Below are 71291 nucleotides of genomic sequence, written 5' to 3'. Positions count from 1 at the left end.
CCGCTCTCAGCGCGTGGCTGTGGCTGCCGCCGCGGCGCCGAGCCCGGCGGCTCCGGTCGCTGGGCCCTGCCTGGCACCGGGGCACGTCCCTCCTCGCGCCTCGGCCCACGGCTGCTCCGCGCTCAGAGAGGGGAGAAAACCCCTCTTCTCCCAAAGCAGGACTGTCCAGCCCAACACGAAGGGCCCGCGACAGAGGTGCCGGCGTAGCGTTGTTTTACCATTGAATGTAAAAAGCACAGGGAAAGGGGGGAAGCAAAGATTAGCGTCAGACAGGTTGGTTCGGCTGCCAGCACGGTCCCTGGGTGAATGCATCTGGGACGAGGGGGAAGCACTTCATTTTCTGCAGCACTTGCCCTGCAGCACTTGCCCATCGTTTCCTTTGAGGTGCGCGGCTCCCCTTCAACTCCAATATTTACTGTTAAAAATCTTCCTCTATCATGTTTTCCCAGAATATTTCACACTGGCGCTGCACTCTGACATTTCTAAGGAGTATTTGCTTCTCCTCACCAGTCTGCTCGTCTTTGGACCAGGTTTTCAAAATGGCCAGATCCTCCTGCTTTTCCCCCCACCCCTTCCTTTTTCTCTTCTTCTCTCTTTTTTTTTTTTTTTCCCTTTTCCTATTCTTCTCTTACTGTTTCCTTTTCATTACCACAGCAAAGCTAGACAGGGAGAGGGACTCGCCTTTGTTTTGGACTCTCAGCTGGACCAAAGACTTGTGCTTCAGAAAAGCGATGCTGTTCTCCCCGAGGCCACGCTGCACTTTTGTTATGCCTTGCTGCCTCGCCTCCCGACATGAGAGAGAGCCCCCAACAATATCTCGTGTCCCTCGAGCTCTAAAAAAAACAGGTAATGATGCATGGATGTGCAATGAAATTTCAGAAATGTGCACTGACTTTTTAGAAATATGCCAACTGTCAAAAAAAAAAAGCAAGAGAAAAATCGGACCCAGCAAATATTTAAAATGTGAAGTCCCCAATACCAGTGACTACAACGAGTTGCATTTTCTGTTACAAGTAGAGAAACTTCTCTGGATTTTGTAAGGTTTTCCCCCAAAATGTGACCTGCAGGTTGACCCACCAGGCAGGCTGCTTATTAGTCTGTTGCTAGCCGGCTGCCGCTCCACTGCCAGCGCCCTCAGACGCTTTGTGTATGAGGTCTTCACAGGTTTTCCCATTTGAAAAGCCTTTTAAAAAGATAACTTTGGCGGTATAATGGCCTGGCCATATGTACAGAGATATCTATCACGCAGGACTTTGTATTTTGTGTTTACATAAAGGCAAAGTGATGGAGATATCAGCTGAGCGAGGCACGGGAAACGAATCGGAGATAAAGCGACTTAGATAAATCAATAGAAACGCACGCAAGCTGCCGTGCGTCACGCCGCTGCCCATTTTCCTATAAATACACATTTATGGCTACGCCATATGCCAAAGAGCTAAGGATTTGGCATCAAATGGTGGCCGGGCTCCCGCCGTGCGCACGGGAGGGCAGGAAGGGGCAGCTCCCGGTAAAACGGGCGGCCGGGGCGGCCCGAAGCTGCCGCCAGCCCTCGAGCGGGGCCCGGCAGGGAGGGCAGCGCCTTCCCCCGGCCGCCTTATTGCTTCTTCTAACGGGTTAATCAGAGCGCCGCTTTCCGCAGCGGGCAGCCCAAATCGCGTTTGCACGAAGCAATTTTGAAATGTGTTTTATTGATAAGGGAAATGGTAACGCTCCTCGGCGAAACCCTGCAGAGACAGGCTTAGGAATCACGGCGCTCCTCCGCTGCCCTCGCACGAGGCCCCGGGCACAGAGCGGGCGCCGGGGCCGGAGCCCCTGCGGGCGCCACCGCGCTGGGACGCGGCGCTCGCGCGCCCATGGCAGGTGTTTCGGGGGGGGTAAAAGCCCAACGGGCTCTCACACGTTGGCGCTGGCAAAGAGCGGGGCTGAAAGGGCTGCAAACGACGGGTAAGCAACAGGAGGAGAAAAGGGAATCCTCTGATTTTCCTTTATTAAAGGATGACAGGAGGGAGTACGCTGTGTATTCTCTAAAGCCTCAGTGAAGTTGTTTTCATATGAAATATTTGAAAAGTTTTCTGTGCAGCTTTCAATCGGCCTTTCAGAAAAGTATTACGAGTGCATTCCTTTTGTTCTAGAAATATTAAGAATTTAAAAATAATCCCTATTTTATAGATATAATATACCTTCTCCCTTTAAATATGCCATAAAAGCAAAAATATTTTACATGTCTTACTCAAATCTGTAAAATATGGTTACAGAAAAATGTTACTTTTATTACTCAACCTGAACTTTTATGAATAGCTGCAGCTCCAGATTTACGTGCAGACTTGTTAGGGTTAGAAACAGCACTGTAGAGCACAAGAACAGCTAGGATATTTTTTTAAAGGCTACATTACAAATTATTTCCCGATAAGAATCCCTTTCCTGATCAGCTTACTGCTTTGCTGCTCCCTGGTTCCTGCCCTGGGGACAGTGCAAGGCGCAGGTCTCGCGCTCGAGGCGACGGCAGCGCGAGGCGCTCGACACCCCGTGGGCAGGAGGGCACCGACCGCGGGGCAGAGCCTGTGCTGAGCCCGTGACCCAGCGGGAGCCGCGGGCGGGCACGGACACCCCCAAAACCTGCCGAGCCACCCTAAAACATCAGTAAACAGAGAGCAACATCGCGAAAGGCCCAAAGCGCAAATGGAGGCATTTTCAAGGTAATGGCAGCTAATGGCAACTTTTCCCTAAGATTAACTAATAAATAAAAGACCAGGGGACATAATGGTCACAGTCCACAGTTGCAGGCACCACATTTCAAGGCCTGTCACTTTTATAGACACATAATATATGTGTGTATATATACACATAATATATATGTGTATATGTAAGGTGTGACAGCTTGCTGCTTTCTGTATATAAAAGACCCTGAGGTCCAAGTTTTCCGGCTGGCTCTGGAAAAGCTCTTCCCTTGCCCGTTGTGCAGGTCCGTCGAGCCCAACACAAGTGCAATGAACGGGGACCATGTAAAGGATCCTGTGGAAGCGGAGGGAGCCGCCCGGCCTGGAAACACCGGGTTGGTCTCTGGGCAAGCAGCGCTCTGCCCCGCGTCCACGCAGGGTCTCAGCCTGCTGCGGGGCCATCACCTACCGGCTGCTGCTCAGCAGTTCATGAAGGAGGCCCCAGGAAACCAGGTTTGAACCAAAAGCACAACCGATCGCTCAGAGAAACGACGGAGAATTTCCAAAGCCCTCAAGCACCAGGAGCGCAGGAGGCCAGCCCCACTGCCAGGGGACAGGGCACACACAGGTGATCCTGTGACATACTCAGCAACACCTAACTCCAAACCAGCAGTGCCTCGTGCCTCCGCTTCAGACCGAGGCCACAGAACGTGACTGAGTGTCGGGAGGACCGTTGTTTCGGAGGGCTCCGGAGGCGTTTTGCCGTCCCACGGGCTGCGCGTGGTTTGGCGCGAGGGAGGCGGGCAGGGCTGCCTCCCGGGCACCTCCGCAGAGCCGGGCTGCGGTGACGCAGCGCTGCGTGGAGCACGCGGCCGTCGCACACGCCGACGGGAAGCAAGCGGAGAGGCGAGCGCCCCTCGGAGCAGCAACACGTGGAGAACCAAGTACTGAAGGAACACGGAGAGGTCAGCAGTGGAGGAAGCAGATGTGGGAGGAAAGAGAAAACCAAAATAAATGTGAACCTGCTCTGCCTCGCAAGGGACCCCAGGTGCAGGGCACGATGCCCAAACCCAGCGCGCGGGGGGCGCAGCGACCCACACTGCGACCTGCACCGCGGGCGCTCACCGCAAGCCGCCCGTGGAGGAAGCGCCTCATGCAACCCCGAGCTCCGCGGGCGCCCTGGGCACACCGCAGCCGCTTCCCTCCGGAGCAGCACATTTTCTCTTTTTTTCCCATTCTTTTTCTCTGGCCGGCCCTCGCGGCGCTGAGATTAATCCCCGGGCGATTTGCGCGCGCGGCGACGCGCTGACCTCTCGCTCGCGCGCGGCCTGCCGCCGCCGCGGGCTGTTGCCAAGGGGACGGCGCAGCCGGCGCAGGATGGCCCCGAGCGGGGGGTGTCGGGACGGGGTTCGCGCCGGCGCCGCCACGGAGCTCCGCGCTCCGCCAGGACCACCGTGGGAGTACGTACACACACGTATGTATATTATATATATACATATACACACACACTGAGGTACCCGTTAAGGCTGGGCTTCCAGCCCCCACCTGCAGAGGTGCCGTCAAAAAGCGAGGAGGGAACCGAAGGCGCCTGCCTCCCCGTGCGTGCAGACCCCGGGTGCGGGAGCTCCGAACGCGTCGGGTCTCACCCCAAAACGCAGCGGGTGGCGATGCAGGTTCCCGGGGCTGCGGCGGCCCCGCTGGCGCCCGCGCCGCGCGTCTGAGGGCAGCAGCCTCGGCCCTCGCGCCTGCAGGTGCCGGCGGGCGCATGCAAAACACACAAAAAAACGCACCAGAGAAATAAGTCTACCTTTAGGGTTCATCGTTAATTTTTAACAGAGGTCGATTCCTGCTTGGTTGGTTTCTGGAAGTGTTGGGGTGCCTTTTTGCCCCCTCCTTTGCATTGGTAGATTTTTTTTTTTTTTTGGTGTTAACATTTTTGATGGAGGGGGAAGAAAGGGTCAATTTTATTGAAAAAGAAAAAAAAAAGAGCAGCCCCCTCCCTCCGGCAGCCTTGCTTGATGAATCCTGCATTTCAGAGGCCGGGAGGGCGAGGAGGCCGCGGGGGCTCCCCCCGCTCCTGGCCCGCAGCCTCATTAGGGCCTAATAAAACACGGAAAAGCCGCGGACGGGGACAAACAATAAACAGGGATGGCGGCGGGGGGAGCGGGGCCCGGGCGCGCGGCCTCGCGGCAGACAGACAGCTCGGATTAATCCCCGGAGGGGCGCGTGGCGGGCGAGCCGGGCGCGCAATTAGGATGAAGGCGGAAATTGGAAATGGCAAAGGTGTGAACATGTGTCACATTACGGCTAAATGATAAATTACAATTCTGTCAGCGCAATAAGCGGTAATTAAGAAAGATTTCAGCTATCCCCTCTCGGAGGGGAGGGGAAGGGGGAAAACGGGAGAAAAAAAAAGAAAAAGAAGAAGAAGAGCAAGCTGATTTTCCTCCCCTCCTTTTTTATTTTATTTTTTAATAGGATAGTTTGGATTTATTTCGGGCATCGTGCGCATCCATCTCGCACGCCGGGGCTGCTTGGCGCTGCTTTTCCAAGGCTGCATCTGCGGACTTAAAACATAATACCTTCCTCCCCTCCCCCAGCGCCGCAGAGCCGCCGCAGCCCCCGGCGGCCCAGGCATTAAAATACATATATATATACACACACACACACACACACACAGAGGCACACACACACACGCTAAGAAGAGGAGCCCGTCTCGCTCTGCCCTCCCCTCTCCCCGCTCTGCTGAGGCTGCTGCTCTCTAATTATTTTAAACAAGCCCCGTGCAGCCCAGCTGGCAATTAGGAAACGCCGCGCTGGGGCTGCGGGGATTCGCGCCCTCCTCCTCCTCCTCCTGCTGCCATCGCTGCCGCTGGCGGCTCCCTGCCCGGCTGTGGGATTTCTCCAGCAGCCGCTGCCTGCGGAGGAGGCGTCCGGCCAGGAGGAAGGCGCGATAAGCGGCACGTTCACCCGGCAAAATTAGCCGCGCGAACAGCGCCTCGCACCCCGACATCTCCCAGGCACGCACAAATACACGCACACGTATATATGTAATTATCGCAGCTCGTGCACGAGACGGCCGCGGCAGCCCCGGGCTGTGCTTGCTAGCACCGATCGATAGCGCGTCCTCCCCAAGCGCTCGGCGCCCTCTTCGTTTCATTAAATCTATTAGGTTTAATTAATCTGAGACTGGAGTGACATAAGGATTTAAAAAGGAGGGGGGGAGCAAGACAGGCTAATTGCAAGTCAATGTCTTTTTCCATGCGCTCTTCTCATTCTTTATATATAACCATTATCCGTGCGTGTGGCAGAGAGGCCCTACGGACACCTCTCGGCATCTCCAAGGCTCCGCGCCCTGCGTGGAGGGCTAGGACGGCCCCAGAGCTGCGCTCGCCCGTGGCCGCAGCCAGCATCGCCCTTGGCGGCTCAGGGGCAGCGGCGCAGGGCCCGGGCAGCGAGGGGAGGCATCGCCCCGCTCTCCACACATTAACCAGCCGCCCCCGCGCTCTTTATACCAGGAAAAAACCAATAAAGCTGCGTGGAACATCCCCCAGTGCAACCGCACAGCGCGGGTGGGAGTGGGGAGCCACGCTCCAGCACCGCGACAGGGCCCCTCTCCTCCGCTCCGTCCTCTCCTGCAGGGCTGGAATCGACTCCTTAAAATCCTCACTGCGGGCGGCGTGTGAACACAGCAACTACTGCGCCTGAATTAGCAACAATTAGCAACAAAATGATAATACTAGTAGGAATAATAGGACGCCACACACTGCGGAGGCGGGTTCCTCTCAAGCGAGCTGCCGGAGCGGCAGCGAGGACGAGGGAGCTTCCTCCCCTTGGGAAGCCAGCCCGCAGCCTGCCGGGAAGCGCCTTCCCCAAGGATTCGCCCCTGGGCCTCGGAGGCGCTCGCTGCGGCTCGTAGCTCGTGCCCGGGCAGTGACAGGGGATCCTCGAGCGCAGCCTCTTGGCTCCCTCCAGGAGCCCCAAAGCGCTCCCTGTGCCCCTTGGAGGCGGATGCGCTTCCGAAGCATTCCCAGTGATGGAGCGTCCCAGCCAAACCTCGGCCTGCGCTGGGGAAAATCCTGTTTTTCACTCTTCGAGCTGCCTCAGCAGCAGGGCTGAGGCTTGGCAGATCACACGCATCACGGTTCCATCTCCGGACGTTGCTCAGTCAAGGCCTGAGGCTTCACTAAGTGAGTTTTACCGGGCGGCCCTCGTAAAGGGCACCCTGCAGGAGCTCAACATGGGGCCCAAAACATCTCGTCCTTCCCTTGCTGTTCTGCGCACAGGGAATTAGAGAAACCAGGGGTCCCCTTGGGGAAACGGATGGAGTTTCCCCCTTAGCGGGTGCTCGGAGCGGGGCTCTGCACTCATGTCTTCCTACACCGATTTCCCCCCCGTGGCCTCCACTTCCTTGGTGGGACAAAACACGCGTCTGCCTGGGTCCGATGCCCTTGGATTTGGGAGGAAGGCAGGAGGTGGGTGCCACCTCGTGCATGTGTTGGCATGGGTATGTGCTGGATGTATCCAAGTGCATGAGCGGCCACCAGCTACTCCGAACACCACGTTACGGCGAGGAAGGCAGAGCTCACACACACAGCGAGCAGGGAAAACAGCGCTTGGAGCCAGGACCGTGTTCGGCACCACGGCCGCTCTGACACCGCGCGGCGGGAAGGCGCCGCTCCTCGCGGCGCCGCTCGAGCCTCTGCCCGCGGTCGGGACGCGCCGGGGACGAACCTGTCGGAGCCAACGCAAGGGGCACGCGGCGTGTTCGGGCTGCGCAGAGGGAGCCGTCACGGAAGGCGGGCCGAGCACACGGTGTTCTCACCGTGCCTTCCACTTTTTGTGCTTAAAAACATGTATTCTCCTTGTAAATACTTTATCTTGACAATCTGGGACACTACTGCGAGAGATTTCCTGTGCTGAAAGGAACCTAACATTATTGCTTACAAGAATCTTATAGTAGATCGCAGCTGGTTTTAGCGTTTTGGAAAACCAAGTTTACCTTGCTTTGGAGATTAAAGGAACGTAAAACTACTATTTTTATTGCTGCCAAGCACATTAAATCATGCTCCAGTAGGAGACAGTTGACTGCAGCCCACGAGCGGGTTTGGCCACGGCCGCCTGCTCCCTGGTGCCGCTCTCAGAGATGGGGCACAGGGGAACGCCGCACCGGAGCAAACTCACACACCCGGCACCACACGGGCGTTGGGACCAGGGAAAATGCACCAGAACCTCACAAGTCTGTGGCAGCACCTTTAGAACCCTCTCCCCCCCCCCTTTTTTTTTTCTGCTTTACCCATCTCAATTTTATTTCCCCGAGCCACTTTACACACAGAGTTAACCTTTCGGTCCCCTTTCCTCCCTGCAAGGAGGACTCTATGGACTCTGGTTCCTCACTGTAAAGCTATGGCAGCAAAAACATCCGCCACGGCCGCGGCAACGCACAGAGAATTAGAAGAGCATGTCCCGGCGTATCCGCAAAGGTTCACAGAGGGAGCAGCCAAGACACAAGCCATGTTCTCGATCCAGCAAGTGTTTGGCTCGCGTCCCCCTGGTCCAAATGAAAGAAACGCCCGGGCAGAGCAGCCGGGCGGGCGCCCGCAGCAGCTCTCGGCCCTGTGCCCAGCACACGGCTACGCTCCTCTCCTTCCCCCTGCGGCATGGCCAGGAACAGTCACCCCGTGCGCCTCCGCTGCACAGGGACCCCAGCAATGGAAAGCACCCCCCCCCCGGGCTCAGTTAATCCCATTTTTCCCTTTTCCACCCCACAGCATGGATGTCTGCTGCGGGAGCAGCTCGTCTGCAGTCGGAGTGGCCCAAGCCGCTCCAGGAAAAGCTGCGGCTCCCAGCAGAGCGGGTGCTCCTGCTTGCTGTGGATCCATCCCCAAATATTTGGTCCCCCAAATATTTGGTGGAAAACAGGCACTTTGGGGCCCTTTAGTGTCCTTGGCTGGCACCGGCTGACCCAGTTTAGCCTGTGAGCCGTGCTGGGGCGCAGCTCGGAGCCGAGCTCCTTCCCGCAGGAACAGCATCCTCCAAAATCCCTCTTTCCGGGTGACACATTATAAAATGTTCAGCGTCTTTTCTCCTTTTTCTATTTTTTTTCCCAACAGAGGCAGAGAGAAGCACCGCGCTAATGGGGAAGCGCATCCTGCGCGGAGCGGCGCTGCCGCTACACAGCATCAATGGAGGCCCTAATTAATTCAGATTCATTCAGGTTTTCTTTGCAGCCAAAGCTTCCATCGAGACAGAGGGGAAGAAATTACTGAGTAATATAAATACACATTTAACTGCAGCTTCCGAGCGCGCCGCTGAGCAGGCAGGCAGAGAGCAGGTTGCGCAGGGGAGCGGGGCTGCATCTGCGGTGATAGATGCAGGGTGCAGCAAAATAGGTCAGCAAAGGGAGACGCGTATGATGAACTGCAGAAAGCCGTACGGATGGAAATGAGCGCCCTGCTGAAAGGGGGTTTTCAAATGAACGCGCAGCCACTGACCGCCAGCCCCAGCCGGGGCCAGAGGCGGCAGCGGCGCGAGGGCAGCCGGCCCCGCACTCCGAACCCCCTTCCCGAATCACCGCGGCTGCTGGAGGGGCGGCCGGGGCTGTGACACGACGCGGGAGGTGCTGCCAAGCGCCGCGGGAAAGCCGGGCTTTCCGTGGGAAACCCCCGCGGGGCCGGGATGCTGCCGGACGGCTTCAGCGGAAAACCTCCCCTCGGGGCCGGGAACCCAGTTCTTGTTTTATTGCACGAACAAAAGCCCGAGTTGGTTTAGTACAAAGAGCTGCTGCGGTGCCTGAGCCCGGCCTGTGCCGCCGTCAGCCCGGCCGCGGGAACGTCGCTCGCCGCTGCCGCACACGCACCTGGCCCGGGAAGCCCGCGCGCTCCCGAAGGAAACGCATCCATCACCCGCCGGAGCCCATTCGTTACGGCCGCGCGCGCCCCGACTAATGAAACGCATAGATCATATCGTAAAGTGATTATGCTGCTGCCCAGCAGGCTCCACCGTCTATTTGTTTTTAACCAACTCACTTTGGGCAGAGACTGAACCTCCCCCGCCTGCAATTAGCAGCCCCCAAAATCACTTTTTTTTTTTTTTTTTTTCTTTCTCTTGGACATGTTTCATTCTGCTGCCCAAGCCCTGACCAGCGTCTCATCCAGAAGTGGGTCACGCTGCGCTGTGTATAGCTCATCAATTCCTGGTTTTTTTTCATGTTTAGGAAAAAAATGAAACCCAGGGTGTTCCTATTTTAAAAAATACGTCACTGGTGCCCAGACGGAGCCTTCCCAATGCTTTGCACCCGGCTGGGCCGAGGCTTTCCTCTCCGGCCCACAGCCCCTTCCCCTGTGCACAGGAACGTCAGGGGAAGCCACGTCAGGAGCCTCCCTAAGTGAAGATATATGATATTCATTGCCTCTCCACAAGGCTTATTGCCCTGTCACGGAAGGAAATAAGGTGAGTTTGACATGATTTGTTCTTGACAAATCCCTGTTGGCTGTTACTTATCTTCTTGCTATATTCTAGAGGCTCATAAATAATTTGTTTGATTATTTCTCCCAGCATTTCTCCATGCGCTAAGTAGGCTGAACAGCCTATAGCTCCTTGGCTTCCTAGTTTGCCTTTTTTTCCCCCCCTGAAGACAGGCGCTCTGTTTATCCCCTGCCAGTTGCCAGGAACTTCCCCAATTCACCACGAGCTCTCCAAAAAAACCTGCCAAGAATTAAACGATCATTTTGGCGAGCTCCTTCACCACCAGCCTCTTGGCAGGAATCCTGCGGTCTCCCTGTTCCGCCCCCGGCTGCCAAGATGAAGCCTGTCGAGCCAGAAACGTCCATTGGCGGCGACACAGCTGGGGCTGGAGCAAAGGGAAGATCCTGGTGCCTCTGTCTTCCCGACACCACCTCTTCAGCATCTGCTGCCCTTTCCCGATCAGCACAGATGGTAACTAGCGCACCCCACAACGCGCAACATCTCCTTGCCTTCTGCTGCTTCCCTCTCAAAACCTCCTTTCCGGTGATACCGCATTACACTCTGCTCTGCACTGAGGAGGAAAGAGCCCTGTTTTACCCCACAGCCTTGGAAGTGGGGCTTTTACTCAAATATCAGCTTGAGGGATTTAAAAGTAGTGGGGAGGGACGCTCCCCTTTAAGAGGCAGACACCCTGAGCAGGTACAGCCTCTAAAAATAATCCAAGAACATTATTCAATGGAGAACAACACTAACAGCAGTCAGGTCCGACCCAGAAGAGATGAATAAACCCCACACAACTCTGCAGGCCCCTTCCCTCCAACGTGCCTGGGAGGCCCCGCGTCTTTGCTGGGCGGCACCGACTGTCCCAGACAGCTCTGAAAGCATCTCTGAACTCCCCGGAGTTTCATGCTTAGAAGGTCGCAGCCGTATGCCAGAATATATACATTTATATACAGGACCCATGGCACTGCCCGACGGGCAGTCAGCGCCGCCCTGGTGCGAGCGCTAAGGGAGTTTTGTCCATCATTCTGAAAAAGATCCGGCGAAGGAGAGGGGTCTGCCGGAGAGCCACGCTGGGAAAAGAGGGGGGACTGGGTAGTTCCTGCCTCACAGATCGCTGGGATGCAAATTCCCAGGGGAGAAGGGAGCGGATGAAGGAGCTGGCGCCCCAAACAGCGGGGCGCAGCCGGAGCAGCGCCGTCAGCAGCCGCCTTGCCCAGCTCCCACGAGCAGGGGCTGGTGAGGGGCGAGCGGCTGGACTGGCCCTGGGCTGGCGCCAGCCCAAGGCTGTATTTGATGGGGTGCACAGGGCCCAAAATGTGCTGTCCGTTCTTTGTCCTTACTGACACAATCAAGCTGGAACTGCTGTGAAGCCTCCGTTCCTCAGCACTTTGGTGGCACACATCTTTCCCACTAGCTTTTTCTAAGGCCAATGAATTTTTCTTTCTTTCTTAGATGTAGTTTGATTTAAAATATCCAGTAGTCAGAGGATAAAACCCCATTTTTAACCTTCTATCTTCCCAAAGAAAATCAAGGCCTTGCAAACACCACGTTAGGCAAATGAGGGCCCCGGCAATGGCCATGTTGTCCCCAAGCTTGGAGGTCCAGCTCACACGAAGACCAAACCGCTGCAGTGGGACTCGCTCCCGGCGCATGCTCAGGTGAAGCATCGGCAGCTCGGAGGAAACCCTGGCCTCCTCTTCTCCTGGCTGGACACAGTCAGCTCCCATGGAGCTATGCTGCAAAACACCAGAACTTGGCTCAGCCAAACACAACTCATAAGAAATCTCCGGTTTCATTCTGTACAAGGTGATACCGCGGCACGTGCGGCTTTAATGGAGGCAATAAACCCAAGAAGGGCTGGAGCAAAGCAGAGGGGCCTCAGGACAGTGGAGAGAGGGTGAATCTCGTAAGGGGCTCTTGCACCATTGGCACTGTTTAAAGAGATGATTATTACTTAAAGCAAGAGGTCTCCTGAGCGCTGCTCCTGCCCCAGCACAGCCTTTCAGAAGCCCCAGGCTCCTCAGCAGTGACCGCAGCCATCAGACATGGCCGAGGGGATGGCGACCGTGTGCCAGCTCCTCCGGAGCTGCTCTCGCTGCTCAGCTGCAGCCCCTGAGAGCCCCTAGGAAGCAGGAACAAGCGCATCGGCATCGCTCAGGAGCGAGGTTTACTGACACGGGAGCAGTGAGAGACTCTCAGCTTGTTAGGAGTAATGTTGCAGATCAACCTTCGTTTTGCCCCAAGGAACACAGGCCTCCTTCTCCATGGCGTAGACATGGCACCCAAGTATGGCCACAGCATAAGCAACAGCAATTTAAGAGGAAGCCCAGCCTTATGGTGCTTGCCCTTTGCCTTTTTCTGGGAGGTTTACTTGGGTATCGGTTTCCTGGAGGTTTGGCCAGAGGATTGTTTTCTGCTGGCCACCATCGCGCTGGGACGGCAACGCTCTGGCTTTCGAGGCACCCGCGCTGCTGTGGGACTTCTGGTGCCTCTCTGCACGACAAGCCGGGCCGCAGCAGCAGGCGTGGGAAGAGGAGAGCTGGTCAGCAGCGGTGCAGACCTGCTGCTGAGCTGGAGCTGCTCCCAGGCGGGAGGCGGTGACGGCCCCGTGCGCAGAGGGGCCTCTGCACGCGGGATTAATGCTGGCAGCGAGCCGAGATCAGCCTGGTGGTGCCAACGAGCAACGCGCTGCGTTATCTAGGTTTGCCAGGTTGCTCGTCACACAGCCATCCAAGGCAGCCACTCCTTCGCAAGCAACACCACCACGGAGCAACCACAGGAGAAAAGACATGGGAAATCCCAGCACAGGAGAAGATGCAGGGGAGGGAAGGAAGGACGTCCAGAAGGGCTGGTGGACATGGCAGAGACACTGCGAGTCTGGCAAATTTGCAGATTGCAAATCCCACGTTGGGAGGCTAAGGTTGGGTTGGGACTGAGTTAGGGCTAGGGTTGTGCTCGGGGTTGGATTGGGGTTGGCGGGGTTAGTGCTTGAGGCTGGGTTGGGATTTGGTCCCGACTGAGGGTGAGCAGGGGACGGAGGCGGGTGCTGGGCCGGTGTCTGGGGCTTGGTTCCCTGTTGGGGAGCAGCCAGTTTGACCACACGGGATTGGGACACGGGTGCCTCCTGCACCAGCACATGAGCACGGGCGGCCAGAGCCCGCGACACACGCGGTTTATGCCCCCGGCGTTTTGCAAATGTTATTCCCTGGCATGCCCGCCCCGCTATTTTTAAGCTTCTCGCACAGATAAAGGAAATCTGCAACCCAGGAGAAGCTGCTGCTCATTAGGCAGCAGCAGCAGCAGGTCCTCCCCGTCGCAGCCCGGGCCTCCCCGGCCGCAGCCGCAGCGAGGCAATTACCAACGTTTAGATATTTTGCTGCTGCTGCTGTTGTTGTTGCTTTTGGCGGCGGCTTTGCCAGGCTCAACAGCGTAGACGCAACTTCTGCTCAATTAAGCTCGCGGATAAAAATAAAATAAAAAGGCGGGGGGGGTGTCTCTCGCAGGCAGCGCTTCATTTCCGTGTGTTAAAGCTGCAGCCCAGGATTTACGTTGCCCTCCCTGTCCCCACAGAGGGAAATCTCTAAATAAAAATGTCTCCAGCTCAAGTGGCCGCTATGGCACTGCAGACGTGTGCCCGTGCACCCATAACAGCCACACACAAACCCCACATCTGCCCACGCCGAGGCACCTTCCTCCCCACTGCAACAGCAGCTGCGTTATTTATAGGAGAAATAAAGAAAGAAGGAAGGAAGCGGGGAAAAAAAAATGCATGATGCATGCGAAGGAGCCTTTCCTCTGCCATCCAGAGAAAGAAGAACTAAAAGGATTATAAAAGTTCAGATTAAAATGATATAAAATCTAGCATTTGGCTCCGACACTAGTGCCTTGGTCCTCTGTAGCTAATCTGTATGCACTCTGTGACCTCCTCACAGCGAACCCTGCTAAATATATTATTCCCACGGGGGCTTTCACTGCTGCTTGGTGTCAGAAATCAATATGTATGAGGCGCGTGGATGGGAATTTCTAATAGATCTGCCTGGCCCTGTGCTGCTTTTCAATATCTGCCTTGGACTATTAGTGCCGGCTCGGTGCCTGTGAAATAACCGAGATAATCTTTTAAGGTGCACTGTTAAGGTGGAACCTAAATGTTGCCGTTTCAATTAAAACAAAAAAATATATATATATTCATAAATCAGCAGGCACCGCGCGCAGCCTTGTGTGTCGCCCGATTATAAACAATGATGGGGATTAAAGTATTAAGGCGGGTATGCTAATGTCTACATTTCCAAGGAAGGGCTTTTTTTTAAAAAAAAAAAAAAAAAGAGAAAATTGTATAGATTCATGGGGGAAAAAATAAATAAAACAGAACGGGGCGGGATGGCACCAGTTCTGCGGTGCCTCCCTCGCAGCGGCTCCGCGGGGGCCGAGGCGCGAGCTGCTCTGTTACCGCACGGACACCGACCCGCCGCCTGCCGCACTCTCCATTTTGCAGCCCTTCGCGCACACTGAAATTACTGCCCAGGTGAAACTGGGGGGTTTAGGGGTTTTTTGTTTGCTTGCTTTTCTTTGGATGGGGAAGTCGTGGCGCAGCCAGCCTGTGCCCTTTCCCTCCAGGGACGGCAGAGCCCAAAGGGACCAACCGTGGGTATAAATAATAATTAATACCCACACTTTTCTCATGGGGACCCAGCCCCTGCAAGGCACAGGAAGGCTCAGCCCCACTCCTAGGAGTGGATCAGCACCAGCGCTGCCCGTAAAAGTGATATAAACGTGTCTCTTCAGACCCTTGCGGGAGAGCCGGATGGGCCTTCATAAGCCACAGACTCCGTTTTCCCACAAATGTGGGAAAGAACAACGCTCACCAAAAGCACACAAGCAAAGGGAACACGAGCATCCATTCTCCTCTTTAAAAAATAAAAGTTAATTATATTTATGGCAGTAAAACAGGCCTCGGAGTCCCTGACAGACTAGAGCTAATGGCCAACTGGGACTTCCCTCGCCTCAGCCCACGTTGACCAACGAGCCCCAAACGGGCCCAGGCCCGGGTTTAAACACAAGGATCTTAAAATCCATTTTCCCTTCCAAGCCCTGGGCCGCCCGGAGCGCACACAGCTCCCACCCCTGGTGAAGGGGCCACCGCGTGCCGGGGGCAGCCTCGGAGCCGGCGCAGCCGCCCGGGCCGTTGCCCTTCGTCCCGGCCCCATCACGTGAACGGGCTCTGGCAGGCGGCGCCACCGCCTCCCTGCCGCAACCCCCGGCCTGCGCATTGCTCCTACCCCACTGGCGTCGCTCCGTATCGCCCCACACGAGGCCGGGGGTCAGCACGTGGCCCCGCGAGGCTCCCGCGCAGGAAGACGCCTCTCCAGCGAGGCAGGCCCTGGCTTTACTGCCAGCATGGGCGCGAGGCGCCACGGCACAGCTCGGCCTGCCCCACGGCGCCCGGAGCCGGTGGGCACCGCGCGGAGCTCGCCCCGCGTTCACCCTGCTGGCACACTGCCCTTCGCCAGCAGGGACATGGGAGCTAAGAACATGGGTATAAATATGGAGGGATAGAGGGAAGGAAGGAAGGAAGAGGGAGCTTTCTGCCTTCCTGGGGTTTTCCTTCAGTGCAATTCCATCTCCTAATTTCACATTACTAATAAAACACAGTGGGTTACCACAGGAAGTGGGGGGGAAAAAGCCCCAGACCACCAGTTTCAGTCTCTGCTCAGCTCATAACCGCTGAGGCCTCACCTCTGTGGTCAGCAAGGCTGCCGCGGTATCGCGCCCACCTCATAAATTCAGCCCAAGCGACGTCTCTCTCTCCAGCAGAGCCAGGAAAAGAAGCCAAGAGACCTCCTCGAGCTGCCTCCCCCCGCGGCACAGCTACACAACCACACGGCTCGGGGACGCCCGCTCGCACCCCTTGCCCACAGGCCTGGAGGGCAGCAAAACACCACTCTGACGGCTGCCCTCACCCGGCCAGCACTAGGGTATCGTGCACACGCCTGGGGCTGCGGCCGGGGCCTCCACGGCCTTTAAAACTCAGCTTCTGTCCCCGTGCTTGTAACCTGCGGCAGGCTGACGCACACAGAGGACCGTCTCCTTGCGGCAGAGGACTATACGCAGCTGTGTGATGGTATCAGCTTAGCTCTGGCCTTCTCACCTAGAACTGCAAAAGCTTCATCCTTCTCAACCCTCTCCTGGCGCTTAAAAGGGCGCCAATTACAGTCACACCACTCACCCATTAAGATATGCCCCAAACAGCTATTATCTGCTAATTCGTTTTACTGCTGTTTACTACTGCTACTTACATCACCTCCAACCTGCTACCGGGTTCAAATTAGTCATCCAAGAGAGGAAAAAAGCTCCATCTCCCCTCGGGGCAGGTCCCTCGGAGGCATTTTTGCAGCCCAGCAGCCTGGAGGCCGCGGAGGCAGGAAGGCTGCCGGAGCAGATGCCCAGCACTTGCTGGCTCCAGGGAGCACCGCCCGGCTCAGGCGAGTGAGCCCTCCTGGAGGCAACGGCTCCGTCTAATTAGTCTCAGCTGGAAGCAGCTCCCTCCGTGACAGCCTATTTATGAGAGCTGGGCCGCGAGGGGGAAGGCACCAAGTAACCAATTATGGGAAAGCCTCAGTTCCCTCCCCCTCCGCCCTAAGACACAAAAGTTGGCTCCATCTGGAGTAAGGGACATTGCTACTCCTGTAAATGCAGCAGCCCTTGAGAAAGAGCTTGTGGTACTGCGACTTCCGAGTTTCCCAGGGAGTAACTGCATCGGCAGGAGTAACTACAGGCATCTGGTGAAATCAAAACCTTCATGTTTCCGTTTTGCTCTTCTTGTATTTTATTTTTTCCTCCAAAGACTAGGAAAGAATTGACACAAGGAAACTTCATCCAGTTCAAATCCAAATTTATTAACCTGTAAAAGTCCATTTCCACACAGCAATCATAATGAATGAATGAATGTTTACGGAGCATAGTGTAAAAACATACCGAGTCAGCCACAGGTTGGGGTTTATGATTACTCACAAAAATTAATCATCAGATCACATGGCAAGCATCAAAAAGGCAAATCAGTCCAAGGAATGCAAACAATAAGGATAAAAAGGAAAAACAAGTCAGAGTAGAGTATCAGAAAGCAGTAATTTGATTGACAGTTCCTAATGCGGGTGACACCTTTCCTTAGATCAGGTCGTTTACCCACTACTTCTCCAAAAGCAGGTTGAAAGCCAGTTGCTCATAACTTTGTAGTGAGCAATACACTCACAGCCGGCGTGCCAGCCAGTCAGACCAACCTCTAGACCAATCTCTAGGTATGAGCATCAACGCGCAGGCACGTAAGAGGCTGGGCGTGTTCAGCGAGCCGCCTCTTAGAGAGCCTCATGGCCTCACACATTCACAGCCAAGGCTGGAAACTAACGCAAGATGTGTAGGTCAAGATCGTGTAGGTCCCTACCTTGGCTCACTTGAGCAATCGATACATTAAACTTTCCTCATTAAAATCCTCTACTACACAACCTGCCCACTGGATCTGGGGAGGTTTTCCTATCTCCTGGCCATAGCCAACCTGGCCCAAACTAGCCTGTGAGTGGAGGGGGAAGGATGCTCAACGCCTGGCACTCACTTCACTGTGTGTTGCCCACTGCGTCCAGTTTACTTCGGTGCTGGTCCTCCTTAGGGTTGTGTCTGAGCCACCAGCTGAGGTACTGACCCTGTTCGCAAGTGACGCCAGATGCAGAGGGAACCCGTGTTGGGAGTTTGGGGCCAACAAGAGGAGTTTCTGACCTGGGCTAACTCTTCTCTCTCTCTTTCTGACAAAAAATGCCTAGCAAACAACAGATGAGTTTCTGCTAAAGTTATACCCAAAGAAGGGCAGACAGCTACTGTTACGCTGTAGAAACGGTCGATTTAAAGGAATAAGGGGGAAAGGTGGGTTTCTTCCTAGACCAAAAATGCTTCTACACATGATCAGCTAAACTGGGCAGAATCACAGCGGTCCTGTGGGTGACATCATGGTATCTGCAGATAGTTCTAGCAGAACTCTACTGAATTATTGCCTAGCAAAGATCCTTAACGCTGCAACTCACAAGGAGACTTATACAGATCAAGGGACCCCCTGAAAATAGGCTCTCTCTCTCAGGTAGAAGTCATGTTAGACTAAGAAGTATCTCTGAAGATTTTTGGGAAACAAATCTATTAGTTAATTTGTAAAAGCCTTTTTACATGGAATTGGCAGTAGCACTGTACACTATTCCTGCTGAAAATAGAGTAATGCCACAATCCTGTAACATAGGTTGCAAACAGGAAAGAATAGCAGAAATACTTAATTCTTGAACACTGCAGCTTCTTTAGGCCACCCAGCCCCCTCAGGGAGAGGATCACAGCCTGCCACACGCATTTGTGCCGTTCCCAGCGTCTCGGGCAGGACCACCTCTCTGATGGATCCAGCTGTCCAGCCCATCCTGCTCCTTGCCAAGGGAACCAAATAGAGACACAGCAAAAGCGAGAACAGATCCTGCCAGCTTTGCTGGGACTGAAAACCTCCTTTTTTCCTCCACTCCAATAACCCCAGCAATTTCAAACCTTATCACACATTCTACAGTTACAATTAAGAAGATCTATTTCTTACGTAGCAGATTTTAGGGCTCTCTACCCATGCTCAGAGAGCGTTAACTCTTACAGAGAAATAAGGGAGAACTCACAACTAAGTCACCTCCATAACATGCTCTAAATTCACAAGGTTAGAAACCAAGGTAAAGACCACGGGAACCCAGTGGGGAGTAGGACCTCCCAGAGGGTCCTGGCCTCATATCATTAGACCATTTGTAGTTCCAGACTCATTTCTTGGAGAAATATCACAGAGCGCTGAACTGGATACTGGCGAAGAAAAATGAAGTCCAACATATCCTAGGAGAATTGAGCTTCCATGCAAAAAGGGTATTTTCCTTCCTGCTCACAAGTCCTATCAGGAGTTTGTCATTTTTGGCTTTGAAGAATTACTTGCATGGGTTTGATTTTTTTTTAATATTTATTTAAATTAAAATCTAAAAACTATAGAAAGGTATAGGTAGCTTTTTACTGCAAGGTTCCTATCTGCAATGAGCATTTCTCTGGAGCCAAGGGACATTTTCACTCAGACTGGTATAAAACAATACTCAGGGGGAAAAAAAAGAGTTGAAAGAGAAATCATTAAAGGTATAGGAACTCAGAGACCTCTTCCTGCTCCCAGATCGACCATCTCACAAAATGAGCGTATTCCCTCCATGAGGAGTCTATATTTAATCCAAACACATCACTGACTATGCCGGAGCCGCCTGGCAGCCCTTTCCTCCTCTTCAAAAAGTACTCGAGATTCACTCTTGGCTTTGTCTAATGAGCGGCCTCCGTCTCACAAGAACATACACCCTTACAGGTTGCAACGAGCGAAGACAGGATCAGTGAAATTTCACCTCTATTCCCTTCATTTGGGCTGCTTCCTCAGAAAGAAAGAAAAAAAAAGAAAGAAAGGAAAAGGCAAAAGGACACACAGAGGCCTCTCCCCACCCTGAACACCAGTTAGCGCTGAAGGATGCTCGCCGACCACCTTGTCTTTCAAGCCTTTCATAACCCTGTTTCGGCACACAGGGCCGCGTGCGATGCTCAGTAACGGAGCGTTACCAGAAATATCCCCAAAGTCAGGTGGCGGGCGATCAGCGCACTCACAAACTTCCCTTCCTATCTGGCATTGTCTGAATGCCTGTGAGCGGAACAGGGATCTTCCGTGGAAATGGGCTGCTGTTTCCTTCACCACGGGCACTTCCTGAGGCAGGTAAAGGGCAGAACTTTGCGCTGAGCAGCAGTACAACCAGGAGTAAAATATTCTCGCTGTTCTCTCACAAATCATATCCATCAGCCCCAATACCCTGCTAGCCACACAACAACCTCATCGTAGGACTCCTGTTCGCCGCAAGAGTTACGGATGAGGTCTCCCCTCCGTCTGCCTTTCCCTGCGACGCTCCTACCTGCCAGCCTACCACACCACCCTCACCACGGTGCTTGTACGGAACAAGAGCTCTGCATGAAACGGTCAAAGGCTTCTCTGCGGTCCCTCGTTTCTATTTCACAGCCCTTTCCTAGCCTGAAAATCTTAACATTACCTTCCTGGCTGTCCAAAGGTGGCAGGTAGCTCTTCCTGCCATCTCAAAAACCATACGGAGTGCAACGTTACCTTCACATACGCAACTTACGGGGTTTCCACCAATTGTCACTGGTGAAGGAATTCTGTGGGCAGCTACAGTACGGGCACGCCAGCCCCCACGTGTGGCCGAGGTCAGCACCGACCTTTGGGCTTAGTCGGAAGATCCTTTGGGGTTTTTTGTCTTTCTTTTTTAAAAGAGGTTTTCACTGTTTAAGATCCCACAAACAAAACCTGTTTATGGAAAAGGAGAGATATTTTGAATACTAAAGTCCTTTATTCAACAACACAGAAATATCACAAAAACAACTTTACTGGGCAAATTGAATGTTTTTATACAGTTTTGTACATGCCCCATAAGTGATTATTTTTTTTTAATAAATACACTGTTTTCCAAAACTGTTTTTTTTTTCCATAATTGCACAAGCATACATACACCTTACACAAATATCTATTAGAAAATTTAATAGATAACTGCACAGTTCAGAAATAGGAGAACACTGTGAAAGCAGTACATTTCTGTGGCCCGCGTTTCTGGAAAAAAACCTCTTAGTTCCCTGCAATTGTGAAAATGGGAGTATTTGCTAACACAGGAGCTGTCTTTTATTCACTAAGAATACAGTAGAGCTCAGCGTGAAACTGCCAAATTTAATAAAAACAAAATCTGAAACATTTAGCTGTTACATGAGAACCCACTGTTTGATATCACTATGCATCTAACCATGATCAAAGACCCACTACTGCTTTTTGCTGAATGTATTCGACCCTGAACGGTATGTTCATTTAACTACTTTCTTTCTTCATTATTTGATTACAGACAGAGCCCATTTGAAGACTTCATATTCCTTAGCATTAATTGTATGACTTACATACCAGGGGTTCTGCACAGAAAAGGAGTATTTCTTCTCTGAGGGAGGGCCTGTTATGAATTCCCGCAACGTGCATGCGCGCCTCCCTCTCAGCCTTGCTGTTCTCCACGAGTTTATCTGGGGCATGACAAAAATGCTCCTGCGAGGCTGAGCGCGCCCGCCCAGGCGGCTGCCAGATTACGCTCCGCATTTCTCTTTATTTTGCGTTGTGAGAATGAAAGACACAGAGGAATACACGTTTTCATACGGGAAAATGTTCTTAGACCTTGTGAAAAGAACAAATTTGGTAATTAAACTTGACAATAATCTGATTTACAAATACGTATATAACGTGTGGGGAGGAGGGGAAGGTGAGAGAGAGAGAGAGGCCAGAAAGGGATTTCCTTCTTCAAACATCACTAATCAAAATGCTCTATGCGCACTACATCATATAAATACCGTTTTACCAAAATCAAAAAATGTGATGACGTAAAGGAACAATACCCAAAACCAAAAGCATACGGGGAAATCAAAGAAAAAAAACAACTCTTGCTCGTTTTTAATAATTAACAGGTTTGTGTGTTTGTTTTTAACAATTTTGAATTGACATGTAAAACACCACAATTACAATATACAGATCCATCAGTTCTTTAAAACAAAACGACAAAACAAAAAAAAGAAACCACATCAAGACATGCAACATTAGGGTATTAGACAGTTAAGTACATTGCTATGAATATCTCTGTACACCTAATGTAGCCTGAACTTAATTTTGTTTCTACTTCTGCAAGAGCAGTCACAATTTTCCAAAAAGCAAGGCGAGCTTACCAGCCATGTGTGCAAATAAGGCTTCAGTTTACAAATCAATCAGCGTTTTGGCAGAGAAGACCTTGCAGAGCTCTTAGGGGTCCAGCAGGAAACAGCAGAGGTCCTAACGCGAGAGCCCCCGGCACCGAGAGCCCGTGCAACGCTGCCGGCTGAGCGGAGGCGCAGCGCGGCGCGCCGCCGTGGAGCCGAGCGCCCCTTGCGCGCCCGAAGAGCGGGGCCGTGACGGACATCCACCCCATGGATGTCCCCCAGCGCGCAACGCCCACCCGGGGTCGCCGGGGCCCGCGCACGGGAGCTGGGAAGGGGGAATGGGCTGGGGTAACGCGAGAGGGGATCGCTCTGCGCGGCACTAGCCCGGTGCTCCCGTGCTCGGCACCTTGTCTGTGAAACGACTGGTAGGGCTGTCTTGCATAAAGTGGTAACTATCTCAAATACGGGGCACAAGAGCATTCTCTGACTTCGACGGGGTGGCCTTTTCACTCATGAGTGGAATAACGAAGCCAAGCAATAAAAAAATGATGATCAACTGGTATTAAGTATCCCTAAGTTCAGTGTCTTCCATATCTTATAGGGCATATGAGTTACAACCCTCCATCAGCTGCCTTTTGAAGGAGCAAGCATTTTATCCGTGCAGCAAAGGAGGGAAGAAGAATGGCAAGGCCGGTGGTTCAACAAAGCCCAGATCAGCAGACCCAGATGTGTGTGCAAGAAGCTTTGTAAATTATAAAATAAAGGTAAATTTCATACCTCTCAAAATATCCAGGCTCTCAGTTGAGCATAACTGCAAGTGAGACCCAAACCAGTATAAAACATCGTAACTTACTTACTGGTGAAGAGCTCTATGTGGAACAAAAATATTGCATTCAACTTTATAAAATATTTACTCCATTGGCTGAAAAGCTTACACGAGAACTCACAGATGGAGGGTAATTTGACGGAGTCATCGCTTTTCCTACGGTCTCGTACTCATTTCATTTGGTATCCCAGAACAAGCTTTCTACAGACGACTGGTTTTGCACGTCCGCCTACGCCGTGCAGCCCACCTTACAGCACAGCCAAAAGCAAGCCAACACCATAGAGTCTTTTGGGAGAGACACCCTTCTGTAAAGTTCTTTTGGAAACAATGCAAGTGCATAAACCACTACTCTAATATAGTGCTCAAAAGATTAATTTTAAATTTTATGTCTTCCCCCCACACACCACCACGGCGGAAGGTAATTGCTAGATGCGTCATAATCTTTTTTATTGTGTAAAACTTGGCATCAAGTCTCTATGGAAGGATGCATGGTAAAACAGTGCTGTTGCTGCTGCTGCTGCTAAACAACTAGCAAAATAATATTTAAAGCTAGGATTTATTGCTCTGGATTTAACTCGCAGAACCACACCGTTGTGTACAAACCGTTAATCTCCATAGATGCTCAGACGTGATTGTCTCCTTGTGTCTAAACACACAAAATACAAGCTGCTATCTGTACAGTTTACAGTACTGAAACACATATATTTGAAAATGAAGTATAGATATGTTACTTTTCAGAGATACATGACTTTATAGCAGGGGTTTACCCAAACTTTTTTTTTTTTTTACAGCCACTTTAAAAATAGACAACAACTTCACTAGTATAGCTAAGTTACATCAAAGAAAGAATCGGAGTACTTAATGTGGATCAATCGGCCAATTCCCCAGGCTCCCAGATTTTTTGTGGTTTGTTTTTTGAGGAAACCCCTATACATAAATGAAAATAGTATCTGAGTATATTCTTCAATGGTGGACTAAGCAGTTTCTTAAAACAAGACTTTAGCTTGCCATTCACTTCGGACTGCCTTGAAAATAAGATACACTACTGCTTAAAAGAACCATCGGAATGCTTCAGCGCTGGGAACAGGTGTTCTCTAAAAAAGAAGCAAGAAAACAAGTTAAGCTTTCTTTTGTGGCATTGCAATATTCGATTTTGTCTAGTTGCTTTCTTCCCTTTACATTTTAGCCATACCTGCAGTTATCTAGGAACAACATGATGCCTCGTATAGCTTGGCAACTCACAGACACATCCTTTCTCTAAACACATGCCATTCAGGAACTAATACACATAGGTCTTTGTCAAAACATAACACACCTAACACGCTATTTCCTCCTTAGTTAAGCAAGGTAGTTATGGAAAAGAAAACATTGTTATTAAAAAGAAATAACAGCAAATAAAGGAGTCCGAAGGAGAAGGGCGCGTGCTGCGGAAGGGCCGCGCGGCCGGGCCGGGGCGCTCAGTGTGGGCGGCCGCTTCCTTCGCCCCGCGCGGAGGGCAGCGCTGTGGCACGCGGGCGCCGCTGTCCTTAGCACGGACCTTCGGCGAGGGACACGTCCCGCTGCGGGGAGCGGACTGGCCTCCGGTTTTCTCCTCGCGGCTTCCCCTCGTCTGCCCCCAGGATTAATGACCATTCACTGACCACAGTGGGAGCAGCAGCAAGCCCGGAGGCAACTCTGTGCTGGCCGGGCCCAGCGCACAAACCCTTGTTTAATCAGCGAGTGTCCACGGAGAGCAGGGCCGCATGCAGTGAAACCCCCCAAGGGCAAAGCCCTAGGAAACAGCAATTAAATCCTGGCTACAAAGGAGCTCTCCCTCATCTTGTCGATGTTATAAACAAATATCATGTCTCTTTTTGAAGGTTCTCTTTAATTTTTGTCTTGGTAAGCACTGTCTGGTTTTGTCCTGGGCTAGCCTTCCTCTCAGGTTTAACACTTGTGTCCCCAGAAATACGGGAGGCAAAAATATTTCAGCTGTGTCACCACCATTCTCAACTAGGGGCCGTGGACATTCAAGCCCCCTCCATGGATGTGGAAGTTTAATAAATCATCTGAAAATTAACTTCCAAGGACAACAAGCCAGCTTGTCAAATAAAATCCCCCGGAAGAGCAGGCGTTTGCTCCATGTCAGTGCCCGGGGCAGGACCTGTCCGTACCCAGCGCCCGCTGCAACGCGCGTGCAGCGCCAGCACAGGGCCGGCCTGGCCCAAGGACGCCGCGCGGCGCGACACGACTGCCCCGTGCCGCCTCCAATATGGCTGCTGACAACGTGCGAGGTGTGCGGATTCATAATTTATAAAGAAGTTGACGGGAAGAGAAGCTTGGGTTCAGCGCAGCGGCAAACGATTGCAAGGCTAAACCAATTTCCAAAGAGCCAAACATGCAAATGCATTAAACTTAATATATTGGCTTCACCTGAAAACCAAATATAATATTCTCCTCTGGGTCCATCTACCTACACACAAAGCCACAGATAGATAGATTGATTTAAAAAACAGAGACGGAAAATGCCTTTATTTATTTTCTTGCAGCGTCAGGCTGACTTACTGTCAGACACTGTCATATCAGCTGGAAGTAAAGGTGCAGTGTCTGATTAAAAGGTCATTCAGACCTTTAAATACATGGAATAATATTTTTGAAGGGCAAGGCTCTGGTTTAATACGTGTGCTTTAAAAAAACCTACAAGATAAGGAATTTTGCATCCGCACCCAAAGTTCTAATTAAAGATATACATTTACAATTAAATATCCACGGTGCTAACCCCCGATTTGGGAATGAATTATTAATCTATGCTTAAACAAAAAGCTTTTAAAATAGAACAGGTGGCTCAAGTTAAATCAAAACCAATTTCTGTGATGAAATCCTTTGATTTTACCACTCCGAGACTCAAGGTTATTTCAAGACCAAATGCCATCTTTCAGCCCGCTCGGTGGCTCGGCACACCAATATAGAAGCTTAAGTGCAATGACCATCCACCTTCTGCTTGGATAAATGCAAGAGTCCCAGCTGGGGAATCAAACCCTGGGCGAGATTACGACGAGTTTCTGGGCCTCGGCTGGGCTTGCAGGAAATCATTACCCCGAGTGTCAGGGAAGACAGATCTCCCGGGAAGGGGAGGGAAGGGGGGCGGCAGTGCGGCCGGAGCGGATCAGCGCTGTGCGCGGCTGCCCTCGGCGCTCCTGCTGCTGCTGCAAACAGCAGCCTCGCGCCCGGGGGAAAGGCCGCAACCTGCAGCCCCGGCTGCTCCCAACAGGTAATGCCACGAGCACGGGAAGTTAGCCCTACACAACCGCGTATGAGACCACCTTCAGCCTTAAAACTCTCTTGTTCCCTTTCTCTTCTTGCCAGCTTTCACTGAAAACTGAGCTTGCTACAGAAGTAGGAAGAATGGCTCGAACACCGGAAATGCAATATCACCTTCACATAGAGAACCAAAACCACTATGTTTTTTTGGCTTCATGAGAAGGCAAGAAAAAAAGCAAGCAAACACAACAGAACTGTGAAGTATCCTTAAACAAAGCAGTGTGGAAAAACCACTCGTATCTCCACCAGCCACAGCAAGAGGCCCAGTAACTCCAAAGCAGGCCCCTCATGTATGTGCACGCAGGCACACACTTACAACGGGTTAAAGCAGCAGAATGACACACGCTGCGAAACTTGTCACCAGAGACTCCGTTCTGATGTTTGCTGTTGGGTGCTGTTGGGCTCCTGACGCTGGCGCCTGTGGGACACTCTGGGGCCACCAGCTTGCCCCGCTCGGCCTCACTGCTTGGAGGAACGTCGAGAGCCGCTGCTACCTCGTGCCTATGGCTCTTCGTGGAGACGCCCCCTCTCCCGGCTGGCGCAGTCTCGCAGCTCGCAGCTGCCTGGGAGATTTGCTGCGCAGCTCGGAAGCCAGGGAAGCCAAGAGCTCCTGCTACGCTGTGCTGGTGCTGGGGCTGCAGACCACATTCACAGCGGCGTTCGGAAGCCTTGGCGTAAGTCATCTTTGCTATTATCTTCTGCAAGGCTAGGGAATCGCTGCGGGAGAGGTGAACCACATTCATAAATAAAATAGTAATAAAATACAGCAGAGCGCTACGTGATTACAACCCAATACTTTACCAGCGTTTAAGGAGGTTGCCTGATGTACGAATCCTTTCGTGTTTGATCCACAAGCAAAAATCCTCTTCTCCCAGAAGCAACCTGGCACGCTGGCTAGAGCAAGCTGCAGTGCAGATGCACAAGTCCTCCTTCCCCTCGAGCAGCCCTGGCTGAAACAAGCAGCTCTCCAGGAGGTACACTGCAGCCAAGGGGTGAAGATTTGGGCTTCCTGACAGCGCCCTTACACAGACATAGGTGACTGCAAAAAAAAGACAGGAGCCAAGGAGCTTCTTTCTTAATGAATTCCAAACACAAATCCACCAGAGCTGAAACAGGTGGATTTTCCTGTATTTCCCAAAGCAGTGGGCTGGTGCTAGTCACACACAGGGAAAAGCGACCTTCACAGTATCTTCACAGGTGCTCTTGAGTTTCTCACACTGGAGGACGATCCCTTCTTGAAAGTCCTTCCACGAGATGCGGAGCTTAGGTCAGTGGACGCACGATGTAAAATCTGTCCCGCTAAGCTCAGAGACAGAGAAATCTGGTGGTACATGATGGCAAAACAAGTTCACCCGCAAAGCCTTGCTCCCAGCGTGAAATGCTGTGTGGGTCAGTCAGCAGCCCACAGCAGACATTGAGCACCACCAGCAGCGAGGCCTGACCCGGGCTTGTCTCATAGGCTGGTGAACGTGGAGTCTGGCCCTGCTTAATCCCGTAAATGCCACAAGGCTTTGGAGAGGGCTGAGAGCCACAACATCGAGGCAGTAAGCATCCTCTGCCCCTTCCTCCAAGCCAGGTCTTACACTTCCAGCACTGCAAGCTGATTTAGGGGGCAGCCGATCCCAATGGACATGACGTCTAACACACAGATACTGCTGCTCGTACAGAAACTGTCCCGAGTCTCTGCAGAGCTGGGTGAGTGAGAGCGGCGCTGTGCAAGGCTGCCAAGGACGCGAGGTCCCTCCCCGAGCCTCCTCTGCCAGCCTGTGCTCTGCACAGCAGCTCCCCTCCTCCTTCCTTAAATGCTGAACCACCCTGAGAGGAAAGCAGCCTTTAAAATTATCTATGGCCCACTTTGTTCTTCTCATAAATATACATTACCTACAGCATTGACTTTGGGGAAAAGCTCCTAATGCTCAAATTCATCTCACACAGTTTCCTTGAATGTTTTTCTTTGGGCCAGCAAGCTTGGGGGCAGAAAAAAAGCCTGAGAATTCCCAGCCCTGGAAAGGGGAAAGGGGAAAGAGGAAAGGGGAAAGGGAGGGAGGCGTCTAGTCCCTGGAGCAGCGCGTTCCTCCCAGCCGCTCCGCTGCCTGCGCGAGGGAGCCCTGCCAAGCTGCGCGACCCCGGCGGGACGCCCAGGGACAAGGTGTCGCTCCCACGGGTTTTACGGCACTGGCTAGTACAGGAGGGCTCTCTGTGTGGGAGCAGTCGGCTCCTTCCTGCCCTGACAGCTTCCACAAAACCTCAGGTGCAGGGAGAGGGGCTGCGGGCTCTTGATGAGCTGTGAAACAGCCCATGAAGCTGTGACACCTCTGCCAAAATCCCTGAGTGCCCATGGACGCAGCCTCCTGCTCACGGGACTCGCTATCACGCTCTGCCACCACCCACTCATTACCAGCTTCTTTTTGGACTTTCTGGATAAAAAGAGATGAGGCCGTCAGGTCAGAAACTCAGCAGTGAGTTTGTTTTAACAATGCAAGTTAAAACATCTCCCACCATACCTGAGCTACAGACCTGCCTCCCTCCGCAGCGGGGATGAGGTTTAACATTTGTTTTAAAAGCCAGCTTTATTTGCTCTGAGAAGACACGAATCTGCTTGCTGGCAGTTATTTTTCCACTCGCGCTGCCTCTCTCTCATGTGGAGTTTGACACGAACCAGACTTGGAGCACACCAGATTAGGAAACTCATTTAACTTTCTCTGACACCAACTCCACGAAGCGAAAAGCAAACCTCCGCCCCAGGGTACTACAAATAGAGACTCAAAAAATGAACTGCTAATTCGGGGACAAAAAGCACAGCTCCCCTCCAGTTTCACTCGGCTAACAGCCTCGAGAGACTTCAGTGAGACCAGCTAGGGAAGAGAGGGTTTGTGCCTGTGGTAACGGAGAACTAAAGACTTGTCACCACGGGGCCAGATCCTTCCTCTTGGACCCACCGCCAGCCATAGGTGGTCGTTTCCTAACTAAATCAACAGGAATAATTTGAGAAATAATGTATTTCTCCATAGGAGAAAGAACCAGCAAACATCTCTCTCATTTACATTCAGTGCACATCATCATTTATTTTTTATATATATATATATATATATATTCTTTTGCTTTCTATACGAGATTAAATTTGAGGAGCGGGTAAACAATTTCACTTTTTTGATCTAAAAATTGCATAACACCACCGGGAAAAAAACAGATGGCAAATACAGACCAGAAATCGTGAGGAAGCAGGGCTAATGTCGTCAAAGAAACCTGGCCGAGCCCCGTGCAACAGGAGAGATGGAGCCGCTTCCCGCGCTGGCGGGCGCCTCGGCCCGCAGCGGTCGCGCCAGCTCCAGCGAGGCCGCTCGCACGCGCCACAGCCTGCTGGAAATCCGCGCGGGCTGGGGAAGCCGCTCGGCACTGCCTTGCGCTAAGGCTCCAGGAAGCAGGATGAGCCCTGGAACGGAACAAATCCCCTCGGCTCCCGTCAGGGCCGGGAGCAATTGGCGGCCACCACCGCTTCCCAGCACGCTGCCTTCCCTGTGCCAGCGCGGCTCTTTTGGCTGGGAAGCGGCAGGATGCAGCCAAGTCTCCAGCTGCGGCGGCTGCGCGCTCCGAGCGCTCGCAGCGCCCGGCTGGCCGGGCGGCCCGCGTGGCCGTGCCAGGCACCGGCGCGCGGCGCTGGCAGCGCCCTCGGCACCGCCACTGCTCGCCCCACTCCGGCCCCAGCAGGAGCTCTTAAAAGCTGCTGCCAAAGGGAGGCAATGGAGACTCGGGTCAGGGGCTGCAATACGCTGCTGGCAAAGCGACCGAAGCTTTGTATTCCCTTCCCGTATGCCTTCCAAGCAGCCCTCCCAATTCCTGTGGTTTTGCAGCTATCTCTACAGCTAAGGAAGGAGCTGCTAAGCTCTCTGCAGCAGCTGCTCGGCAGCGCACGTTGAAGACTTTGCTATTTTTATTTCCTATTTGTGTTCCAGCCGCCTCGGGGAGCATGGAGAGCGTTTCCGTTGGCTCTTGGCCTCTCAGCGGGTAGCCCTAGCCCCTCTCCTGCTTCCTAAGGGAGCGGGAGGGCCAGTGCAAGCCCTGGGTCACCTCAGAGCCTGACCTGAGGCCAAGCAGCCCAGGAGGGCTGTCACTCAGTGGCCTCTCTCTCACTGTGGCAATTGCTATAAAACTGCCAAACGCTTTCCTCGCATAAAGCGGGAATGCCTGTCACTGAGAAAACTTTTACAGAAAAATTCCTGGGCACCGTAATACCCAAAATGCTGCACTGCAAAAGACACTACAAGAGAAACAGCCGCCCCAGTGCTCCGCTCCGGCTCCCGCGTGGGGCCTGCCCGGTTACTTGCTCGGGCACTGCTCCCTCGAGGAGCACCCGCCAGCAAGGTGCCATCCTCCACCGCACACGTGCGCATGCGCCCGCAGCCCTCACGCTGCCCCTCACCGCCCGTCTTGGCCGGCCCCTGCGAAAACCTCCCGTCTGTCCCCACCAGTTGCTCTCCCCCTGCACGCACAAGCTCTCATTAACATTCATCCCATTAATGAGGATTCCCTGTTGGTTCATCATCCGGCAGTACAAGCCTTTGCACTCCACATCTGATATCTCTATCGTCCTCCAAACGACTGCTCTGGGGCACGGTAATCTCTTCTGGACGGGTCTCCCAAGGAAGGGGAGGCATGGTTCTCCACACCAGACCTAAATTTAAATCTCTTTCCTCTAGAGATGTGCTGCCTTCAGCATCTTTTTCTCCTACGTGCAACCTAAAGCCGTCTATGATGCCTCATTGATTAGCTAACTGCTTCTGTCCTTCGGGATTTTTCATACATCAACGATAAAAGAGCCAGTGAAAAATACACCCATTAAATGCTTGGCCTCTGCATGTTTTCTTTTCCTCAAGACTTTCCAAAAATACGTATTTACCCAAACGCAATACTCAGGAAATTACCTGGGCTTCAGCCACCGCCTACGGCTCCCTGCAGGCGCCAGCTCAGCGCTCTGAGCCCGCGAGCACGGGGCATCCTCCTCCTGGATGCAGGACAAGGAGCAGCAACACCCCCCGTGCAGCGGGTCACCACAACTCCTCGGCAGGGGAAGACATTAAAGCCCGTCGATAGCTCTGAACACCGCTCATTCCCTGTTATGTCTCTGAAATTTTCACAGATGACAATTAACGCTCATCTCAGTGATTATTTGTGTGACACTCTCACCTCCGCTCGATTTTGACCTCCAATTTATTTTACGTCAGCTTCTAAGCAACCACCTGACTGCAACTGCTGCCTCCCTGGGTTGAGATGAGCTGGTGATTTAGAGGTAACAGGTTTTATTTCATTACTAAGCTTGGGTCATCAAGTCCTTTCCCACCCACTCACTGGTGGTTTGCTACTCAGACCCGCGACCCTTCCAAATATATTTTCTCCTCTTTTGCCCACTCTAAAACCAACAGCTTTCGTTTGACTACACCCACGCCCACCTGAGAGGTCACACATTTAACAGAATCTACTCCCCACTCACCGTTTTGCCTTCCTGAGCTCCCTAGCAGCACCAGGATTAGCACTCTTTGCCTGTCTGTCCTTGGTACCCCAGCGCTCAGGATGGTGCTGAGCCGCCCCTGATGTAACTCCTCCAGGACACCTCGGGACCTCCCATCGTGCTGACGGGACACGTCACGTGCACTAACGAAGCGCAGGCTGACGGGACACCGGGATCCTCCAGCTCCTCCGAGATGCACGTTACACACGACCTAGGACACCCCTGGGCCCGGCAGTCCCGCAGCGACAAATCACCATCCTCACTCCTTCATTCACCAGCATCTCCTCCCATCCACGCTTGTCAGCTTGACACTGCCTATGCCTTCCTCGTCCCCTGGGCTTTGGAACAACTTGTTCAGATCATGCAGCTCCTCCCATGCCACATGCTCAGCCCGCTCTCCAGGACCTCTCCATAAACCACACTCGGTTTGAAAAACGAATTGAAGAAAGGGGACCTCGCTCCCAGCTCCAGCACGCAGGAAGCCCTGCTCCTCATCCTCCCAGCACCCGTCCGGGGTAACGATGGCTCGGCCTCTCCACGGGGAAGTTCTGGGAAGACCGTGACCAACGAGCTGTCAACCACCATTACCTGAACTCTCATCCCTTAGCCCGTGACTCTCAGCCAAATGACGGCAGATACCAGCTAATAGGGATCCAATACAGAAGCACAACACAGTGCAGGGCCAAGGCAGCCCGGAGCTGAAGGGCATAGCGTCTGGAGGAGAGAGAGGCGCACGGCTTTCCAACACCCAGCACTTCAAAGAGAGAAACAAAGAAAAACGCTAAGCAGACCAGAGGAAAGATTAAAACTCAAAGGTGATTAAATAAAAGGGGATTTGACGAGTTTGCTGCCCATTAAGAACGCAGTATCCAGCATGACCCAGGCTGACTTTATTCCTTTCAAGTTCTCATATTTCACTTAGCACTGTAGTTGAATATCAGGTTAAATGAAAAAAAAAAAAAAGGAGGAATTTTTGAAAACTACAAAAGTTTCAAGAGGCTTAACACATACCTGGCCACGGATTTTTATGGTCTTAATTAAGAGGAAGCACAGGAGTTACAGGGAGGAGAAAATATTTCCCATAATGTCTGAGAGTAGAAGTTAACAAGCCTGCTGGGATCTTTTTAGCCCCTGCAGAGCTACGGCTTCAACATTATTAAATGGCTGTCGCATCTGAAGTATGGTGCAACATACCTCAGCAAACAACAGAAAGCACAGGATGCTGAAATGGGAGAGGACTTTAGATTACGCCGCAGAGTAATTCAATTTCAGGACAGGTGTTTGGAGGTGATTGAACAAGATACGACTGCAGAAAACAATAAAGGTGCCCAAAAGAAGAGAAAAGACAGACACAGCAGGTCAGGCTCCCAAACAGCAAAAAAATGTCAAACAAAGCCACATGCTTTGAGACATCGAGGTTCAGCATGATCATTCAAAGTAGATGAGCAACGGGAAAACACAGACACTGTAGAAACAGAGAAGTACTTTCTTCAAATGGCATTATTCCCCAGGAAACACGGCATCCCTTGGCAACTTTTAAACACATAGTAGGCGACGCAGGAATTGTTAGCAATGGAGGCTAAGTCCCGGAGACCTGCTCATGCAGACCTCAGTTACTTTCCTAATTCTCCTAACTCTAGACCTTTCCCTAGGCAGCCACCGCTGCTTTACACTGTGGCCAGTGATCAAACAGATTAGGCAGTATATAATGAGACTTTAAGGTGCATCTTCTAGGTTTGCCTGCTTAGAAATATTTCTGTTTCCAAGCCAAACCCTTAAGATATGAAGTGTCTGAAGACTTTCATTGATACATTTTTAAATTATTTGAAAAGGACATTGACTCAGCCACTGTTATGCATCAATTTCATGACACAGAGTAATTAATATCTCTCTCCTATTTAACTCTCTGAAGCACATTTGTTTCAAGACACAAAACTTCCGACGGAATACCAGGATGTTGCTATTCAAAAGGAACCTCTACCTAACATCCTAATTCATTCTCTTCAAGAAAAGTCTTCCCTGACTTCAGTAAAGGCATCAGATGTTGATGTAGCAAACAGAAGTGCATGGAAAGTAGCCCAATAAAATAACGTCAGGAAAATATAGACTAAAATTGAGAATGTCACTCTTCATCTGTTACTCTGTTAGCCACCCCAAGCGAGCAGGATATAACGCGATATTCACACCACTACCAACTTAAACAAGCCTCCTTCTATGAATAAGGCATGAGGTGCACAGCCCACAATGTTTTGTACAAACACAGAACTGGCAAGATATTTCTAAAAGTGCTATTGCTGGCATAGGAGGCAAAGTCCCACTGCCTTCCACGCACCTCAAACTGAAATACAAATTCCAAATCACTTAGATTACTCGGAAAAAAACCTCACCCATTACACTTATTACTGCCCTAGGGAAAAAATAATCTGGCATCATCATCCTATTTCTCATAACCTATGCAACCTGTCCAGCCTACACGACACACTCCGATTTCAACATGTCAACTTGTAATAAAAGTGACCGTAAACTCACTGGTGCAAAGGCTGGTGCAAAACCCTGACGCCCACCTGTATAACCCATACGAATACTTCGGGGCCCACGTAAACAACAGTGCACGTGCTGTGCCGGGCAGCGAAGATGCAAGCTGCCAGGACCCAGCAACCCCTCTCGCCGTACGGACAATTTCACTGGCAAACCATCAGAGTTCAATGATTTAAAGCCAGCAATTTCAATGCAAGCAGAAAGTAGTGTTCCTGTGAATGAGACACTTAAAACCCTTGACTGTCCTATAATTTTTGCTGAATTCCTTAAAATTTGGTTCAGTTCAGTACCAAATCTCACCACTGAGACTTCTTTAGGCTGGAGAAGCTTCGTTTCAAGAGACGATGTGAATTTGTCTCATTTTTACAAAATACAAACGCCACCACACTATATCCAATGGTAGTTTATATAACGTACATTCTAGTTTGATCACAGATACTATGTTTGTGGCAGTCTTTTTGCATTTTAAATATCACATAAAGAGAAGGAACACCAAAACAAGAAATAGTAAAACAGACTATATCCAGATCTGCTTCAGAGCTGCCCTGGGCTTCTCGACCTGGCAGCACCCTGGTTTTCCTCACTCAGTAATGCACCAAACTGCAAAAGGAGCAAAACCCCAGCTCTGCAGGCCTCTCAGCATCTTCCTCAGCCCTGTGTCTCCCACCCACCAACTTCACTGTAAGATGAAGACATTCCTGCCTTGCAGGATTTGATCCTACAGGAGAAGTTCAAATAAACTTCAATGACATTTCCAAGCTATGGTACTCAGGACACGGTGAACAGAGAGGCCAGCAGCTGGTGGGAGAAGGAGCCCTTGTGCTACATGTCGCCCCCCAAAATCTCCAGGGCCAAAAGAAAAACGTGCTGCTGAACGTATGTTTTACCCCCAGCAGGCAGAAGCTGGATGAATGTGACAAACTGTCACAAATTCTCAACGTAAGTCAAATTTCTCCCTGCCTCTTGTCTCCTCCACTCACTGCCAGCAGCGTCACCGCAGGAACGTGCGGCGCGTTCCAGCCCAGAGAGACAGCACGGCAGAGTCCCCACGCTCGGAGCCACGCATGTGCCGGGAGAAACCAAGGGCTGGCGATTGCGAGCGTCTCTCTCTACCTGGAAACAGACAAGCAAGAGCATCCTGGCAGGGAGGCACAGGCACACACAAGGAGAAGAAGGAAGAAAAGGGCGTTCAGGACCAACTGGGGCTTTGCAGCTAATAGCCAAGTGGGAGCCCCAGGAGCAGACGGCTTGTTCTTGCTTCAGCTGTAAAAGCTGGGGACAGGAAGGGCCCTTCCGCCTGCTTTTACAGCGCGTAGCGTGTGGGGACCCTCACGCGAGTCGGGAGCTCCAAGGCAGCAGCGAGAGGCCGGGAGCGCTGCTGTAAAGCCGCGGGTCAGTGAAGACTGGGAAAGCGGACCTGGGCGACGGGGTGGTCTGTCTTCTGACCCTGTGGCGGCTGCCTGGATCGCGTTAGCTGCCTGCTCCTTATCAGCTTCTTCCTCACGCTACTCAATTCCACCCTGCAGCTACTTAACTTATGCATGTAATTCACAGCTAGAGAGCTGGAAGGGAAATTGCTTCCTTGGAGGCCGCGACTAATTGACCCCTATCCACAGAGCTCAGCGGTGCTCCCCTAACAGCGCCCGCGCGCACTACCGAAACACGAAGCGCACGCTCTGCGGTTGCCAGCGCAGCCCCTCTCCCGCGTGGCAGTGCCATATGGCGGTAAGATTTGCAGGATCAGACGCCGTTTCTGCTGAAATCAATCATCACAGCCCATCCCGGGCGAAGGCGATCTCAAACTCGAAGCAAAGCTCAGTGAGGTGCCTCGGATTTGGCTGTCGCTATTTACTGTTTCAGCTGGGTATACAAATGTTTACTTTAATAGCTCATGCGCTAATTAGCCAGGCAGTTACAAATAAAGCAAGTGGCACTGAGAGCGTGCCCAAACATGACGAGATATCCCACATGTGGGCTGAATCCTTCAGACCTTGCCCACCCGAGCTAGCCCCTCTGCCTGTTTTCGCTGCCCTGCTAGTGGAACGGAGACACGGGGCAACTGAAATCCACACAAGCATACACAGAACGGCGATGCCTTGCTTCAGAGAGAGGGGGATGGAAAGCAAGGGCAGGTTCCTAATCTTTGTAACCTGCTGCAGAAGTTACAGACACGTACACCAATCCAGGGAAAATAAGTGGTCTCTATGGGTAAATAAAGATTATGTCTCTTTAAACCAACTGTAAATCTGAATGAACACAGAATATACATACACAAGTAGGCAGCGTGCAATGTGACGTCAATCTTATTTTTATGGATTTATTATTACCGTACATAAAATTTCCTAGTAATAATAACATTCTATGCAAAATACTAGAGCATTGGGACACTTTTAAAGTGAAAATATTACAAGAAAAAAAGGGAAAAAAAAAGAGTGTTTAAAAAGAATGTTGTGAGGGAAGCTTTCCATTAAAAATGTAAAGGTCAGGAACTTCTTAAAGCATTGCTGCGAATCCATCTTAAACTTGTGTACTAACCTTTAAGGTTATATCACATGCCTTCATTGCACCAGCAGAGGAACAGATTTGAAAGGAAAAAGAGAGAAATGATTTTGGTGGGATCAACCAGTTGACTGTTTATTATTCTCTTGTTGTTTATTTTGTTTGTAAACACAGTTTCACCTCCTGCCTTCAGCAGTTTCCACAATCCATCACCAGTGCAGAGCACAATTCCCAGGGCCCACAGAAACACGCTGAAGCACCGGGCGCTGCCAGCCCTGCTGCGCTTCCCGGGAGCAGGCGGGATCACCTGCGGCGATGGGCAGATCGCCCAGGCCTGTGAGGCACGTTCAGCAGGGAGGCGGCTCTCACCCCCCTGCAGCCACCTCAGCTCAGCCCTGTAGGGCCTGTCCCTCCCCAAGGGGCTTCCCGCCGGCTGCCTCGTGGCCAGCGCGCTGCTGCAGCAGGGGTGCTCTAGGCAGTCGTGCTGTCACTCTTCATTATTTAATTAAAAAGAGAGGGAGCGATAGAGAGAAAGGAGAAGAAATAAGGAAAAACGGCCCTTGCGGAAAGTTGCTCAGTTTGGGAACTCTTCCATTCCTAGCAGCAAATAACACGCCTGGAAAGACGTTAGCCGCACGCCAGGAGGTACTTTGGGAGCAGCCCCGAGGAGCTGCGGAGAAGCGACGCCGCACCGTCCCTCTGCAGTGGAAACGGGAGCCTGCCGCCTTCAACCGCAGCACAGCGCAGAGGAGGTTCCCTTCTTATACAGCTGGTAGAGCACAAGGAAGGAAGAGAGGAAAAAAGGACGAAAAGAAGGGAAGGCAGGTGGTTATGAGAGTACACAAGTGGCTAATAAAACCACGGTTTTACTAGTCACAGTGGTTAAACAGTTTTAACGGGCGGCACTCATAACATGCCTGAGCAGTTTTTAAGGCTGCAGAGCACCTCTGTCAGGAGCGAGGAAGTTCTGGAAATGCTCTCAGGGAGGCACAGGAACTCACAGAAAGATCTGATAACATATAAATTAGTTTCTTCCAGAGATAGCTCACTTTCTGCACAAATCGATAATCCATCAGGATCTATCGTTTATCATAAGCATTAAATCACAGCAGCCTCCTCGCTTGTGAGCCTAACGAGAAGACTGTGCACCAAAGGCAGTCACCCCGCTATGCTGTGCGGTGCTGGGGGGGGATTTGCCACGACTGCCTGTTTGAGTAGTCCCTCCCAAGCTGTCTCTCACTATTAAGATTCATCTTTAGAAGACTGGTCTATTCTATATATTCTCTGCAAACTTCCTAAGAAATCAACAGTGGTCTATCACTGACAAAAGCAACAGTTAAAAAAGAAATCTCGCTTCCAGCACCTGGGGAGTCCATCCTGGCTGTTGCACTAGTGATGCTGGCTCATCGTATGTTCACAAAAACCAGCTGGGAAGATGGAGTAAGAAAGAGCAAGCTACAAAGGAAACTTTCTGCAAGGACAGTTCAATCTTGCAAGGGCGAAGGAGTTGGGCATCCTGATGAGGCTGGCTACAAAACGGTTAACGGTAGCAGTCAGATATCGACTAAAACCCCAACGATGCTTTTGTCCCATGGCAGTATCAATATAAATGCCGTTATCTCCATTTATTTAACACTAAACAAATTAGTGGGTTCTTCTTGTTGCTTTATTCCCCTGAACCCCTCACCCCACCTCTTCTTAGAGAGAAACAACTCCTGCGAGCAATGAGTTGGGAAGTAAACCACAACACACACACACACGCACACAGAGGAAAGTTGTAATTTCTCACTTAGTTGCTAATTTCTGTGACTACAAATCTGGATGTCACCCAGGATACGCTACTCCTCTGTACTAAATCCATCATCCTCGACACCTTCCGACACGTCTGATATGTGCATCTAACCAGCAACACTATAATTTTAATAATGACAAGGGATTAAGTATGATTGCTAGTCTTTCCTCGTGCATGTTTCCTTTGCCTGAAGACATCAACCAATAGCCGTTTCACTTGTATTTGTGTATTTTTGTTTCCATTGTCTGTCGTACTGAATACATCAACCGAGATTCCCGTAACATCACACCTGCCTGTCTTCTGCACGTCTAGCACACTTGAAAACCTGTCTTTACATCTTTGCAATATTCAATACATTGTCAGTTCTGAAGACACATTGTAAAAAATAAACGTATATACAGTTCAGTCAGAAATTAGTTCAGTCATACCTGTGCTATTTTTTTCCATTGTACTTTATACACCATAATTGGGGTTTACTTTATAAAATATATTGCCAAAGGAAAGAAAAGGTTAACTTCACCACACGTCCCACCAACTACGGGGCCCTGTGGCCCGGTGTCCTTCTCCAGCGCGCCGCTCTGCGTCGCCCTGGGAGGCCCCCGCTTGCCCCCTGCACCTGCGATCGCTGGAACCACCTCCCTGCCCGCCCCCGAGCATCGTGAGAGAAAAAAAAATGGTGGTAATGATAATAGCAATTAATAAAAAACGAGCAGGCTGGAGCGAGAGGAGAGGCAGCAGTCCCTCGGGGTGGGCTGGCGGGTGGGCGGCTGCGGCGCGGCGGGGGCCGCCTCACAGCCTGAAGGAGGCCTCGGAAAAGGGATGCTGCATCTTGAAGCTAGACAAGAAGCACTGCAGGGGCGGGGGCAGGGGGTTCAGGAGGGACGGCGGGAGGCTGGGGAAAAAGAAATCATCGCCTCTGACCTCTAGCGACGTGCCCGGCTTTTTCTTAAGCTCTTCGCATTTCCTAAACTTGCAGATCTGGTGTCCCGTTTTGCGGTTCCTGCAACTGCTGCAGACTCCACAGTTGATGAGCCGCTTGCAGGGCACGCACACCCCGCACCGTTTCCGCTTCTTCTTGGCGGGGTTGCCCGCCCCGGCCCCGGCCCCGCCGCCGCCGCCCCCCCCGCCGCCGCCGCCGCCTCCTCCTCCTCCTCCTGCTCCGCCGCCGCCTCCGGCGGCTGCCCCGGCGCCCCCCGCGGCGGCAGCGGCGGCGGCGGCGGCGCCCAGGGCGGAGGCGGGCGCGGCGGCGGCGGCGGCAGCGTGGCCCTGCGGGCAGTCCGCCAGGTTGGCGATCTGGAAGGCGCTGTCGGTGACGGCGGCCGAGGCGGCGGCGGGCGAGTGCAGCGCCGTCATGACGATGACGCCCGGCGGCAGGGAGAGGCCGCCCAGCGCCGGGATGGCCGAGAAGGTGCCGACGCGCTCGGGCAGGTTCATGATCTCCGCTTCGGCCGCGCCGCACTTGAGCTTGTTCATGCAGTCGCCGGGCAGCGGCCGGCAGTGCTCGGGCGCCAGCGTGGAGAGGAAGTTGTTGTTGGCCATGGGCAGCGCGGGCTGCTCGGCGGGCGCGCAGCCCGGCTTGCCGAGCCGCTGCGAGTCGCTGCGGTGGTGCATGCTGCCCCTGCCGGCGTGCAGCGAGGAGGCGGCGGCGGACGAGGCGGCGGCGGCGGCGACGCTCGAGGAGGGTTTCCTGGCGCCGCCGGCCGCGCCGCCGCCGCCGCTGCCCCAGAGCATGGCGGTGGCGGCGGCGGCCGTGGCGCTGTCGCAGTTCCAGGGGGACATGCCGATGCGGGCGGCGGCGGCGGCGGCGGCGCTGGGGAAGATGGGGGTGGTGATGCGCGCGATCTTGGCCGCCTGCGGGAAGGCGCCGCCGTTGGTCTTGTAGAAGGTGGCGAAGGAGCGGTAGCGCTCCATCTCCGAGTTGTAATCCACTAGGCTGCCCAGGGCGCCCTCGGGCAGGTGGCTGTCCTTGGGCAGCCCCGGCGCCTCGGGGTTGGGGCCGCTCTCCACGCACACGTTGGTGTTCATGGTGGCCGCGGCGGGGGGGCGAGGGGAAGGAGGGAGGGAGGGCAGGGGTGCTCAGTCCCCTCTAGGGCGCATGGCGGCGGCGGGCGGGCGGGCAGCGTCTCCTGCGAGCATCCTCCCGGGAGCTGTCACAACTAAAATAAAGAAAGTCAGTGACAGGGGGGCGGGCAGGGGGGCGCGCGAGGGCGCGGGCGAGCGCGCGCGCGCACTAACGGCCGCCGCGGGCCGTAACGGCCAATAGGGACGTGCCCCCCGGGCCGGCCCTGCCCCCGCCGCCCGCCCGCAGCCTCCTCGCGGCTACCTGCGCAGCGCGGCGCGACGCGACCGGGGCAGCGGCGGCCCGACCCCCCGCTCTCCCCGCCCCCCGCAGGGAAAAAAAATAAAGGAAAAAAAAAAAAAAGGAGAAAAGATCGAGGCGGTGCCAGCTGCCACAGCGTGCCCTGCGCCCGCTCGTTACGCGAGGTCCCGCGCCGAGGACGGCGCTGGGCTGGCGGCAGCGGACAAGCTCCGTGTAACATCTGTCCCTCTCCCCCGCGCATACGCGCGCACGCCGAGACACCCATTCAAGGCGCAGCTGCCGCTCCGGCCCGGCTCCCCCGCCGCCCGGCGAGGCGCGGGCGCTGCCGCTGCCGCAGGGCGGGCCGGAGGCGGCCGCGCCGGGGCTGCCCGCGCCGCGGGGCTGCCGCCTCCAGAGGCCAACGGGGGAGGCGGCGCCAGGCGGGGGCTCTACCTGCGGGCCGACCCTGCCGCGGGAGGACGGCTTTTTGTTCTAATTTATGTATTGAATTTCCATTTCAGCAAAGTTTACGGAGGGAATAAGGATGCGGTGCCCGTTTAATTTCCCCTAGGCCGCTCCTAGGAGGTGAAGGGGGATGTTTTAGTTTCTGGCAACGAGAAAGGTGCATCGTTGCAGCCTCCGTGAACTACAGCAAAATGTAAACATAACTTAAAAAGCCTTCGGTTTCTGCACACTGCCTCTTTGTTTCGCAGGCTTCTTTACCTGGATACTTTAGGTATATCCAGCACCTTTTCCGATTTATGGCCGTTGATCGGAGACGTTTACTCCAGAGGCGCTAATGGGGCCGCGCGCAGTTTCGAGACGCCGGTGCGTTTAGTTCAAAACGGTTATCAATTACAGTAATTACGATCATAATTAGATTAATGAACCGTTCGCAGCCCAACCTACCGAATGCAAAAACTTCATCCCCCTCCTGATGCTGCGCGCTAAAAAGCAGGGTTTATGTAAACAAATCCAGATTAAGGGAGAGTAAAAGCTCAACGAGAAACCTCACCCTTGGCTGGGTCAGGAAATAACGTGCATCGTTGAACCGGGGAAAATAAAAAAGGGGGGGTAAGCGGAGAGCGGCGGCGGGAGCAGCGCGCGCCACGCGCGGCGGCCGCCGGTGCCGATACAAAGGCTGCCCCGGGCTCCGCTCCGCGGAGACGCGAGCGGGTTGCGGGGAGCAAAAGGAGCGAAAGCCGCCGGTGCCACCGGCGCGGACGCAGCCGCGTGTCCTTAATAGCGACTGCTCCATAAAACTAGTTTTGCCAAGCGTATGTAGAAAAAGCACGCATCTGGCAGGGAATAAAACGCGAGCGGTTAGCCTTTTATGCGGGAACTAAAGTAGCACACGCATTTTCTTGCCCTATTTCCCCCCTAGCATTTAAGTGGCTTCTCTCCACAAAAGCTTTCCTTGCTGGCTGCCTCCTGTCGCCCCCAGGCCCCCTTTCCAGGTCTACAGCCACCAGAAACGGGGAAATGATGGTGCCCACCAACCAGGTCATTATTGTTTAATCGATGCATCTCCAGAGCATGAAAAGGGGTCCTGAGGCGTAGTTATTGATTTTTTTTCCCCCCTCAACTATAACCCTCATTTTGCCGAATAAAATAAAATAAATTGCTACCCGGACTTCACAATTCTATTGCTGCCTAAGTCAAATGTGACCGTACATGTTCAATATTGCACGTCTGGTCTGCCAAAGACACAGAGATCAAAGGTCATATTTAACATTCAGGAGGAGGGGCGGGTGCAGATTAATTAATAAATTAATATTGCGGCGCCTTTTATTGCCCAAGTCGAGCATTAATCTACTTTCACGATCCCAGAGGACAAGAACAAAAAAAAAAAAAAAGAAAGAAAGAAAAGAAAAGCAGCCCCCAGCAAAGGCACAAAATGAAAAACAAAACGCTCCCCCTCCCCCCCCAAAAAAAAAGAAAAAAAAAACGGGGGGTAGAGTAGGAAAAGGGGGGGAGGAAAGCAAACCGGTCACTTACCAGGCTCTTTATTTGGGGGGGCTTGAAATTGCAGGCGCTACCAGCCTGTCTGCCTTTAATTAGTTGCACATCAGTCCCTAACACAAAGAAGAAGAAGGAGAAGAAGAAGAAAATATCCAGATGTGTCTTGGCAGCTCCTCAATTACAACTTTGATACTTGTAAACAAACTGCGAGGGGGGCTGTGCAGAAAGGTGGTCGGCGCGGGGGGGGGGCGGGGGGAGAGAAGAGCGCGGCGGTGGAAATAAATAGAAGCCGGCGCTGCACTAAACAAATACCTGTGAGTGGCTTTTTCCCCCCTCTCCTCTCCTCTCCGCTCCTCTCCCGTTGCAGAGAAAGGAGGAGGAGGAGGGGCGGGAGGCGGCGGGGGGCGAGGAAGGAGCAGGCACCGAGGGAGTGCGTGTGTGCGCGGTGCGAGTGCGCGGTGTGTGTGTGTGTGTGTGTGTGTGTGTGTGTGTGTGTGTGTGTGTGTGTGTGTGTGCGCGCGCGGCGCTCGCCCTCCGCCGCCGCCCGCCCGTCTGCCGCGCAGGGCGGGCGCGGGAGCCGCTCGCCCTCTCCCCCCCGCTCGCTCCCTCCTCCCTCCCTCCCTCCCCGCCTGCCTCCGTGCGCGTGTGTGGGCGGGGGAGGGGCGCTCGCCGCCGAGGTGAGGAGGACGCAGGAGGATGCGGACCCCCCTCCTCCTCCTCCTCCTCCCCTCTGTCCCCGCCTCGGCTCCCCTGCCGCGGGGCTGGCAGCCGGCGCGCCGCCGGCAAGAGGCGCGCACGGGCCGCACGGCGCGGCGGGCACGGCGCGGTGCGACACGACACGACACGACACGACGCGGCGCGGGGCGGCTGCGGGGCCGCCGGAGGGCGGGCGGGGCCGCGCTGCCGCGCCGCAGAGGGGGCGGGGGGCGCCGCCGCGCGCGCCCGCCCCGCCGACCGTTTAACCGTTTAACCGTTTGCGGGCGGCCGCGCCGCGGGGGGAGGGGAGCGGCACGGAGCGGAGGCGCCGCAGCGCAGCGGCCGCCATCGCCCCGGGTGGCGTGCGGGAAAGTGAAGTGCGGGGAAAGTTTGCGGCCCTGCGGGTGCCGTGGCTGCGGAGGGAGGGCCACGCACCCGCCGCGAGGAGGCTGCCCTGAGGGCAGAGCAGGCCTGTCAGTGCCACCCGCCAGCGTGCCGGGAGCCGCTGCGCCCAGAACAAACACAGTGTCCCCCAGAGCGCCCGCCAGGAGTTTCCCATGCCGTGAGATACACACACACATACGCGTATACATTGTGCACCACACAGCACAGTGCTCACAGCTCAGCATAGAGAAGCCGCAGCGTTCCCGCGAGCCCAGGGAAGGGACCACATCCACCGCGTAAATTATGCCTGGCAAGTTGTTCACCAGCTCCTCCTGGCAGAGTGGGGCAGGAGCGCTCCCATGCGCACTGGCACACGAGGCAACGCTGCGGCCACCTCACGGCCGCAGGCACGCGGCAGTTAATAAATGAAAGTTGCAGCCAGAGAAATCATTATAGTTCTTGGTAAATTGGAGTAAAGGAAGAGAAAGTTGTGCCATCTCACTGGCAATATACATGGGGAAATGAAGGTCTATTCACAGGATTTTACATCCTTTTGCTCCTGCTGGAATTTGAGATTGGGATATTTCTGTTAGGGATCCACACTTGGGACGTGGCACATGGTGCAGTAACTTTTCCTCAGGAACAATGAAAGACATGAATTTTGGCACAACCAGAAGCCTCACTGTTAGTGCTCCAGCAGGGAAGGCAGATTCATACAGGACACGGACGGTGATGGTCAACGTGGTAGCTCACAGATGCCCAAAAAGTCCCAGCAGTCATATTTGCATTATAGAAGGCTACGTCTTATTTGGAAACAGCCTATCGAACTAATCATCTGCCTTTAAGCACACAATATGCATTTAAAATATCTAGAGAGAGAGATTTACCCAATAAACTGTAACCTTTCAAGTCACCAGGATTACCTCTTATGACAGTCCTGCTGCAGTTTTCAAAGTCTTTTTTGATTTCTTAAATTACAAATATGACCTTTTTGGGAAAATATAAATGAAGAAAAATTACATTCCTGTAATGTGACAAACGGACAAAAAACGAGGGCTTTTTATGTTTAGCTTCCTTCTCTACCATTTTTTCCCCAAACGAGTTGTCTAATGTCATATGCCATACCCCAAACAGGACATTTTTTCAAACACAGAATCCTCCCAAACATTGAATTTACTTTTATCAAAACTCTAGTCTTACTTAAATAATCATTTTTGAATTAATTTGTTGCTCTGAAAGAGCTGCACTTTTAATAACCTACAAGAAGTGAAAAAAATTCTCTGATAAACTCATGCCCAAGGAAGAACATTCATGTATTTTTTCGTCATCTGAATTAAACTGCAATGCTATTATAATGTTTTTGCTCCAGTTTGGGAAACTTGATCACTTTCTCAGTGTTTGGGAGGGAGGGGAGAATTCAATTCAGAAGGGCTTTCTGTAAAACCTTTTGTTTGGAAAAGTTTTGTTTTGTTTCAAATACCTCTCTTCTGCTCCAGCCTGTACTAAGCCCAAGTGCACAGCAAGGGCTGGAAGGGTGGAAAATGTACAGGTGTTTATCAGAGAAGTAGCCAACATTCCCACTACAGCTTTCTCATGAGGAGTTTTAAGGAATTCCAGCTTGTCCTTCTCATCATAATCCAAGCCATGATAGGAGGGATGGCAAGTTAAACATCATTGCAGGCTCCATGTTTCCTCTAGAAACCATTCCTGTTACATGTGCAGCCAGAATGCAGCCAGCACAACAGCGATCGTAACTTCCACAGTCGTTGGACCACGCTTACTCCTCGAGCTCTCCTGGCCCTGCAGCCCAGGGCAGCCTGAGCGCTGTGTGTTTGCACAGCATGATAGCGAACGCAGTCACTCGGTGATGCTGCATCCTCTCCGCCACTTCTGGAGCTCCCTGCCCTGTGAGTGCCCACCTCTTTGCTGTGGTTTATACACCATACCTTGTCCTCCTCCTCCCAGCCATGGCCAGGTACCTTCTCCTCTGTATGTCTCCTGTATGCCTGTCCCTGCTGCATTTTTCCTAGGCAGCCCATCACAGCTACCTTCTGAAGAGAGAGGTGCCCTGCAGTCTGCCCGCTACTGCGTGGCTTTTGAGGGACAGCACAGGGACTTTTTCGTGTGCTACAGGTAAAAACACCTGCGAATGGCTGTAAGAATCTTCCAGCAAAAAGGAGGTTAAAACCATCCATTAAAATGCCTTGCTTATCATCCAGTATTAGTGAAAACTGCTCTTACTTGCATCTGAAAGGAAATGCAGTGATTATGCCATATTACAGACACCTACAAATATTTACAAAAATAATGTAGCAGAGCAATTTTATAAAAAGTTATCACAGCCTAAATCTCCCCCTTACTTTGAGTCTAACTTGATTCTGCTTCAAGTGCAGCCACTTTATTGCTGCTTCCTAGGCAGGAGTCCAGGTTGCTGATCTCCAATTATGTCAGCTCCCAGAGGGCTCGATCCTTCACTGATGTAAGTCAATATAGTACCACTGTGCTCGATGGAACGACGCCAGTGCGCACAGCCTGAGGAGCAGCAGGACCCCAGTGAAAGAAACCCATGGCAATCTGCAGACCCTGAACACCAGGATTCTCTTGTGACACAATCCTAAAATTTGGGAAGCCGTGCCCAGAGATCTGGCTGGGAAGGCCCTCCAAGTGACACTCACAGGGTTGTTCAGCCCACACAGGGCTTCCAGGCTGCTCCCTCCGGTGCGCCATGGCCCACCAGTCGCTGCCGCTGCTCCACTTCTTAATTGCTCCTGCTCACTGCTTCTTGAAACATGCCTTTATCAGGGGGGTGGAGAGGCTCTCACCGTGAATGCCGCAGGAATCTGAGCGACACGCCAGGACTGTTGTGCCGGCAGCTAACAAGGGGCTTTCAGCGAGCGCTCCCTGGCCGGTATGCAGCGAGCAGCGACTTGCTCACTGCGCAGACTCACCTACCCAGCTTTGGGGCTCTCGGTGGGGCTAGGCAGGCTGCGCTCCTCCATGCAAGGCTTCCTCTGGGGCAGGGGCCCGCTGTGCAGAAAGTGCATCCGTCCTTCCAGGGCTCGTGCAGCCCCAGCCACCCACAAGAACAGCAGTATCACTAGCGCTAGCTGAGGGCGCCTGACAGGCTTTTTCCTCCAGGCTCTGTCTTCAGGTGCTTCTAAGTTTGTCAGGTTTCACCTCTTTGGACTAGAAATGCCCTGTATCAGTGGTACGGGCTCTCTGAAGCTCTTCAGCTGGTTTCCAGACTTCATCCCTAGCAAACACAATCTCTATGCTAAAATAATAATTATTTAAGAAATGTTTTTCTAAAGAGCTCCAATACCTTCACACTCTGAAGCAAAAACCTGAAACGTGCTCATTGTGAACAGACCTCATTCAGCCAAACCGCATGCATCTTTGAGCTATATGAAAAATATCTTCGTTCACACATAATGCAATTGTTAGCAGTACAGCAGGTAATACTCGCTGAAGTGCCTCCTTGGGGCTCTTCTAGATCATAGCTGCACGTTTTGGGAAAGATTCCCTCTGTAGATGCATTTCCTGCCCTGAGAATGCAAAGTACCTTGACAATAGCAAAATTAATCTGCCAGAGAGCAAAAAGAAGTATCTGCCATAGAGCATTCAAATATAGGGAAATTTTTCATCAAGTTAGCAAAACAATGATGACCCCATTCATTGTAGAGATAGATATACAGGGATTAAATGAGGCTACAGTCCTGGGCGAAGAACAGCATGTGATCTGGCAATTCAAGTCCTAGTCAGGAGGATGTACCGAGCAGGTAAGGTAAAGACTGTATGGGCTGTATGGATGATCTCAGCTCAGGTTATCTCCTAGTTTGTAAGGACTCTGGGAGCTTTTATCTTCTTTGCTTGGCTGCTTTCTGAGGTCTGGTATTCGTAGCAACAGATTTTGCTTTACTTTGTTTTTGGTAGGAGATTCCATTTTAACATGTAAAGAATGAGAGGAAGTAAAGTTTTTATTTGATAATATATTTTGGTCAACTCAGCACCAGTTCCATATGAATGACAGTCATCCTCAGCCAGATTTCCATGAGTATCTGTGATGAAGCCGTGCCCATAGCTTACACCAGAGAAAAAAGAAACTCGGACCAGCACAGTGGTTCAGCCCTGACTTTGGCCCCAGGACTTGCAGGATAGCTACATTAAGATACTCCCGGCAGTGCCTGACTGTAAGAGCAGCTGAAACCAAAATGGCAAGTAAAAAATGCTATCTGAATGCCTCATAAAACAGTGAAAGGAAAAAAACAGTATTCGCTTCAGGTGAATCCTACAGGAGGGGGATACAGATGAGATTTTTCTCCAGAGAAGGATTTTTTCTGTAGCTGTGATGTTGCACAGCTATGGACAACTTCTCACTGAAACAGCCAGAGATTCTGCTATCGCCTTGCCAATTCTCACAAGCACCAGGGCTAAAGGCATATGTATATTTTACTATCCAGCTTCGCAAATGAGCTCTCCTCATCTTTTGTCACATTTTCACTGTTAAAAATGCAAGCTAGTCTGAAATAAGCTTATGTTTTTCAAACACTTGATTTCACACACTACTATTATTTATGGGTAAGGCTTCCCGGGCAAGACTGACAATCAGTCATGACTCAAAGATCACCTCAGTGCCACAAATACTCGTACCCTTTTAAAGGCCATCGTTCTGACGAGCAGTAAGCACCAGCACACGGTGAATGGTCATTTCCCCTTACTGTCCCCTGAGGCCATGTTCATCAGCCTTTGGCATTTCTGTCAGAAGGCATAAAAATGGGACTCGGTGTGCTGCACCGTGTGGCATTGACAGATGCTCCCGCAGAGGTGCTGCAGCTCATCTAGTGAAGCCCCCAGAATCTGCTTCTTTCCCCAGTTTGAGAGATATTCTCGGGGTTCACATGTCAAGGCCGGTCAGCATCTCTCCATATCAGGGGGTTTAAAGGGATGTTGGAGGCAATTGAATTCCAACGCTTTGCCACAGCTCATCGTCTCCTCTGAAAGGTGGAGATGCAGCAGCAGGTAGCGTCTCACCAAACAGGTAGCTGCTGTGGTTCACATAGTACTGGTGACACCCTAGTTCTCCAGCTACCTTTCAGTGTGCCCCTCTGTATGACTGTGGTCCCAGAGGCTCATGAAATGAGGGGGCAGGGGAAGGGCAATGGCAGTCCAGTTCCCAATGGGTGCTCCGAAGAACGCATCACATCTAGGAGTGTCGCCAAACAGTGAGGTATCGGGTTTGGGCGGGAGGGCGAGAGTGAAGGTATTCAAAAGCAAACAAACAAGATTATAGAAGTGTCCAGGGCGAGATGGACAAAGTCTACCAAGAGGACTTAGCAGGGATATCAGAGCAGAGCAAAACACAGAAGGCTCCACAAGGGATGTACACTTTCCCCTTCCAACAAGACAGCTCTCCTTTTCCACACGCACGTGCAGCCGCACAAGCCTTCTGCGCTGCTCCCTCCTGCCAACACCAGAGCTGCTATTCTGGCAGCCAGCGCTGCAGCACGTCCCGAGCCCCGGGGGGAAGCCCTCTCACCTCCCGCTTGCTCAGGGCCCATTCCCCGCACACCTTGCCACGCGCTCCGCGTGTCTTATGTTTCCAGCAGTGCTTAAGCCCTCTTGGGGAACTCCAGCCCGCCCCGCAGATACACACCTGCTTTACCCTGCACGTGCGGAAGGGGACACGCGCAGCCCCGGCCACAGAGACCTTGTTCCAATGTGCTGTGGGCAGACCAGGAGGTACCCACAGCTAACCACATCCTGGTGTACTTTCAGTCATGAAACCCTGCCTGCTACTCATGCGGTCTTACAATTACTGCATTCCAAGTTGTGAAGGGACATTTGAAGTGAGCTGCGGGAAACCAACGTTGTTAATTAATGTTATAATTTTATTGCTCTTGATACTCAGTGGCCCGTGACTTTCGAGCTGGTAAGTGACATTAAGTAGTTGTGTTATTTCTTTTCTACCGTTGAGTGCAGAAGTATATAAAAGAGGTCACACACATACTTTAAGGTAGCAATATGTAGCACTCTCCTTAACAAATCTCAAACCAGTTGAATATTCACATTTGCTATTGCACAAAGCAGTAAGCTGACCAATAAACAACTGCCACGACAGGGAGAGCAAACATTAAAGCTTTAAACAGTAACGCTGTCAAAATACTTAGAAGAAATTAGTTTATCACACATAGCAAGGATGGGTTTCTTGAGACTCTAATGAAAGCTGATACAGCCATTACCTGATTACTGTAACGTACACTCAATCACTAATACCCAGGTCCTCTTTAATGATCTTTGGTTTACGGCTACAACTCTCCTAGGAGGAAGTCAGGAGGTGGGCAGGGAAAACTACTGCCTCGTGCTTTTGTTTATGCCCATTCTAATGGGGTTGCGACACGGAAGAATGCTAATTAGAGACTGAGGCTTATTTCTTGGCCTTGACCACAAGCCGTGGGTCAGACTTACAAGAGTTTGGCAGCATTTGATGTCCTGAGGGCAAAATGGGACAAAATGACAGTCCCAGGGATTAATGATTGGCATATTAAGATGGTCTGAACCTGTATTCACCACCTCAGCTGTGCTGAAGCAACTCACGTTACAAAGCAGGAGCTGTGCCCTGGCGTCTGCACGTAAATGATGATCCTGGTCTTTACCAGCAAATGCATGGAGAAAGTGAAAGATGCATAAGGGATCTGGTAATTATTTCTCAAGTTTGTTGTAGCAAACTTCTCTCTGATTTTATTTTGCTGCTGGCTGCTGCTTATAATTTGCTCTACATTTTTAAAGAATAGACCCCAAAAGAAATTTGCTGGCATCTGGCTCAATCAAAATAATAATAAAAAAGTAATAATAAGGAAACTGTTTTTCAGAAAAAGTGAGGGCTCTGTTCCCTGAATGTAGGGTTTTTTAATGATTTTGGATTTTGCAGATTGTAGTCATTATACAGCTATTTATGAGGAAGAATTATTGTTATCTTTGTCAACAAAAAAAGTCTTGAGAATGCTGTCTGTCACCTAGAATTAGTATTGCCACAAAATAAATATGCTCTCAATATTTTTGTACATGTTTTCACAGGATCATTAGAGAACCTGAACCCCACTACTAGTGCAAATTAAAAATATTTAATAATGCTGCCTGTGAAAGGGTGTTGTTTCTACAGTTGTCAAAGATCTCAGACATTGCTAATTTTGTTTAACAATACATTATTTTCATTTAGTACTTCTAGACAAATTGCAGGTGTTACCTTATGATTCTTTAAATGCTTGTGTTACTGTAAAAACACTAGTCTGAGTGCATAAACAGTCGCCTAAAATGAGTACTGATTTTGTATCTTTAAAAGCAAGGTAGAGAGAACACCAATAATATGTTTACCTCAAAAATATAAATGTCTTCATGTACCATTCAATTCATGCTGCAAGTTTTAGAGCTTTGCATCTCTTTGGAGAGAGTTCCTACTGTGTATCATTTACGACTCACGTAAACTCCTAGGTTAAATGGTACATTAGTCTTCCTCTGAATCAGAAATTAAATGTATCCTCTGGGAATGCTTCTTAATATTTTGACTTTAATGACTAGAGCTTTTTAGCCTTTCTCTTCATTAAAGTCAGTTTTAGAATTAGCTTTTTGTTGCGTCCCCCATTGTTCCATCTCCGTTCCGTCTCCAATCTCGGCTGCAAAAACCCACTACTGTCAAATTCTCCGCAGACTGTAGAGAAAAGAAAAAGTTCAAAGAAACGGGAACAATCGACTCTCCTGTTCATGCCATGCTGTGACCATAAAACAATGGAGTCATGGCAGACCTGTAGAGTGTGTAAAAGAAATAGATCTTTAAGGAGACCTTTAAGGTATGTTTTCATACCCTGAAAGGAGTATGAAGGTCACACCTTTTCCTATCATATAAAATTTATATTTGTGTAAAATTCTATCTATATTCTACCTATAGTCTCCATCAACAACATTAAAGAGAGAGAAAGGGGATAAAAGAGAGAAAAGGCAGAATTATATGTTGGTCAGAGAAACCAGTCATGTTCCAGAAGAAGCATTTTTCTCTATTTTAAGACTTCCCTCTGGTTCAGTAGATTTTTCTCTGTTAACTATTTATTTTCTCTCTAGCTTTTATACTACTCTTTTTTTTTGCCTCAGTATTCATTAATGTATCATAAAATCTATTATACTGCATCATCAATAGTACATGAATCAAGCCAGAGTTTACAGAATTACATTTCCAACATTTGTTTCTCCTTGCTATGCGCTCTGTTTCCGCTTACTGAATTAAAAAGATACGTTTAGTATCCAAGTACGGTGTTAAGGAAGTCCTGCAGTCGTAACAAACACCCCAAGGTTACTCCTCCAGACCTAGGCCCCTTCCCTTTCCAAGCCACCCCAAACCCTATCCCTGCCAATACTTGCAGTAGGGCAGAGGGCACCTCACAGCTGTCCTCTGCTGAGCTTCTAGGAACCCCCCTCTGCTGGATCCAGGATACCAAGGTGTCTTTAATCCACTCTTCCCCTTTTATCTGGGGCAAAGGCACAAAAGACTTAAAGCTCCCACCTGCTCTCTCCTCATTAAGGATAAGTATTCACATGTCTCTGAATGAAAGGGCCCCATACTCTATGTGTACTATGTAAGGGAAAGAACGGCACTTCTTGCACTGCTGGAAAGTTTAAAAATATTTAAGTCAAAGGCAATCAAGTTTCTAACATCTCAAGTTCTTGTCTTGGAAGAGGAATTGCCATTAGAAGTACTATCACAGATTTCCCAATGAGGGATTTCTGGAGATCATTTTTGTATCCCGAGTATATCTTTTAAGAGCTTTTTGTTTTTTTCTTAATTGTTAGGAAGAGCCTTAGAATACACGAAGATCTGCATGTACATGTATGTCTTTAACAGCTTTTCATACCTCCAGTGCTTTTTACCCCAGATAATTTATCGTATAGGCTCTGAAATAGATCTAGCAAGCAGGGCTCAATAACAGCAATAAAAGGCAGATAGTATAATGCCTACATTTCATTAGGAAGAGATCTGTCTCCTTCTGGTTGTTGCTGGTTATGACCCAAGAAAAAGTAGATACATGGCTTTATAGAGCACAGAATATACATATATATATACACACACATATATATATTCATATATGTATATGAATATGAATCCAGTGAAAAATTTTTTTTGTTTTGTTTTTTTTTTCTGTTTTGAAAGGACTGTTCCCCCAGTTCTCAGTTGTGTATTGTCTGATTTGGGGGTTAGGGAAAAGGAATATATGATTCAGCTCCTATAATTTGTAAAAGCATCAACAAATTTAACCTGGGATGTTCAGTTGTACTCTCATCCTGGCTAAAGCTTCTTGTTTGATGTTTCCCCCCACTGACTATGACCATCCTTTAAAACACTTGTGAGGAAGTCAGCTAGATCAAATAGAATATGGTATCATCTGTGCACGCTCTAACAGCGCGAGCAGACATCACTGAAGAGAATGGATTGCTTCCCCATTCAACCTAAACTCATCTTTATCCTTAAGTGTCATACACATGTGGAAGATTAAGGATAGGGAGGACTGAGTAACATTAATTGCATGGGTTTAGGTACCATTTAGCCCAGCCATAGCAGATGCTTAGACATATAAAGCTCTTGTTTTACATGTCTATACCTGGAAAGTGCAATATATTGGCTGGTCTAACTCAGTCTTCCCAGTACCTGTTTGGTGCTGGGGGTTACAGATACGGGGCTTTTGAGGGAGAAGCCTATTTTGCTATGACATTAAAATTCATCCTGAAAAGCCCTGTTACTCTCTCCATATAACAGTGTTCAGTCATGCTGCGCAGGAAGAAAACAGGGCATCCAGCTAATCCTACCTGCTTGTTTTGCCTTATAACTTCTTTCCCATTTACTATAAACTTTTCTTCCTCTGTGATAAATCTGCCATCTTTTATTTTCCCTCTCCTTTTCATTCTTCCTGATTCAAAAGCTCTCAATAAGCTTGATTTGCTGCTTCTGCTGGGCCACCTAAACTATGCCATGTGTGCTATACCTCAGGGTAGATCATTAACTCCTACGTCTTTGATTTAGCTGCAGTCTCGGTCAGATTCCTGCATCATTTTATCTCTCTCGATTTTTTCTGCCAGTTTGAAACTCAGCTTTGGTTATGCCTCCTTAAGCATTAGAAGAAAGTACATTTCTTTTACTTTGACCTCATTTTCCCACCTGATAACACTTGCCTCTTTTTCTGATGTCTCCCCAAACTACGTTTCTGCTGTTTAGTACTAAGGATAGAGCTTCCATGTTTCAGCAAAAGCTGAAACATTTGTGTTCCCCTCATGCTCAGATTCATCCTGTGCATCTGTTTGAGCAATACTGGGTTCAGTGCCAAAACAATTTGGGAATTTGTATTGGAGCTAGAAAGCCTTTCTACAGTCTTGATAGCATTGCTGCATTTGCTGCCACAGTATCAATATGGGTCTGGGGGTTCTGCATTCCTTCTACCTTTCTGTGTTCGCTCCTGTGCTCTGCAGCACTGTTGGCCATCGGTTTCTAAATAAAGATGTTCATATATAACGATACATTCATCAAATAGCTGGCAATATTTCTGTTACTATGCAAAAATTTGGATTAACTTCCAGGTTAACCCTACAGTTCAACCATTTTCACATTTAATCCAACACTAGCTTCCTTCACCTTTCAGTTATTTAATCTAAGTTGATATTCATACTTTCCTCAGAGTCACGTCCGAAACTCCCTAACATTAGCAGTCCTTTCAGAAAAGTTAGGGCCTTGTATATTTCTTTTATTAAATACTGCCACCAAGCTTAATTCTTAATGCTCTTCATCTTAGATGGTCCATGATCTGCTTTTGCCAGTAGTTTTACTTCAGTGTAATGCTCATCAACTCACCTCAACCACTGCAGATTCATCAAAAAGCATCTAAAAAGAGGAAGCTGGCCTGGCAGCCCTGGTGATCAAAGTACGCTACCGTATTTACAGGAGCTGAACATGCAATTGTACAACTTTTGCTGCATTTAACTGCGTGATGTGTCTCACTTTTTACTCAGGAAGGCCAGCTTCACAGTCAAGTGAGTCATTTGGTTTTGATACGTGTCCAGAAACCAGGTGACGTGCTAGCTGTTGTCATGCCTTTGTTTCAGTGCATACATATCTATCTTCAGCTCCTCCCAGGGCACTCAAACCATCAAGCTGCAGTTACTACTAAATCACGCCACCGAAACCAATCTCTTCTCTCTTCCCAGACAGAGGCCAGTCCCCACTGAGCCAGCAGTGCCTAGGAATCCAAACACCTCTCACTGGCCCAAGTAGAGGGACTGTACGTGCCCTGATACAGAATCCCAGAATCCCAGAATGGTTGAGGTTGGAAGGGACCTCTAGAGATCATCTAGTCCAACTCCCCTGCTCCAGCAGGGACACCTAGAGCACGTGGCACAGGGTGGCATCCAAGCAACGCCTGGGCCTCCCAGAATGCTTGTGCCTCTTGGAACAAGAGCCCAAATGAGAGAAGCTTTGGAAAACTCCATCCCCTCACCCGTAAGATGCTTTTCCTGCCCTGCCTCCTTTTCTGTCTCCAATGCCTCTTTCTCAAAACACTCAGCATGCCCTGAATGTCACCGTTCACGACCTCAACGACACAGGCTTTCAGACTCACGCAAGAACATCCCTGGTATTATTTGGGGTTTTGCATTAGTGTAACACACTAAGAGCTGTTATTTTATTTATTTGGGCTGGGTGGTGGGTGTGGATTAACAGTACATAATACTGCTTTACTCCAAGCCTATTGCATGATCTCTTGCTCTACAATCCAGCTATTGGCTGGAATTTCCCAAAGGCCCTGCACTTGCCTGCAGCTGGCATGAGATTTTCCAAAGAGTTCTGCTCCCGTTTAAGCACCAAAATAAATGTCAAGATTTTCCAGGAGCCCTGCACATCAAGTGCTGCCTGGAGTGTCACTAAGAGATCAACTCTTGACAATCCAGCCCTGTGGATTGCACTGTTTACTATTTGTGATGCTTTTTTCAGGGGAGGCTTAGCATCATTCCTAAAATTTGCAATCATTAGAGAACATACAGACCTGTATACCACATAAATAACTACATTTCTGTTTGTCCCCCCCTCTCTGCAATTGTGAAGAGAAAATACTTCTTCCCTAATAGGGGTTGTCCCAGTCATTTGAGGTGCTGAATCCCTGCAGATCCTAAGGGACTCACCAGAAGCAGTGTGGAGGACTGGATTCATAACATAGCTGGCACAGGTGCCTGAAGTGGTGAATTCATATCCACAACTGGTGGATTCATTTCCACACCTGATGTTATACTTTTGGAACTATGCTAGTGGAAGTTTATATAAGTTATTATTAATGACATTATGTCAATCGCATTGTTCAAATGGCGTCAGATAAATCCATCTTTCTAAGAGCGGAACCAATTCCTGAATTGCTACCTAAATTATTAAGTAAGCTGCATCCAACCTTTTTACAGTATAGCCTGGTTTATAGTTGCTGGGCAGGATTTCGTGATGTAGGAACGCCACACTGATTATACATTTAACAGTGGCTGTTTCTTTGCTTCTAAAACTTTTTGCACTACCTCATTTCTTGTAGCCATTCCTAAGCCATGTTTCTATCTGCCAAGATGACATGTTCAAAGAGCTCTGGCAAAGCTTGTAGGAAAAACTTGTATGAAAAATAAGGAGGCTGAGTAGTACTTCCCAAATGTGAGAAAGATACAGCAGAGTGTTTTAAAGGCCAATCAATTACAGAGCAATTCCCGCAAACTGTAGCAGTAATTAATGAGTGAACAACATGCAGTATTTGGAAGCAAACAGCAGTTAGCAAACTCCATGCATGGTTGTGTGATGGTGAAACAAGAGGAAGCCCATAGCTGTTCACTGATAACGGGCATTAACAGATGCCCCGAGTTAATGATGTATCTCGTGCCTGTATCATCCAGCTCTAATCTGAAATAGGACTGTGTAAAAACCAGCACCTTCCTTCTTGCATGTATTCATGGGACAGGGAAGCAAATTTCTGTAAGGGTTGCTTGGGCCGAGGAAGCAGTTGTGCCCAACAGATCACGCTGTCCCAGAGAAATGCAGCCTTTGCCATGCACGAGGACGGACACGCCGGGTAACGAGAGTGGCTTTCCTCTAGTGTTGGGGTGAGCAGACCTCTAAGGTTGGTGAAGTTGTCCCTCCACACCCCTGCCAACGGGACACAGGGAGGAAGGTGTGCACTCTGCTCTCATCCATACCCCAGTCAGTGTTTCCAGCTTGGGCACTGCCGGTGGAGCTGTGCACTACATCACTCACTCAGCCCTGCCAGCCAGAGCCCACCAGCACCGCTGACCTGAAGCCCTGCTTTACCGCGTCCCCACCAGCTCCTTTGCTTCTTAGGAGAGCATTCAGTATTTCTTACGCTGTGTCTGTACAGTACCTATAGCAGGATGTAACCCGTGCTAACCGAGAAGTCTATGAGGTAAAATAATTCATCTTAAAACAAGCAAACAATCAAAAGTAATGAAATGGATGAAAAGAAAGAGAGGTGACCCCAGAGCGCACAGCCAAACTTGGAGAACTGGCCAGGGAGCAGCAGCATTTTAGCTTGTAAATGGAAGAAAGCTGATCTGTTTACATTATTAGTGACAAATACATGAAACCATGAAGACATTTTACATGAAATATAACGGTGTCTCAAAACTCAAGGTTGTTCTAGCATTGCCCTTCAAAGATTCCAGAGAGAATCATCTTATTGAAATGCATTAAAACTGGTGTTTTGGGTTTTTTTTCATGAACTACTTCCAACAGGATGAAGAAAGTAGCTGAGAAAGGGAAGTATTTTCTAAGTAAACTTAAACTTGCTACCCAGGGAGTCCACCCCTCCACTGGAGAGCTTTTAGATATGTTCAAACTGAAAAAAAAAAGTTGAACAACACTGTTAGGACAATGGGTCTATTCACCTGAGAAAGGCATGCAGAGATCTTTAAATATGCTCAATATTCTGCATGACTCCTTTTCAAAGTGCTTAGAAAGAGTGAAACTTCTAGGTCCTGTCATTTGTCTTAGATGCCCAGTTTACCAAATAGAGAGCATCTAAAACTTGGTGAACAATATTGAGGACCTCAACTCATCTGAGAGCTCTGAGGCAGGTAGTATCTTCTTCCTAATCATCTCACATAACATGCGCTGAGCTTGTTGCCCTGTTAAGAACACAACTTTACTACAAGATAATTTAAAACTCAAATGGCTGCTGATTCACAATAAAGAGAAAGAATCCAACTCAAAGAACAGCAACAGTATGTGGTAATGTTAGAAATGTCTTAACTTGAGACCAGAAAAAAAGATGCCCATGGTACAGCAATCCCACAGTCTTTCCAAGTCAAGATCCTATTTCCAGGCAGTAAGGCCTCGTCCCCAAGGACACCTGTGTTTTACTCTTGCTTAACGACCACGGTCTAACAGCCTTAGAACTGCTCAGGTAGTGTGAGGCAGCCAGCCCACATCAGAGCTGGCCTGGTGCTGCTTACCGGGAGCCCCGGCAGCCCCAGTGCAGAGGGCGGCTTGCCACTCTGCTGAGCAGGGCAGCTCTCCGTGTCTGGCTTCACTGGTATTTGAACTTGACAGTCACATTAACCAAGGGGCTGTGCCACGGAAAGGAAACGCCACACAGTGCTGCCAAAATCCTTGCCAAAATACCACCATTTAGGCACCTAGATGTGAGGATGCCTGCCCTCCACCCCTCTTTTTTGACTTACAGATAGTCTTAGCAGGAAGGGCTGAACCCAAAAGAAGCCAGGCTCATCCTTCCTCATTATTCCTTCCTAACTTAAATAGTATGAATATCATATATGAATTATCGACATCCCGAGATTGATCTGTCACAATGGCATTAAAAATGTATTATTTATTTCTGGAAAAAAGGGCAACTTTTACAGATGCCTAAAATGCTTTTATTTTATGAAAAAAGAGGAAGACAAAAAAGACGAATGCTGAATAGGCATAAAACCAAGCATGGGGTTGCATTTCCTTTTCCTCACTTTCCTAAGGAAAGGCGAGTGTTAAACTGCCATCCACTAAAAGCCGCGATTTTATGCTGAGGTCTCCAAGTCAGTGAATTTACATTTCGGAAGAACACCCTGAGGGGCTTTCAGCTACTTTGCTTAAAAGGTAGACAGATACATTTACAGCAGGGCATGCAGAGCTCCATGTGCTAACATGGCCACATAGCTACAGATTCGCTTGCTGGCACATGTGTGTTAAGGGTGACTTAGTTCTAAGCAAGTAATGCATAAGGACACTTTTATGTGTTGGCTGGGAATATAGTTCAGTAAAGAATGTGATTGTAATTACCAGTAACGAGGGCATAAATTTCTGATCCTTGCTTTGTTGGATGATTTTTGCTAGTGTTTCTAAGCATTTACATTTTACAATTGCCTTATTTATAGCCTGAAATTTGGTATACTAGTTTTTCATGCATTTGAAATGCTTTTTATTCCATTTGGTAGGAAGCTACTGCCTTCACAAGCGAGTCTTTCATAAAATATTAAAAACAGTTTAAAATATTCTTAATGATATAATAATAGATTATTAGAGATTTTCACTTTGAATACATTAATCATATAAATCTTTTTCTTATTTTGCAGAAATAGAAGCCTTAGATCACTGTGTACAAATTCATACAGTTGCTCCAGAGAAATCATTTTTGTAGATTAAAAAAAAATCTCTCTCTTATATTATCACCCAAACTGGGTCGTATCTGTTGTATGGAGATACGGTAACAAACCCGCATACTAATTCACCCATAGCGCAAGTGACGTTTCCAGCCTGAACCCATTCAAACAACTTGCCTGTGCAAACATTTCCCTCCGCTTCCGACGTGGATCGGCTGAACAGCTCTGCGTCCAGCCTGACACTCAGCCTGGGATGGGGATGTGTGGAAATGTGTCTGGGATGGGTAAGCTTTCCAAGACAAGGCACTGGGGAGGTCTGGATGTTGCAAGACATGAACAGGGAACGATGTGGATCTCCCGCAACCCCTGCCATTGGAACTGATGCCTGAATGCTATAGGGCTCACCTGCACGTGGAGAAGTATCTGGGACAAAGAGTATCCCGATTCTCTGCTTATTCAGCACCCACCGTAGCTGCATCGCAGCCCGGCACTGCAGTGCTAATATATCCCAGTTGCTGCTCCCTTCTGCAGGTAGCGCAACGCACGCCTTTGAGAGGATTTTAAATCATTTTAAGAATATCTCAGATTGACTAAAGTCGATGCGTAAGGGGGTCACCTTGCCTCACTACAGTCAAATTGTAAATGAATTTAGCAAATTAAAATGCACCTTTGGTGTTGACCTGGCTTTTCTCAATGAGAAATCAGCCCCTTTGTTGACTGTTGTTTGTTTGAACCAGCAGCTCAAATTTCAAGGCCCTTTTTTGGTTTTAGCTCTTCGCTTTAGTGGAGTTGCTCCAGATTTATACTCCTATCAGGGAGAGCAGAGTTTGCCTCTTCATATTTTTCTTTGAAAACAGCTTCAATGGCAATGTCTAAAGGTGAGTCTTTGATTTGCTGTTTAAGTGGTTTATCACAAAGATGTCAGTGATACCTGACTCCCCCAGCATTGCTTCCTGCGGGATATGAGGCAATTGGCCATGAAGGGGCCTAAGGCAGGAGGGAGGGGAAAAGCAGGAGCCGCAGTTCCCACACGTGCTGCCCGTGGAGCACCTCTTACAGCTGGCCTGCTCCCCTCTCCCCAGGTCTGTCAAAGAGCAAACAGCATGAAGGGACGGGAGGAGGTCATGGCCTCTGGTGAAAAGTGCAAATCCTCCTTGGGGGGCCTAATTTCTTCCTCTCTTCACCCAAACACATAAAGGCTCCATCCTGACCTCAACAAGGTCTATATATAGACCTTGCATAAACTATGCATATATAAACTATGCATGACCAGCTGTAGCATCTACTGGAGTACAAAGTGCCTCATTTTGTTTTTACCTGGTGGCTGAAGTATTTGAGAAGTAATGGCAAGAAAATAACACTTCCATTTCACAGAGAGGAGTGAAAACCCAGTTTCTGAGTTGATTTTTGTGCCACTGTTGAATAGAATTGAAATGTCTTACAAAGTGCAAAAAGATAAAAGGGAGATTTGAGCATATCCACCACTGGGTTGCTAATAGCCAGGCGGTCAAACTGCTTGCTTACAAGTAGAGGAGTTGAATTTTAACTAGTTTTCCTGCTTTTACCCCTACTGGGAGTCCAGTCTCTGTACCCTGCCTTGGATATCCAGGCCTAACCGTTGGCCTGTCAGCGTCACTGTTTGGGTCACATTAAAATGAACCATCCCAAAGAACATCTCTGACAAGAGCGACAAAAAGAGAAATGGAGAGAGGCAGGTGGTGGACGTCCTGGTTGCGCAGCACATACGGTCTCAAGCACCTCAAGCGGTTACACTGTTTTCCAGGCAATTACTTATTCTCCTCCTCATTCTTCCCTAAAAATTCCAACCTGGCCCTGAGAAATTTTCCCAGAGCAATCTGCATCAAAATCAACACATTTCCATGAAATATCTGGTATTTTTGTAAAAGCTGTGTTTTGACAGAAAAATGTTTTCTGGATTTTTTTTCAGACAATTGTCATGACAAGCTCTAATGGATGCTAGGGGTGTTTTTCACAATCCAAATAATGGAGAGAAATATCAGCTAAAAAGTAATACAGGACCCAAGGCAGAAAGAGCCCACTGCTCCTGTTGACATCGTTACTGCCCCCTTCCCACACCACGTCAGCTCACTGCACGCTGGTCAAAACACACCACCACCTTTCTATGCCATTGCATTACAATTAAAACCAAAAATGCACCTCATTCCTTAAGTATTTCACCCAATACATATTACAAAATAGTTAAAAAAATAGGGAGCTGATATTCTCGACCGCATCAATTACTCTTGAGACGCCACATCCTATTGATAATAGATTTCCATAATGCAAGCAATTGCCTTCCCCCCAAACCTCACCCACAGATCTGAGGGGTTTAGAAGGGACTACCTTTCATTCAGCGCAGAACCTTGCAATGTAGCGGTGAAAAGAGAAATCCTTTGTTTTTGTCAAATCTCAAGACAGTGGCTTTTCATCTTATGTTCAATCAGAGCACAGCAGAAATATTTAAAAGGAAAGAAGAAAGGCCTTGTTTTCACATGGCCCTAAAGCAGCTTCTCCCTCCTCCTCCTCCCCTATACTTCTGAGAGAGTTTCAGTTTCCAAAACACCAAGCATCCTTTAGGCTTGGATTTACCATGACCATGATTTAACAGGCAGGAGTCTAAATTTAGAGAAACTGATTGTGTGCAACTTTGTACGTTAGTTTTTAAGCCTCATAGATATGGTCTTCCTGAAAAAAAAAAAAAAAAAAGTTGTTATTTGTGTAAGGCTTACCCCATTTGCACCAGCAGAAGAGTGATCGCAGTAGAATTTGGAACATTTTGAACGGTTTAAGGGGCAGCAGCAGCTGTATACAGGCTTCCCTGGTTTTTGAGTTGTCCTTTGATTAGTGTATTTTGCAGGTATTCCAGGTGTTGCCATTAGTCAGACATTTTGATTCTTGCTTTCTAATTATATAGTCCACAATTACTATCAGCTTCCATTTCACTTTTGACATCACGTGATCTATTTGTGGATATATTTCAGGTACTCCAGAAATCGGAGCTCTCGCTGGGTATGATGTGATACAAATTGCATGTTGCAAATTATATGCTCAGGCCTCAGGGACACAGCTCCACTTGTCAGCCTCCCGGGAGGTTAGAGCACTGTAACAGCTAGAGTCACTTACCTGCTCTTGGAGATAAGGGCGCTGTGGCAGCTCGTTCTGTTCTGCAGCCTGTAAAGGGGTGAAGGATCCAGTCCATGATTTGATTTTCTGCTGGTGGGGAAGGAGAACACAGAGGACACCTTGAGATGGCCCCTTAGCTGTGAAAGAGCTGATTCCTCCAGTGTCAGTGAGGAGCTGAAAAGCAGATGACATTTGGGATCTCATGTGTCCTTCTGGTTGCAGTGGTGACAACCTGGAATAGGAGAATGGGGAGTTAGTCGAGTGGTTACCACATCTACACAAGCATCCAGTTTGAGTCACCTATATATATGTGTATCTATATATATACATACATACATGCAGAGTATTTCTTTCTCTCACTAGCCCTGACCAAAATCAGTCTGCTCAAATCTCAAGGAATTTTGCTTGTTATTTTGGCTTCTAAAATCAGTTCTTGAGGCAAAACACTGCTGCTACTTGTGCATGCTCTTAGTCACCTTTGTAAAGCCAAATTATTGATGAAGCGGTGTGGCTTCCCCCATGAGAAAGGAGCAAGTGCTATGTGCAAGTACAACCACGTAATGCTTGCCACTTCAATATAAATAAATACCATCATTCAGTAACCTGTAGTCACTAAAAAAGATTGGATGGCTTAGTGACTTATTTACAGACAGCAAAACTAAAAACAACTGAATCCAGAATTTCTACACTTCTCTTTCAAAATAACTTAGAAACAAGTTTGGCCCTCAGACAGACAAACATATTTAAATCTTTAACTCTGCTTAGTGGTATTTCCACTATAAAATATGACAAGGAGGCTCAGGAACTTTCTTTCCCTCCAGTGACATCAAGCTTTACATTATTTAAGCTTTTACCAACCGAAAAAGCTTTGCTGGGAAAACAACTGTGAAGAGTAGTGTAACATCTTATTATTCTTATTTCTGTTTCGAAAAAAAAATGGAACAATTTCAAATATACATTAAGAGAGAAAGCCTTGCCTAGACCTGCTTTGTGCAAAACGCAGCAGCAATACAATCCTGTTTTCCCCTCCCTTCCCTTTTCACTCCTGGAGCACTCTGACTGCAGGCGCCCATCCTAACAGATTGTTCTAAATGTCCTTAGGAAATATTATGAGACTGGCATTTACCAGGGCTTAAGATAGATCAAGGGACAGTTCCACACAGGTGGGCACTACAGGGTACACATCATTCTCCACACACCGTGTTGGTGCTCACTGCATCCGATCCAGGCTCTAGCTTTTGCACAAACCCCATATCCCAATGGTTGCTTCAAAGAAACAGGCAAGAAAAGAACAGAATCGTAAGCCATATATCTGACCAGGAGATTCTGGCCCATCTTGAAAAATGAAGTCTGGAATAAACCAGGTTGCAGAACAGTTATATGGATTACAGCTGCACTGAGAGGTACTAAAAGGAACATGTTATGCACAGCCTGACCTGGAAGGAGGTATGAAGCAGAGCATATAGAAAGGAAAACAAGCAAAAGACCACAGCGGCGATAGTGGGAGAGTTTAATTATCTAGACCTCAGAGTGGATTACATTAAGCGGAGGAAGCAAAGCTTGATCTGGTACAGGACTGCTTTCTAATTCAATGTGTACATAAACCGACAGGGAAGGGAAGAATGCCAGATGTGGTATTAAGCAACACAGAGAATATGATTAAGGACATTAAGGTAAAAAATAAATAAATAAAATAAAAGGAAAAAAAGTCAAAGGAATAGTGACTACTAAGCTAAAACAGCTTGTGCAGCCAGATTTGCTGCTTCACCTAGAAGGCGCGTGCCCCTAGCTAAGCATAGCACAGAGATTGCCAAGGCAGCTCCCAGCAAACCGCCATGTCTCCGTGTGCCCGCTGAAGTGACAGCCGGGGCCCCCAGAATGCCTTGGCCACGTCCCCGTAGCCCTGCTTCAGCTGCGAGCCCTGCTCCAGGCTCAGGGCGCTCTGCGCCGGCCCTCCCGCAGGCTGCAGAGAACCCACAGATAGGCCGGGGTAACTCTAAGCCACCCCTGCCCTCCTTTGAGCTGCTTAATGGTCTAGCAGAGCAAGCAAGCAACTCGCAGCGGTTCGGGGGCTGCTGCTGCGCCGGCTGCCTCTCGAGGGCCTTCCTGGGGCACACAGCCGTCAGGAGTCACCCCACTTGTGCGCCAGGAACACCTCTCCCAAGGCAATTCCCGTGGGGCACTGAACAGAGATCACTTGAAATGGCTCTTTGAAGGGAACATCTTCATGTGTAAAAGAAGAAAGTTCATCAGGCCGGGACTCACACTCATCTCAAAATTGGGTTGAGCAGGATACAGGAAATCAAGCACAGACGTGCAATTAAACACAAATATGTACTGAGTTGCCAAAAAAATCTAGCACAGGCATACAGGAATACAAACCTGCTAGGAAGAAGAGGAATTTATTTCAGAACAAGGTCAGAAATGATTATTTTTTTTCCTGGGGAAACACATTCTTTCCTCCCAGAAGTGTTCTGGCACGTTTCAGGCTTCCTGGCGCATGCCCTACAGAACACTGTCTGGAGCTCTCGCACGAGGCAGCGCCGCAGCTGCGCTGTGCTAAGAAGCCGCTGAGAATTCAGGAGCTCCTTCATGTACAAGGCCGGATTCTGCTCACACTCCACACGCCGCTGCACCAGCAGAGCCACTTCCACCTCAACATCTGCAGTTCCAGCCGTCCTTGCCGCTTGGGCCCATCGCACGGCTTGGCTTTCCTCACAGTGCCTAGCAGGTATGCGGATGACACTGCATTCAAAGTTGAACAATTACAAACGCTGGCAGGAAACTCGGGAGCAGCAAATGCTTTTCAAGAAATAGCAAGGACATGAAGAAATTCAACAGCGATCTTTCATTCACGATATTGAAAGCCAGGGATGGAACGAGTGGGGCCACGAGAGGCTACGACTGAGGAGCCAGTGACAGACGAGAGTGATGCAGCATAAAGCCTGAATTAATTCTGTGCCTGGGTATTTACAAAAGAAGCTGAAGGTCACATCCCGGAAATGGGGATACATTTACTTGCAGGGAAAAATGAAATGTTAAAAGGCTTTATGATCCAATCTGGACAGGTAGTTAGTTAATTAGAACTATTAAAAGTTGACAGGGCCCAAGACTTAGATTAACTGCAGCTCAGAATTGGGAAGGAAATAGCAAGGGAAATTGGAAAGCCTTTAGTAGTACTGCTTGATGGCATCCGGTGGCAGCTTTTGCGGGGGATGCCCAGAAGGGAGCTGCTGCTCCAGCTTTACTTTTTTTCCCTCTTTTTTATTTTATTTTTTTTTTTTAAGCAACGGAGAATCTACTCCCCAGTAATCCTAACCGCAACCACAGAACGGATATTGGAAAACATTAATACGGGACAGGATTATGCAACACACTGGAACACACAGTCTGGGGAAGGAGAGGCAGCCCGCACTTGCAGCGAGTCTTTTGACTGCACTTCAAGGTCTTTTGGTGCATTCCTGAATGGAGGGAGAAAAGTGAAGTGGCGGACGGAAATGGTCCAGATGGAGGAGACTCGTTTGGTGTCGCACTGTGGAGAGACTGCTCTGCACAACAGCAAGGCCAGGACGGAAAGTGAGCAGCAGCAAAGGCCTTCAGATTATCTGAGGGACAAGAAAGTGGATGGCAGCAAAATGGGCCCGTTCAGGGTAACTAGAGGGATGGCAGCAAGACAATTCTCCCAAATTTCAGTACAATGCCCACTTTTTTTCAAATTTTATATAAATGGCCTGCAGGGCCATTTAAAGTGGAATTTTTTGCTGATAACACGTAAGTGTAAAATGGTGTACAGAGAAAGCAAATTTAAAATGATTTGAATAAATTAGGCTTATGGACAGATAAAGGGCACATCCAGTTCAGCACAGCAAAGTAAGACGTAATGACTGCAAGGGACCAAATATAATCACAGGCAGGAAAAAGGGAGCAGAAGATGGAACACTGGCTAGGGGAAAGGATGGAAGGTAATTACTGATAGAACACTAAAAAGGTAATTATTGATAGAACACTAAAATAACGCTCAGAATAAATGGGAGAGAGACAGACAAATTCTTCACGCTCAAAAAAACAAACAAATTCTTCATGTTACACGCTGAATTGTCGCTTTAGAAAAGATGAATGGAGATACCTTTTCAGGCCATCCAAAAATACTGACATAAAGACCTCAAAGCTTTAAAGAGCTACACAGTCTCAATCAAGACACAACACGACAGACTTTACTAACACACTTTCCTCACCCCAACCCCCCCAAGAAAAAAAAACTTCTCAAAACACTTACAATGCTAATTTGCAAGCTATTGATGTAAAAAAATCACACACACCTATATAAATAAATTGCAAGGTAGTTATTAACAGTGAAAATAGCCTTTTAACTGCAAAGGCTATGGCATTAACCCAGGGAAAATTTCATGAATATTCACAAACATCATTTGTCATTAAGAATTATAAAATGTAAAATGTAAAGTAGGGCTTTAGAAAACTCCTCCAGCCCACTAAATTCCCTCTCCACTATTTTCTATCATACTAGTATCCCATCACATATCCACTTTTGGCATTGCACAGTAGAAACCAAATCCTTGCAAGGATTCCTAATATGCCTCCATGAGGAAAAGGAAATGGAGAAATGAATGACAAAGATCTGCAGAAACATAAGGAATGAACAACTGGAAATTTAGCCAAAGATATCTTCAGGTTTTTGTAACTGAGGCCAGAAAATTCCCCAAAAGACATACAAATATTTAAGAGTACAAAGTTACTGCTTTTTTTTTCCCCGAAAACCTATCAAACTATCCAGTCCTCACACTTACACAAGTTAGATCTGTTTGGGCCGCCAGGCACTACATTAATGTGTGTGTGAAGAGAGCAGAGTAGCTTTTATGTGGGAACAAAAGGGTTGGAAGCCTGAATGGAGGAAAATCAGGAGTTAGATGTTTCTCAACCACTGATGTCCATAAGCAGGCAGAAGGACTGAATAAAAAGATGGAAGTAACTGAGGTACAATCTCGATAGGCAAATGGCTTCTGCCACTGGAGGAAAGTGAAGAAACGGCGCTCTCACTTAGCACAGAAATGGGCTCCCACCTGGCAAGTGAGAGCAAAGTCTGTAGAAGACAGCAGACACCAGAGGCACGGGATGAAAATTCACAGCAATAAATGAAGGATTAAGAAGAAACAATGTGATTTAGGGAGCACAGAGGTCTCCCATGCAGAGCACAGCAGACACCCATGTGTATCACCTGGTTACCTGCGTATCCCTTCATCCTTAGAGCGGGAAAGCCGGCGTGCCAGGAGAGGCCCAGCCACGAGGCAGCAATGGGCAGCATCATGCTTGGTGTTAGGCCACCTGCGTGCTCACTGCGATTAAGGCTCTGCAGGCGCTGCCGCGGCATGACAACGCACCAAAGGCACACAGCTACACCACAGGAAAACTGGGAAAGGCACCCAGACGCTCACGTGAAGAGGAAGAATGAGGGCATTTCTGCCCTTGTGTCCTCATATCTTAGAAATCAGAAAGACACGGGCAGGGAGCAGGAGCCCCGGCAGCCAGGGCCCACGGGCCTGAGGCGAGAGCGGCGCCGCAGCCCGGCCCCGCCGGGAGCGGGATGTCCGGGTACTGTGGGACTCATGGCTCCCCCCACCCTGCAGCCTGCGTTCCTGTTGCATTCACATCTCCCCTCCGGCCTGCTAATATATACAGGCACTCGTGCTCATTGGCATGGTGACTGTGCTTATGTCAGTCACGCTTCTTTGTATTCTCCCTGCTTCGCCACTCGCTGTTGTGCAAAGGATGTGTGCAGCAGCCTCAGCACCTGCTAAAAATCTCCAGCTCTCGGCGCCTCTCCTCTCCTCCTCAGCACTCGGTCCTCACACCAAGTATTTTCTATTCGCTTTCCAATCTGATTCTCATTTTATTACTTTTTCCGCTCTTATTTTTCAGCTATCTGGCTTTCCTGGTATTTCTTCCTTTGTTATATTTGCTACATCACGCAGGTTTTGTTGCATTTGAATTACAGCCATTCAGAGCCTTATTAACGGACAAAAAGGAAGAAAAATCCCAGCTCTTCCCCTCCCCCCAAGAAGGCAATATCTTGCAAAAGCGAAAGGCAAGAGACAAGCAAACTGAAATTGTTGTCTGGCCTGACTCATCACCATGATGAAGCCTGAAAGCAGCTGTACACGGCGGCAACGAAACTCGTAAGCACACGGCCAGCTCACTTGGACAGGGTGCTTGGAGACACTAGGGGGGCAGTTGCGGCGTCCCCGTTTCTCGCGGTCCCGCTCACCACTGTTTGCGAGCAGCAGTCGGGCAAGAGCACAAAAAATTCACGTCACAACAGTCCTGATCAGGAAACTGATTCAGCTGAAAACACACCCAACCAAAAAAGACCTGTTTTCAGCCGTTCCCATCTAAACACAGATCATATCTAATTATGAATTATAGATAACCAGAATTCCTTGAAGTGTCCTCAGTAAAAGTATTTTGTCAAAACCCCAGCTTGGATAAAGTTCAAATGCTCTAAAAAACACTGTGCATTTTGGCAGTGTTTGAGCTGGAAAGGTTCTGGGGTTCAGGGCAGACCCTCTGGTTATTTATAAAGACTACAACTGAAAACCCAGCCCTTGCTGTGAAAACCAGATGTTTTGATATGAAACAATGTCACAAACATATTAAAAATGGGGAAGCTACAATACGAAATTAAAATAAATTTCAAGCCTCTAGCATTTACTTTGTCACTCGAATTCTCCCTTCTTTTTTTATTCTTCCTATATTAATACACATACCCAAATGGTACAGTGTTATGTGGATTCTTTTTTATGTAATATACAGAATTACCGCTTGAACACCTTATTAGTTCTGAGTGCTGTGTGCCTGCTCTGCAGGATATCCTCCTCATCAAAACACAAGGAGTGCGCCTTGCAGACCTCCCAACCCCAAAGTTTCTCTGCACTGCCCTTCAGAGGAGCCAGGTGAACATCACAGAGCCACGAATCACAGCCAAAGCTTCCAGTTTCTCTCTTTCAGGACTTCACTTTGCCAAACTCCTGCCATGCGAAGCTGCACATGGTCACCTGCCTCCCACAACCGCCATTCATTATTTCCTATATTCCTGAAGATTTTCTCCTCCATTTGCCTCTAACATTTCTTTAAGTCAGAGCAGCCAGCTTCAAAGGGGGCTTTTGCCTTTGCATCTCTCTCCTGTCTCTGGCACTTCCACAGCTCTCACTGATTTCTGAGAAATAATGATCAGTGATTCATTAAGTTTATCAGTATACCCTTCCAGGCTGATACATACCATGTAGGCTAGATGATCTGTATATATTCACATTTTCCCTTCTCTGTTTTCTAACAGCTGTCTTCACAAGGCCTGCATTACTTCTCAATCCTCCTTTATTTTAAAAGTTTAGTGTTTTGATGACTTTGGTCATCACTCCCTCCCTTCCTCTCCTTACCCATTAACATACTTTTCGTATTGCTCTCCCTGTTGATGTAGTTATGCGCTTGGTTCTCACTCCGTGAAGGACATTTCCTCCAGCTATGCCCACCACTCCACTTTGCTCAGGCCCCGCTCTCGCTTGCTTTCTTCTGCCCTCTTCACTGCTGGTGAAAGGCTCCCTCACGCCCTTCTGCGTGCATCCACAAGGGGAACAAACCCGCTGCTACGTGGCTCTGCCGCCGGGCTGCCAGGTGAATAGGAGTACTTGCACTATCACAAACTTGACGCAAGCCTCAACAGTATGGCCAGGAGTGTCGCGGCTCTTAAGCCCTCCCTTGACTCCTCACATGGAGGCCAAGCTGCAGGAAAGGCTCTGCAGCGGGCAGGGCAGCCCTTGTGTTGGCGACTGGCCTCAGTTAGTGCCTACCTCTCCTCTTGCAGCCGCAAAGGCGCTGAAAATCTGGGCCAGGTTTCCTTGCACTTTACAGTTCTGGACAGGTTTCAAGACTTTACTCTGTAGCTGGGCTTTCCTGTGCTCACCAGGTCGCAATCACGTCAGTTTTCCTAGGTGCTTGATTCTCCCCTGCTATGTACAAGGGAAAAACAAGCTACAAGAAAAAGGACACGCTGAACACGGACCTACCAGCAGAGCAGAAAGCCAGGGTACGGACTAACATCGCATTGCCCAAGTTCCACCAAGCACTTGTCAGCCTTGTCCAAGCCTTCTAGCTCCCCTGTAGGAAAGGGAGGAGGCTGGACACTTACTGCGCGCTTCAGAGGTAGCCGTGTGCAACACGCCCTCATTTCTCCCTGGAATACAGCACTTGTGTGGCTGCGTGGGAAAACTTCCGGATCCCAGGGGGACAGCCAGGCCCTGGTGTCACCACATAAGGATGCAGCTGTTATTTATGTGCAGTGGAGCAGGTGGAATAGCTGCTGGAGATAAGGAGTAAACAGGAAAGAGAAAGGCATTTGCATGAAAGTGAAATTCAGCTGAAAGCCCTGCAGAAAAGCAAAATCTCTGGGCCTCGGTGTGCACAGGCTCCACCAGTGGCAACGCGCGGTGCGGAGCACAAAGGGCCTGGGCGTGCGGCAGGCACCCGAGCGCTGCCACCATGCACATAATTAAAAGCAGCAATGAAAGGGCGGCTTTTCTGCCCGCGCTCCAGGCACAGCCGCAGCTCGTGCGCCGCAGCAGCTGAGTGGTCCCTCTGCACCAGCATTTGCATTATTGCCAAGCTGTAATTGGGATCCCCACTTAGCCCGACGACTCTCTCTGACCATTTTCAGACCTTTACTGTTCAAGTCAAGAGGCTTCTTCCTC

The 71291-nt window shown here is 49.8% G+C and overlaps 1 protein-coding gene across 4 annotated transcripts; it reads right to left on the bottom strand.

Annotated features, from left to right (window-relative positions):
- Positions 1-23225: 23225 nt before the first annotated feature.
- Positions 23226-60925, bottom strand: CXXC4 (CXXC finger protein 4). Of its 4 annotated transcripts, none has more exons than XM_088523989.1 (3): positions 42685-42851; positions 39309-40543; positions 23226-23846 (listed from the first exon to the last, which is right to left on the bottom strand). In XM_088523989.1, the coding sequence occupies exons 2-3, from the start codon at positions 40410-40412 to the stop codon at positions 23802-23804; spliced, it is 1149 nt and encodes a 382-aa protein (XP_088380115.1). In that variant the 5' UTR covers positions 40413-40543; positions 42685-42851; the 3' UTR covers positions 23226-23801. The 4 variants fall into 4 exon arrangements, with proteins under 4 accessions (XP_088380115.1, XP_088380113.1, XP_088380114.1 ...); XM_088523987.1 differs by lacking the exon at positions 23226-23846 and adding an exon at positions 60874-60925 and having other exon boundaries at positions 39177-40543; positions 42685-42761; XM_088523988.1 differs by lacking the exon at positions 23226-23846 and adding an exon at positions 42961-42990 and having other exon boundaries at positions 39177-40543; positions 42685-42761.
- Positions 60926-71291: the final 10366 nt, after the last annotated feature.

This window comes from Tinamus guttatus, unplaced genomic scaffold (genome assembly GCF_059628265.1).
Source record: "Tinamus guttatus ecotype Peru unplaced genomic scaffold, ASM5962826v1 Tinamus_guttatus_pri_ptg000202l, whole genome shotgun sequence".
Lineage (NCBI taxonomy): Eukaryota > Metazoa > Chordata > Aves > Tinamiformes > Tinamidae > Tinamus > Tinamus guttatus.
Note: the sequence above shows the minus strand (reverse complement) of the source record. Positions and strands in the feature narration are given on the sequence as shown.

Excerpts from the sequence above, each read along its gene's own strand:
- CXXC4 (XM_088523987.1), bottom strand. The coding sequence starts at position 40,412 with ATGAACACCAACGTGTGCGTGGAGAGCGGCCCCAACCCCGAGGCGCCG.